At 39.7% G+C, this 72,089-nt stretch overlaps 2 protein-coding genes across 2 annotated transcripts; one reads left to right on the top strand and one right to left on the bottom strand.

The window, feature by feature from the left end:
• Positions 1-19,281: 19,281 nt before the first annotated feature.
• Positions 19,282-21,435, top strand: MPEG1 (macrophage expressed 1). Its single transcript, XM_070957269.1, has one exon. It carries the CDS (start codon positions 19,282-19,284, stop codon positions 21,433-21,435), a length of 2,154 nt encoding a protein of 717 aa, XP_070813370.1.
• Positions 21,436-27,886: 6,451 nt separating this feature from the next.
• On the bottom strand, positions 27,887-67,170 carry DTX4 (deltex E3 ubiquitin ligase 4). Its single transcript, XM_070957268.1, has 9 exons — positions 66,960-67,170; positions 44,035-44,779; positions 39,408-39,469; positions 38,453-38,614; positions 33,538-33,599; positions 32,581-32,733; positions 30,140-30,301; positions 29,586-29,675; positions 27,887-28,822 (listed from the first exon to the last, which is right to left on the bottom strand). Exons 1-9 carry the CDS (start codon positions 67,168-67,170, stop codon positions 28,589-28,591), a joined length of 1,881 nt encoding a protein of 626 aa, XP_070813369.1. The 3' UTR covers positions 27,887-28,588.
• Positions 67,171-72,089: the final 4,919 nt, after the last annotated feature.

The following is a 72,089-nucleotide window of genomic DNA, read 5'->3' as shown; positions in this document are numbered from 1 at the left end:
TTTCTCTTAAATTTTGTGCTTGTGTAAATTTCACATTTCTAATCCAAATCTTTTCCCAAGTTTCCATCATTACTGGCTCTTGAAAATTTTGTGCCCATTTAATCATACAGTCTTTAACCAATTCCGTCTCAGAATCTATTTCCAATAAAGCATTATACAACCTTTTAATATGCATTTGTTTTTGATCTCTAATTTGTTTTACCAAATTCTCCTCATTTTGCACAAAGCCAATTTTTTGATCTTCCTTCCATCTAGCTTGAAGTTGACCATACTGAAACCATGTATAAATTATACCTTCTTCTCTCAGTATATCTAAAGATTTCAAATACATTACCCCCCTTTCCATAATAAGAAGCTCTTTATAAGTAATCACCTCCTGTTTTTGTTCTATACTTATATTTTCTATTGCATGTCTAGGATTTGCCCATAAAGGTATCTTATAATTTAACTTATATTGATATTTTTTCCAAACCCTTAACAAAGCATTTCTTAATATATGAACCTTAAATACTTTATCCACTTTTTTGTCATATAACAAATAGGCATGCCATCCATATAACAAATCATAACCTTCTAAATTCAAAATTCTCCCCTCAGTTAAATTAAACCAATCACTGATTTGTGATAAAACCGCTGCTTCATAATATAATCTTAAATTAGGCATTTTAAGACCCCCTCTTTCACGTGTATCTTGTATAATTTTCATTTTTATTCTGGGTTTTTTCCCAGCCCAAATAAAAGTATTAACACCTTTCTGCCATTCTCTCAGATTTTCATCTTTCTTAAGCACAGGTATCATTTGGAACAGAAATAAAAATCTAGGTAAAACATTCATTTTAATTGCTGCAATTCTTCCCAATAAAGACAACTGTAATTTTTTCCAATTTTCCATATCCTTCTGTACCTTCTGCCAAAGTACCTCATAATTGTTTTTGTATAATTTTGTATTTGAAGCTGCTATGTATACCCCTAGATATTTAACCTTTTTAACTATTTCAAAATCTGTTAATCTTGCTAATTTGTCTCTTTCAAGAGTAGTCATATTTTTAACTATCATCTTTGTCTTATGTGAATTAACTTTAAATCCTGATACTTTCCCATATTGATTAATTATATCCAATATGTATGGAGCCGACTCTATAGGTTGAGATAAAGTAATAACCAAATCATCTGCAAAGGCTCTTAATCTGTAATCTTGTTGTCTAATTACAATACCCTTCAATTTTTGTGAATCACGTATCTTATTCAGTAATACCTCCAAAGTCAAAATAAATAATAGTGGGGACAGAGGACACCCCTGTCTTGTTCCTTTCTCAATTTTAAAAGCCTCTGTTAAACCTCCATTAACTATGATTTGTGCTGATTGCTGCTGGTATATCGCTCTAATTGATTGTGTAAAATATTCCCCAAAATGCATTTTCTCTATTATTTTAAACAAAAATTGCCAGTTCAAACGATCAAATGCCTTCTCTGCATCCAAGAATATAAACGCTGCAGGGACTTGATTATTTTTTTCCAAATATTCCAATAAGTTTACAATTTGTCTGACATTATATCTCATTTGTCTACCTTTTATAAACCCTGATTGATCATTGTGAATTATTTGTTGCATAACTGGCATTAGTCTATTAGCTAATATTTTAGCAAAAATCTTATAATCAGTATTCAAAAGTGAAATTGGCCTGAAATTCTCCGGTTTAATGGAATTTCGGTCCTCCTTTGGAATTAGTGAAACAAAGGCTGTTTTCCAAGAAGGTGGTACTCCTCCTCCTAATTGTATTTTATTAAATAAAATTTTTAGTGGTTCTAACATTTCGGATTGTAACTGTTTATAATAGACAGCTGTTAGTCCATCTGTTCCCGGAGCCTTACCTATTTTTAATTGTTTAATTGCTCCAACAATTTCCTCAGAAGTTATTGGCTGATTCAATCTATCTCTCTGTTCCAACGTTAATTCAGGAATCTCCATCTTTAGATATCTATCAATATCAACATCTTGAATTGCATCTTTAGCATATAATTTTGTATAAAACTCCAAAAAAGCCTTTTTTATTAAATTCTGTTGATAAATCTCTTTACCTCTAAATTCTATCTTGTCTATAACACGTGATTTCTGTTTTTTCCTCATCGTGTAAGCCAACCATCTCCCAGGTTTACCAGCCCTACTTTTTTAGGGGGTTTGAAACATGCTCTTTCTAATGAGAATGATTTAACAGTGTTTCCAGAAGGTCTTTTTTTGAAAAAGTGGGCTGAAAATACCCTATTTTTGGCATTTTTACAAAAACCATCACCTTTTCACTCAATTTGTGAACTATTGGAAAGCAATAGGAGAATGAAATTTTATATTCGACAACCTTGTGTTGCTAAGTTATTACGCACAAAGTTTCACGTTTCTCATACCTTTCCTTCCAGAGATATAAGAAGCCAAACTTTACCCTTTTTTTGTGCTGCAGTCATTTTCAGCCAACTTTGCTCCAAATTATCTAGATGAAGATTGCTTATGAGAATGTTTTTATTATTTTGTTTAATAGAGCACAACAAGTTGTACAAGATGGCCAGATTTTGTTTCTTTCAACAAAACATTGCCGGAGATATTATGTCTCAAAGTTGCTGAAACCTCAGAGTCATACTGTAGAAGACTGCGGTATGGAGTCACACAAATGACTATATCTCCGCAAGTATTGCACCGGCAAATGTAACACTTTACCAATGTTCATTGGGGACATGTGTGCATGTTCACACTAAATTTCATCAAAATCGGTGATGGCCGAGTTGGGTACTTTTCTGAAATCAGACCACTTGACATGGAATGATCCAAGAAACAGCAGGAGTTTTGTATTGTCAGACTTGTAAGATTCTGTTACTATAGCTTTACAACAAGGTAGAATTAGCTCATTTTGTGTTTCCTACCTGGTCTACTTGGGAAGTGGCAATATCACTACTACCATGGAATGACAGCAAAGCTGATACAGATTTATTTAGGTTTATACATTTCTAAAAAGCTTGTTTATAAACATGGCCTTTCCCCACATGGGAAAACTGACAAAGGGTGAGGCTAAGGAACTCTGAAGACAAGAGACTCTCATTCAGGCTTGGTGTCCCAAATTCAACTACTAGGAATTTGGCGTTAGAAAATATGCCAATCAGCCAAGGGTTTTGTACAATATTCCAGTAACTCTTGAGGATGCCACACAGGGCCAATGAGAGAGCAATAAAAGATAGAGTTTAACTGGTTTGTTTGTATGATTCATTCTGTTTTCCTCAACTTGAAAACTTCCAGATATGTTCAAATGAAAATTCCCAGAATTTCAAGCCAGCGTAACTAAGCAATGGATACTTTGGATGATGCCTGAGGAAGTTTAGTCAGTCCTGACCCCTCCAAATAATTGTTGTGTCAGATTTTTCAGAACAACAGCATGACCTCCAATTCTAAGGAAACTCTGGAGGACATGAGAGTGTTTAAATAAACTAAGACAGTGTTTCTCAACCTTGGCCACTATAAGATGGGTAGATTTCAACCCTCAGGAATCCCTAGCCATCAGGGTTGACTGGGGAATTCTGGGAGTTGAAGTCCACCCATCTTAAAGTGGCCAAGGCTGAGAAACACTGATCTAAGTGATAGACTGGATGTAGCGTAGAACCAAATCTCTTACATAGTTGAAAGTTCTGGGGAGGAGGAAATAAGTGGTTTTTTTCAGGCTACCCTAAGAAGGTGCAAAAATATGAAAAGCCTTTTCTAAAGTGAGAAATGTGGCTCATGAGAGGCATTATGAATATTTTATCAGATTTCCAGCCATTTTTTAAAAATATAACATCTGTGGCATGCACATATTCTTTCATTCTGCTATGGAAGTTAGCAATGTCTTACATCTTTTAAGTTCCCTTTGAAGCTTCTTAAGAGGATTAAATCATATTTAATATAAGATATTCTCCCATTTTCTGGTTTGCTTCCAATATAAAGGTGTTACTCTTTTAATTTCCAGTTGCTAATTAGAATTTATCTGGTGCCTGTTTTTATCTTGGGAGCTATAGGAAACAAACTATAAATTGCAGACTTCATTACAACAGTGGCTCACTTTTTTCAGCCCTCATCTGTTTTCTTCTTTTTCATTGATTGGCTTGGTTCAATATCTGTGTCTGTGCATGGGTGAGAGAGAATGTATTGATCAATCAGCAAGATATTCATTTTAACAATGGCTTGTTGATAGATGCTGTTTGTCAATATTTCAGTCTGTGTTCAACAAGACTGTGCTCGAAGGGACTTTTGAGCAATTTGGTCAGTTTGTTTAAGACAGATTTTTTTTTCTTTTATTACCTTTTAATATTATATCATTGCTGATACTCTTAAATGTAGGTGTATGCATGTGTTTCTACCAGAGACAATAAAATATTTTTAAAATAAAAAAATAATAAAGAAAATAAACTTAACCAGTCGAAGACCAAATAGTTTTTGTTTAACTTAGTAAACTACATACATAAAGTCTCATGGCTGCATCTCAAAACTGGAAATGGAATACAAACACAATACAGCTTCCTGAAGGGGACTTGGGTTAAGTCTACTGCAGCAAAACTAAGAAATTCCATGACACTTTAAAAGTGAATCCAAACATTGAACTACAAAAAGCCTACACTACAAAGAATTGTTTTAAATTTTGATCCTGAGAATCTTTCCATGCAAATTGTTTAAGGACACCACTGGACTTCAGTATCACCCCAACTTCTGCAGGGTTGGAGAACTAAATTGAGTAACTACACAATAAACTGTGACAGGTTAAAACCATACTAAAACAAAGATTAAAATGGATTTTTAAAAAGATTCTGCACTTCCATTTTCTCAACAGGGGAAACTGTTACCTCAGGATCCACAAATCAGGTCAGGGAAAGGTTACTGTGAGGATTTCTCAATTCTCCTTCAGAAAAAACAAGGAGGGGGTGAAATTAACAAGAAGTTTTGTCAGTTTCCTCCATCTTTTCAACATCTTTTTTAGCAGATGGGGAAGGTGATTTTCCTTCTTTTTTGTTAAAGTCGATGGTTCTAGCCCAATAATTCACTAATCAAAATGTATTTTATTTTCAAGCTTTTATTTTAGACCTGGATAGATCCTAGGCCTCTTTATTCATTAGACCTTTAACGTTTTGTTTCTCTCTTTTAGATACACAACTGGAACAGCACAGATTTACCTCAGAGAGAGCTTTTTATACCCGAGGGGAGGAGTCAGGAATCAGGTAGGGTTATGGAAATGAGGGGGCGTGTATTATTGTTAACCCTTGCAGAGATGTAAGAAGGTAGAGATACAGACAAGATATAAACAAGTTTGACATTTTACATAACAAAACCCCCTCTAAATGTCTAACTTATGGCTTGTACATAATATATACATATATAACTAAAAAAATTAATATTGATGAACATGAAGATAAATAGTTTATATACAAACGTGAAATTTTGACATGAGGTATGAGTGTTGCTTGTTGGGTAAAGGTTTGGTAAGTATGTCAGCTACTTGTTCCTCAGTGTCACAATGTATAGCTTTAATGAATCCGATTTCTGAGAACTGTCTAACGTGCTTACATTTAATATCTATGTGCCTTGACCTTTGTCCAATGGCATCAGAATTTGAGATTTCAATGGCAGCTTTATTATCTTCGTAAATAATTATAGGATATGATGGTTCTGTCCATATGTCACTGAGCAAGTCATCAAACCAAATTAGATTATTTGCTGCTTTAGATAGACAAATGAATTCTGCCTCGGTGGTGGAGGTAGCTACTAGTTTTTGTTTTCCTGTATACCAATGGATTGGGCAATTATTGAGAAAAAATACATATCCAGAAGTACTTTTTCTGGTTTTAATATCTCCTGCCCAATCTGCATCCGCATAACACGATAATTTGGGTTTTGTGGATAAGTTAGGTTCAAGGCATAATTGGGCATTAATACTATGTTTTAGATATCTGAGCAATTTCTTTATAGCATTCCAGTGGAATGTGGTGGGATTACTTACATGCCTGGATAATAAGTTAACAGCTAAAGCAATGTCAGGTCTAGTCCAATTTGCAATGTATAGTAATGATCCAATCGTGGATCTGTATAATTTATTATCAGGAAAGGGCTCTGCTTTATTGTACATATTTTTCAAAAAATCTTGTTGCATGGGAGTTTCGCTGGGTTTTGCTTCTGACATGTTGCATTTTAATAAAAGTTCGGTTATTTTCTCTTTTTGTGATAGTCGAAAACCTTTACTTGTTTTTGTTGCTTGAACTCCCAGATATTTGTCTATTTTTCCTAATGATTTTAATGAGAAGTGGTTTCCTAAATCAGAGGCGAATTTCTTACATTTAGCTTTTTCTTTACCTATATATAATATGTCGTCCACATAGACGAGAATGCCTTCAAAAGATCCCTTCTCTCTCTTTATGAAGAAGCATTTGTCTGCGGAGGTGGCGGTGAAGCCCATTGAGTTGAGTGCCTTAGATAGGCACTCGTACCACCTCTTGCCAGATTGTTTTAGTCCATATAGACTCTTATTAAGGAGCCATGTGTCGTCTTTTCCTTTGTTATATCCTGGTGGAGCTTTTACATAAATTTCTTTGTCCAGTTTTGCATGAAGGTAGGCAGTTTGGATGTCAAATTGAAATACTTCTAACCCTAGGATGGTGGATATTACAAGGGCGCTCTTGACACTTTCAGCTCTGACAGTTGGGGAATAGGTATCTGTATAGTCTTCTGGGTACTTCTGAGCAAAACCCTGTGCCACTAGCCTTGCTTTGTACAATACGTTGTTGTTTTCTAGGGTCTTGATTCTGTACACCCATTTTGTCCCTATGGGTTTTTTATTTTCAGGTGTTTGTGTTGGTGAATATACTTGCAGGTCTCGGAGACTCTTCATTTCCTTTTCCATTGCTTCTTTCCATTTTTCTCTCTCCTCTAGGGGAAGTTTGAGTATATCTTCATATGAGCTGGGTGTTATGTTGTTGGTTTGTATGGACATGATGTAATCCTCGAGTCTTTTTGGTTTTTTGTTTCTACTCTCTCTGATTGGTTTGTCATTTTGTTTGTTTGTTTCGTGTAGGTATTCAGTCTCTTCATCAGTGAGTTTATCTATGTTCAAAGTGGGGTGTTCTTCCTTCCATTCTTTGACTTTTATTTCATGGTGTTTTGGTTTGTATGTTTCTGTATCCTCTTTCCTTTCAGTGATCAGCCGCTTATTCTCTTGTTTCTGTGTATGTGTATTTCTATTTGCAAAAATGTCATTGGAGTGTAACCTTGACCAATTTGAGTGTTCATGGAAGTCAGCTGATCTTGATACAACAAATTTGTTGTTCTGATCTAAGAATCTGAAACCTTTTGTTCCTGGTTCGTATCCCATAAATCTCATTCTTTTGGATATTTTATCACCCTTCCTTCTTAATTGTCTGGGGATATGAACATCAGCGGGAATGCCAAATACGTGTAGGTGGGCCAGGTTGGGTTTTCTTTTGTACATCATTTCATAAGGGGTTTTGCCAATTGAACTAGACCATAATCTATTTAATGTGTAATTTGAATAATGTAATGCTTCCGACCAAAATGATTTTCCCATCCCAGCATCCTCTAGAACACATCTTATCATGGTTTGGAGTACACCTTGTTTTCGTTCTGCTACTCCATTTTGAAAAGCTGAGAAAGGTGATGAAGTAAAATGTAATATGCCTCGTTCTCTTACCCAACTCGTGAATTCTTTAGCCATGAATTCTGAACCTCGATCAGTCATTAATTGTTTGATTTTTGTATTGTGTTGTAATTCGATTCTTTTGTAAAATTCCTTAAACTTTTGGAATGCTTCATTCTTGTGTCTGAGTGAATATACATAACCATATCGACTGTAGTCATCTACAATGGTTAGGAAGAATCTTTCTCTATACCTAATGGATGGTCTCAGGGGTCCTACCAGGTCCATGTGTACCAGTTGGAATATAGAATCAGTGGTTCGCTCTGATTTCTTTGGTCTTGCTTTGACCTTAATTTTAGAACATTTGCAAACAGAACACTCCAAGTAATTTTCACAGTTTTTTACTTTTAGACCCTCGGCGCATTCCAACATTTTTTTGACAATTGGGAAACTAATATGCCCTAATTTTCTATGGAGAAGGTGAGCACAATTGTCATGTAAGGGTTTGCCTACAGACATTTTACTTTTACTTGGTGAATTACACTTGTCCGGTCCTTCTGTTTCTTTGTTTCCTTCTGCCTTATCAGCAGAGTTTATGTTAATGCTTCCCTCTCTGTTTTCTATGGGTGTAAAGTAAGGTAGTCCATCGTGTATGATTACTTTCCCAATGTTTGTCCCCTGATTTGATACATATACTTTGCCTTTCTTAAACATCACTTCGATGTTTGTGTCTTGTGTGAGTTTTGCTGTTGCTAGCACGTTATATGGAATATCTGGTACATGCAAAACCCCCTCTATTTCTCCTATTCCTGAGATATGCACACTTCCTTTACCTATTACTTTAGCCTTACTTTGGTTGGCTACTTTGATCTCAAAATTTGTTTTCATGAGTGAGGTGAATAATCTTGGGTCATGTGAAGTATGGTTAGTGGCTCCTGAGTCTAGGAGCCACATGTTCTTGTATGTTTCTAGTTTGGTGTCTGAGTTCTCGTGTTTAAAACCATACATTGATTCAGAGTATCTATCTCGTGAGCTGTTTCTATACTCGTAATTTCTCCTAGTGCTGGGAGACCAACCACGCTCTCTCTCTTTAAAAGTTCTGTTATCTGGTGAGCTTCCCCTTATGTGCCTTCTTCCGTGCTCAGGTCTCTCCCTACGATCAGTGTATCCTTTGTTTTTGTAGTTCCTGGGACACTCTCTTTTTAAATGATTTCTAGAACCGCAAGAAAAACATTCCTGTGAATTGCTTACTTTATCTTGGAATTCAACTCTCCTTATAGGTTTGGGTTCCCTTCTAGATATATGGCGGTCCCTTCTCAGGTTGTCTTCTGCAATTAATCGATTTGTGAGTGTGCTCAGGGATATCTGCTCTAAGTTTATGCTATCTAATTGTGTTACAAAGTTGTCCCAGCTAGAGTCCAATGAATTAATAATGATACTCATCATGCTTTCTTGAGTTATTATTTCCCCCCTTTGTAATAGTTCTGCTCTAGTGGCATTAAGTTTCAATAGGTGTTCGCTCATGGGGACCCCTGGCCTGAGTTTTGCAGAGTGAAATTCCCTGGATATTCTAGTGGTGGTTGCTTTGCTTTGACTGTAGAATAAACTATATAATTTTTGCATAACTTCATACACAGTTAGGTTGTTATCTATGCTATGGTACATAGTGGATGGTATACTTGTTAATAATAGACAAAATGCTTTGTGGTGGATACAATCAATTTCAAATGACCAGGGTTTTTTTGGAGGTTTAGAAATTAAGAAAAGTACATTTTCTCTCATAAAAATAATTTGTAATTGTTGACTCCATTCTAAAAGGTTTCCTCCATCTAATTGTAATTTTGGAAAATTAATAGGCAGTGTTCCAGAATTATTAGAATAATTACTTACTGGGGGTAGCTGTCCATGGTCTGGGATGTGACTGAATTCACAGTAGGGCAATGGTATGCTTGGGCTAATGGAAAAAAAACTGTTAGTAAAAAAATTTTTTTCTATCATTGCAGGTAAATACTGCGCATGCGCAAAGCCCATTTCGCGCTGGGAGCTGTTGGGTGAGGAGCTCGCGGCTGCTGCTCCTAGGCCTAGGCCCAGGCCTGCTAATGGAATGCTGGGATCACCTCCTGTACACCTGGATTCTATGCTGGATGCATGGATCTGTCGCTGGGTGGCTGGATCCCCGGCGATGACAGGCAGAAGACGCGGCGGCAAGGCGGTCGTAAGACGAGGATCATCGGGGTTCGAAGGCTCTGCGGTGGCGACGGCAGCGGCGGCGAGTCTCGGCCCATGGAGGATGGTTCCTGGATGATCAGAAAAACCTGGTGGAGGTCGTAGGATAGGTGAGTTGTTGGTTTGATTTTCTTTTCTTGGGTCCCGTTCCGGCAGTAGTGTGGGTGGTGAGTTCGAATCTTGCCATGTAATTGATTTGTAGTCGGTTGGTGTTTTTTGTTTGTTGTGGTAGTTTATTTCTTCTCTGGGTGGTATTAGGGTTGGTATTTTATTGCTTGTAGTCATGTTGGTTTGTATTTGATTTTCGGGTTTTTCTTTGTTTGTTTTAAAGTTTTGGTTAATTTGCTGAGTTAAATTTGAATATTGGCTTTCTATTGGTTGTTGGCCATTCCAAGATGGCCGTCGGAGCTGGAGCGCGGGAACAGATTCGGCTATTTCTGGGTTGTCCGACTGAGGTGGCTTATCTTTGTCTGAGGTGGTGATTTCTCTAATCATCGCTGATGCTTTGGTAGTTGTTTCACGGTTTATTAAGAGGTTTTGGAGTTTAGCGATAAGATTTTCTTCGCTGTCCGGCATCTCCATTAACCTCATTATGGATAGTCTTAGCTCATCACCTTTTTGTGATTTTTCTTCTTGTTGGTCCTCGTTCCTGAGCAGCGAGGTTTGATTGTTGTCTTGCTCACCCTCATTTAAAGTAGTTCTTGTAGTGGCATCTTTGGTTGTCAGCTGTGCAGCCATTTTCTTGGTGAAGGCTCTTGTGTTTACTCTGTTTATATTTTCAGAGTAAGCATTTGTTTCAGTCATTTTACAGAGTTATGGGCAACCATCCTCTAGCTACCATTTTGTTAAAGTCGATGGTTCTAGCCCAATAACTCACTAATCAAAATGTATTTTATTTTCAAGCTTTTATTTTAGACCTGGATAGATCCTAGGCCTCTTTATTCATTAGACCTTTAACGTTTTGTTTCTCTCTTTTAGATACACAACTGGAACAGCACAGATTTACCTCAGAGAGAGCTTTTTATACCCGAGGGGAGGAGTCAGGAATCAGGTAGGGTTATGGAAATGAGGGGGCGTGTATTATTGTTAACCCTTGCAGAGATGTAAGAAGGTAGAGATACAGACAAGATATAAACAAGTTTGACATTTTACATAACATTTTTTGAGGGAGTGTAGGAAGTTAGCACCCACCCCTTTCCTGGAAGAGTGAAATATTTTAGGAAATATGAAAAAGGCAGAATATTATATTTCCCTGGATGAGAAATATGAGAAGCATATTTTACAGACAAAGCAGCTCCCACCTTCCTGCCCCCCACCCTTTGTCAATGGGCCATTAAGGCCTGGGCCAGTCTATTCTACATAACAAAGATCTACCTCCTTCAGGCAGAGCCATAGTAGGAATTGCCAAAGATAGGATTAGCCCTCTACACAATAGCAGCAGAAACTCACCACATGTGACCTGGGAAGCACATGTGACCATCAGCCAGCAAGGCCCCCACCCCCTGGGAGTCTGACAACCAATCAGGATACTCTTTTGGGGCCCCAAGAAATGCAGAGCCAGAGAGAGCATAAAAACCCGAGGATTTACTGTATCTGCCCTTTTTCTGTTCAGGAACTCAAGCCATGTGATCCTGTCCACCATTAAACCATCTTTCCAAGCAGCCTCCATGTTTCCAGTGTCTGTTTCCCCACTTGGAGCAGAACCCAGAAGGATGTTTCTTCCAACAGGAGGATAGGGTGAGGGGATTTGTGTTACTGTAGGACCTGCAGCAAGACAGGTAAATCAAGTTATTTTTATTCTCGAATATTTGTAGTACACAAAAATGCAGGTCAGAAATGGAGCTCACAAATCATCATTAGATTCTACAAGATTACTACACCCGCTATTAGAGAGGTAGTTTGGTGTAGTAATTAAGGCTGGGAGACTGGGAAATTGAGTCTCACCTTTGCCAAAAAGCTATCTGAGTGATATTGGAGCAGTCCCTCTCTCTCAACTCTAGGAAGAAGGCAGATTTAACAGATTAACATAACAGAAGGGACCATCTAGTCCAACCCCCACTCAAGCAGGAGACCCTATACCATTTCTGACAAATGGCAATTGCAAATCACTTCTGAAATCTTGCCAAGAAAACTGTAGAGTCTACAGAGACTCATCCGGAGTCAACATTGATTTGAAGGCACAAAATGCATACAAATAAATCCACCATCTCTCTGTTGGACAACAAATTGGGAAGAATTGTCCGTTGAAGCCAAACATCTCTTGAATCCAAGGATTTACTAATTAAGAGTAACGCCCTCTTCTACTCAGGAGACCTGGTCCTTCCCCTCCCAAACATCTCAGGATTGTTATCAGAGCTTATTTAATCACATTAAATAACAATTTAATAAAAATATTATAATATAAATAAAAATAATTAATATAATAAAAATAATAATTTAATAAAAAAAATTTAAATAAAAATTAAATAATTTGGCTCTGCAACCAAACAAGACAAACACAGACTTCAATGGATAATTAGAACTGCATAAAAATCAATCGCTACCAACCTGCCTTCCCTTGAGGACTTGTCTACTGCACCAGTCAAAAAGAGGGCTGTGAAAATATCTACAGACCCCTCACATCCTGGACATAAATTGTTTCAACTTCTACCCTCAAAATGACGCTATAGAGCACTGCACACCAGAACAACTAGACACAAGAACAGTTTTTTCCCAAACGCCATCACTCTGGTAAACAACTACTGTAATTCCCACAACACTGTCAAATAATTTACTAAGACTGTATTACTATTCTTCTTCTCTTCCTTACTAGTATCTATCTCTTCCCACTTATTACTCTATGTGCTTGTATCTTTCAATATATATTGTTTTTACTTGTTTCCTAGTAAGATTTGATAGCTTATTAGTAACCTTGACTATCACTATGTTGTATCTTTTTATTCTTGATGAATGTATTTTATTCTCCTTATGTACACTGAGAGCATATACACCAAAGACAAATTCCTCGTGTGTCCAATCACACTTGGCCAATAAAGAATTCTATTCTATTCTATTCCATTCTATTCTATTCTATTCTATTCTATTCTATTCTACTCTACTCTACTCTATTCTATTCTATTCTATTGACTGGTGTGCATTTGTCTCCAAAGAGGCAGATGTAGACAAGAGGCCACTCCTGCCTATATTGCTGTACTTGAGATATCAAATATCATAGCTACTCTTAGTTTCTAGAAATTGTCAAATCCAGGTATTATTCTCAAGTCCATTATTCCAAGATCTGTTAAAGTGCTAAGAGTTTGTGCTTAGAAAATTATGATGGACAGGTGCCGTAAATTAGCTATCCATAATACACATTGCAGATATGGGAGGATTCTGGACGGCCTAGTCCAGGCAGTCACCAGAAGTCAACAGTGATTGGAAGGTACCAAAAAGGAAAAAAAAGAGTCAGTGATGCTGGCAATGTCATGACTAACTGATTTTAATGAGACCTACATCTTTTTCCTTTTTCTTTTTTCTTTACTTTTTTCTTTCTTGTACTTTTAGTTTTCACTGTGACTTGTTTTTCCTACTTTATATTAATTTGTATTAGTTTTTATCTCCCTTTAAAAGAATATTTAATAAAAATTATACATGTAATAAAAATTGTTTATGTATAAATAAATATATAAAAATAAAAATCAATATATACTGTAAATATATCATAAGTAATATATAAAATATACATACATACATAATTTTATACACACGCACATGCACACAAATAAATTTATATCTATAAAATTTATAAAATTTAATCAGGAAATAATGCTTATGCTTTCAAAATGTTACCTCATCTGAAATGTAAATGCACTGTTAGAAAAAAAAATCATACAGTCTTCCTTAGTTCAGTATACCTAATATTTTGTGGAAGGATATGGAAAAAAACCCAACCAAGATTTCAGTGTGTGACACATTTTTTCCTTATTTGCTTCCACTATCCAAATCCCTTACAGGAATTTAAAATAAAACTTGAGTAGTGAGAGAGGATCTGCTGTTTTCACCTTGGGATAGACCTGATCCTGTCTAAATCCCATTTCACTGCTTACCCTGATTTTGCTTTGATTTCAACACATTTCATGAAAGATCAGCCTTCTGGATAAGGCGGGGACTTTCTGAGTTATCAAAAGTATGTACTCAAAGTTCAGATTCCATGTTAAGAAACATTATTAATATACAGGATAAAAGAGAACAAACAATCATATAGATGTCATGAAAAGAAATAAAAGAGTAGATGTCCTAAATTACCGTAGATTACAGGAATCAAAATTTAGGGACTTTTTCCACTTGTATCTAATTGTGGCAGAAACAAGCCCTGACAAAATATTGTTCTGCTGTGGAGTTACTTATATCTGTTCCCAACACATGAATGGGGTAGCTTTAACTTAAAATCTTAGCTGTATTGGTGTTTTCCTTCTTTATTTGAATATCATTCAAAGACAGCTGCATACTGTGTAAAATCTATACATTTTGTCACCCATTACTTTGAAAGAGAGTTAAATGAATTGACACGGAGGCAATACATTTCTTGGAATAAGTGGTCACGTTCCATCACTCTTCGTGACAGCAGCAATAAAACAGAGCCAGTTTGATCTAGTCGTTAAGGCACCAGGCTAGAAAGCAAGACACCATGAGTTCAAGTCCTGCCTTAGCCAGGAAAGCCAGCGGGATGACTTTGGGCCTGGAACTCTTTCTCAGTTCAACTCACATCACAGGGTTATTGTTTATTTTATTTTATTTTATTTTATTTTTTTAAATTTGTATACCGCCCTTCTCCCTAAGGACTCAGGGCAGTGAACCGCCAAGTAAAAGCATAAACTACAAACATTAAAATACAATTAAAAAGATATATATAAATTTGGCCCCATGATTAAAAACAATAACAAACAATTAAAAACATTTTAAAAAGTGTTAGGCTGTATTGTTGTGGGGAAAATAGGAGGAAGAAGGTGTGTTGAAATGTGACTTGAGTTATTTGTAAAAATAATAAAGGTGGGATATAAATTACCAAAGAAATAAAAACGTCTACTTTCCAAAAAATAAATTCCTATATAATACCCTTGTTGCCAACCCAATAGACATTTCAAGTATATGCTTGGAATTTCCCACCTAACGATTCATTTCTACTAAAAATTGGAATGGAGATTTATGAAAATAAGCCCAAGACTAGACCTCCTTCAGGACAAAAATAAACATGTGCTTCTCCAGGAGATGACATTACCATAAAAACACAGGAGTTCTAGTAAGGAACAGAACATTTTGTTTTGTTTGAGAAGTCCCTTTGATAAATGAACTGAAATAATAGTGTTATTTTTCTTATTAATAAACTCAAGAAACAAAGAGGACGTTACATACAAATAATATATTAGGACACAACAGAATTCAGCTTTCATTTAAAAAAGCAAGAGCTGCTGTCGTTTAAAGGATAGAGCAGAGGGACCTAGATTAGCCTTCTCCAATTCAAAGGGTGAAAGCAGTCTAGGCTGCACTCCCAGCAACCCTGCATTTATTGCTGACTGGGATGCTGTATTTCAACACATGAGGCTGCTATGTCGGGAAAATCTGAGTCATGTTATTTCCAGTTGCTAAAAAACTTAGGAATGCAGAACAAAAGTTAAACGAGGATGGTGCTCGTTCTGTTATCAGAAGACTTTTATTGTGTCTGGCAAACCTTCTAGCATCTCCACTAAAGTTAATAAAACATCCCTGTTTAGCTCAGCAAGTAAATGGGTTTATATGCTTCCCCAAGATTCCTGGGTTTCATTTCACAAAATCCAAATTTTGCCATTTTTCTTGTCTGCTTGTGTCTGTTAATTAGGTTTGACCCATGTTTCTAACTCTTTAAGTCGCCAGCTGTGAGGACTGACCTGCCACTCAGGATTTCCCTTTTAGAATCTTTCTCAGCTGAATCTGTTCTGAAAAAAAGAAGAAGTTAGGAAAAAGGAAGTCACAAAAGACACCTGAGGAAACATTGTTCATTATTTGTGAAATTAATGTGACAAGTTCAATGAGTAATGCTGAAAGCCGGTGTCAACTTTTTCTTTTCTAAAAATCTGAGCAGATGTCATGTTTAACTGCCCTCTTCAAAAGCCCCATCTAATTGAATTAAAGATTTAACGGCAACATAAAGACCATGTATGGAACAGGTCATCCTCCCACCCTACCTATTTCCTCCCACTGAACACTCCATCCACTGTACATATTTCAGCTGTGAACTGAAATTCACTTATAATTTCATTTCTGCCTTCACTTCCACCTTTGTACACAGTCTCCTCTGTGCACTCGGATCATGTGCAAACACAGAAGGAGAACTGAAATCCCGAGATAATTTATGACATTAAGCCAAAGTATTTTTCACTCTCTCATATGTGGCGCATGAGTGAGAGTGATATATATTGTGGGTGGAGAGCAGGTGACTACATAAGGATTATTAAAAACTGTGGGGTCCTTGGTGCTCTCTGAGCTTGGTGGTTTTCTTGCAGACATTTCATTACCAAATTAGGTAACATCATCAGTGCTAGAAGGGAATAGCATTTGCTCTTATTTTTGTTTTATCTTTATTAAGTCTTAATATTAAAAATATTAAAAAGGCAGACTATGGGACACTATATAAAGCTGTGAGTAGCACTTTATTCTAAATGGGGAAACAAAATGGGCTTTGCTAGGCCTCCCATTGCAGCAGACTTCAGGTTATGGAAAGAATCAGTTCAATAGACTCAGTGACACAATAGCCATAGTCTCACATAGATAGTTCTAATGCAGGGATCTATCCTGGGACCTACTGTTGGAGAGCCACAACTTCAGAGCCACTGCGAACTTGGATTAAAATAAAATTACTTTATCTTCACTTTTTTTTTTTAGTGAACTTCACTAACTGATTGAATGGTTTTACAAAGAACTACACACATATATATTTGCTGATAAAGAAATAAAGGGAGACTAGTATAGATCTATTTCAAGCTATTTAGCTCTCATCAGCTAGCCATACCCTTACTTGGATTCAAACTTGTATATGTGTGTGTGTGTGTGTGTGTGTGTGTGTGTGTGTGTGTGTGTGTGCATTTAAAGGCATGCTTCTGAGAAGGGGTCTATGGCACAAAGAGTTTAAGAACCTCTGCTGCACTGTATGTGCCTGTGAATCTGTTTGCTGCATGCACAGATTACATCACACAAGGATAATAGAGTAACAAAGGATTGATGTCAATACCCTTAAATCTATCGGCTCCAAGTGCCATCGATTTAACACTGTGTTAGAAAGTGGGACGTTATGCAAAGCAATCCTGGCCCTTCAAAATCTAGGTGGTAAGGAAGAAGAACATTCAACCTCTCAAAATTCTTGCAACACTGAGATAGGAGAAGTCACCAAAAGTTCAGGGGAGGAGATGTCTTTTTTTTTTTAAATCAAAACAGGATCTGGCAATCTCATTATGTTACAATTCATTGTTTGCCAAGCCATTTAATTCAAGCTTCCCTTGTGCACAGGATTCTCTCCATCTCACTCAAAGCACATGATTCTCCTCCCTCATTCCATCCCATTTTGCTGCCAGCACACATCAGGAGGAAGATGCTCAGACAGATGTTGTTTATGATCCAAGAGTCTGATGACCTGAGATGTGTTCTTTTCCAACTGATTGTGGATTTTCTCTTCTGTCTGAGTTTACATCTATCAAAACAGTATAGCATTTCCTCCATCTAAACAGGGAGTGGAATAGAAAATTCTTTTGTGCTGGGACTCTGAATAGTTTGCAAGCAATCAAAACGAAAGGAACATTTGGCCTAGCGTCTGCATCTATCTTACTTCTTCTTCTAGATGTATATCATCAGCTTACTAATACAGAACAAATCTCCTAGCACTTATTATGGCCTTACAGATCATTGTACAGAGAGAGTGGGAGTAATCAGCCATCTTGATTTAGATTAAGACATCTTCAGCCCTTGTTTCAAATATTTAGACTTGGCAGGATGTAAGTGACCTACATTAGAAGCTAAGATGCCAAACTAAAGTTTCTGGCTACCATGTCTTTTCCGACTTCCATGATATTTCCTTGATTTTTCTAACTTTTGGAGTTGAACAGTCTGTAAAGACTAACAACACACCCTTCCTTATGAAGAGGAAGCCGGGGTTACCACTCACGTTCTCAGAAATATGTTTATGCCAGAAGAATAAATTATTCATAATAATAGTGAGTGATCTGAGTTGCTTTGTGACACAAGGTGGAAATCATATACAATAGAATCTTGTCCACCATCTATCCTTACTGACTTCATAATTCCTTTGAAAAATCTATCCATTTCAGCTTAGTTTCTCATTTTTTTCAGTAGTCAATTAATTTATCATAATTTGTGAATGTTAAAAAAAAAAAGTATTATGCACCAAGAAATGGCAACTATGCATCCTTTTGTGGAGGAGGGAAGGGGGTGAGAGAGACATAGTCTTTTTCTCAATTCCCCATATTCTCTCACTATTATGACCTTCTCTGTCCTGGATTTCAAATATTGTTGTTAGTATTGCTATGCGCAGGAAATAGAGGCAACTGAATGACTGATCCATGAATTTGGATGTCAGTTCTCATATGGTTAGAGGTTGTGAAAATAAGTTACTTAGAATATGGGCTATAGTGCAGTGGTGGATTTCAAATTTTTTTACTACTGGTTCTGTGGGCATGGCTTTGTGGGCATGGCATAACTTGCTGGGTGTGGCAGGGGAAGGATACTGTAAAATATCCATTCCCACTCCATTCCAGGTGAAGGATACTATAAAATCTCCATTCCCTCTCCAATCCAGGGGAAGGTTACTGCAAAATCCCCATTTCCTCCCAATCAGTTGGGACTTGGGAGGCAGAGAATAGATGGAGGCAGGGCCAGTCAGAATTTTTATTACAGGTTCTCCGAACTATTCAAAATTTCCGCTACCGGTTCTCCAGAACTGGTCAGAACCTGCTGAAACCCACCTCTGATATAGAGCCAAGAAAAGAGGGTCAAAACAGCCTGCATTTGAAATCTGTTAGAAGCTTCAGGAAATATAACATACTTAATTTCAGAGGTATGGAAACTACCTGGGATCAAATAGAATTCTCTTGGGTTTTTTTTAATATCTATGTCTGTAATAGTTTCTCTAATGTTTTAATAAATAAATGACAAGGATACCTAAGCCTCCATTTGGTGCCTTTTTTTTTTTTCACTTGAAAGTGAAGGTATTAACAGCTGCCTCTGAGCTTGGTAGAGGGAATTAATTCCAAAGAGGTATCATCTGTTTCATGTTTCAATTCCTAATCTTAGCATAAAAAGGAAGTCCCTGCTAGGGTAGCCACATCCGAAAAGGCAGATTAAACCATTCAAATGGTTAGTTCTCGGCATGGCTGCACCCATGAGTCCTTCTACAGCAATCTCTCTCTCCTTGATGTTCATAATGTGGACATGCTGTGCACAAGAACAACAAGATTGGCATCCTCCTGCTACTGGATTTCAGAAGTGCCAAGAAGCCTTGAACCGTCCTATGTTGGGAGTTCTTCCTGGAGGTGGCTGGGATAACCTGAGGAACTTGGATATGGGTAGAGTGATGAACCTCAATTACTCTTTGTGTAAAACTACAAAAGATGGGGCTTACATCATCCCCAATGAGGTCTTCACCATTGCTCTTAAACAAAGCTCGCTGGAGATGAACTCGGAGATCATTGAGTCTTGGATGGATTATCAATGTACCACTGCTGTTTCCATCAACGCAGGGCTGTCTTTTTCCCATATCAATGGCAGGTTCTCCACTGATTTCCGCAGGGCGAAAACTCACCAAGTGAGAGATAAGTCTGTGTCCACAAAAGTTCAGATCAGGAACTTGATGTACTCTGTAAAAATGGATCCTACCACCAAACTGGATGAAGGCTTCCATCAAGAGCTTGTCACCATTGCTAACCAGCTGGAGAAAAACAAGACTCAAATGGCTAACTACTTGGCAGAAATCTTAGTGTTGAACTATGGCACTCATGTTCTCACCGGAGTAGATGTTGGAGCCAGCCTTGTTCAGGAGGATTACATCAAAGCTACTTTTGTGAAAGATGGTCAATCCATGAGAAGTGCAATCACTGCTGCAGCTGGTATCTCTTTCCAAAATATCATCAACTTTAATATGGGTGTTTCAGTGGGCGCAGAAGACAATTTAATCAAGCAATACCAAGGCAACCGTACTAGTTCTAGAGTGGAGAGCTTTGGGGGTCTGCCTTTTTATCCTGGGATTACCCTGAAAACCTGGCAAGAAAGCATCACCAATCAGCTGGTGGCTCTTGACCGTTCCGGCTTGCCTTTGCCATTCTTCATCACCCCAAATAATTTGCCAGGACTTCCTAGCCCCATTCTGAAGAAATTATCCAAGACTATAGAATTTGCCATTGACCGCTATTATACATTCAACACTTATCCCGGCTGTATAAATCCCGCCTCACCCAACTTCAACTTCTATGCCAATGTGGATGATGGCACCTGTGAAGGGATGGAAACCAATTTTACCTTTGGGGGAGTCTACCAAGTGTGTGCTCGAATAGAAGGCCCTGATGCTGATGTGCTCTGCCAAGCCCTTGAGCAGAAGAACCCCCTCACTGGAGACTTCTCCTGCCCTGCGGGTTACACCTCTGTCAAACTGCAATCTCAACAACGTGAGGAAGGATTCAGCCACTTAGATTGCCATCGAAATTGCTTTCTTTGGAAATTCTTCTGCAAGTGGATTTGCAACGACATTTTCACACTCTCCAAAGTGCAGTTTAGCTCCCACTGGTGTGCAGCAAGAGGCCCAGTCCCTGAAACCTCCGCATTTCTCTTTGGAGGGCTCTTCAGCACCAAGAGTACCAATCCTGTCACTAATGCTCAGTCCTGTCCGTCCAGGTACTACCCACTGAAGCTTTTTGACCAGCTCAAAGTTTGTGTGAGTAGTGATGAGAGAGGAAAGCGACATTCCGTGCCCTTTGGGGGATTCTTTAGTTGCCAAATTGGAAACCCCCTGTCCGGATTGCCTAATGGGACAGAAAATGACTCATACCTCAAAAGATGTCCGGCAGGATTCAGCCAGCACCTGGCTCTGATCAGCGATGGGTGTCAAGTGGAATACTGTGTCCAAGCTGGCCGTTTTACAGATAAGTCTTTACCTCAAGCCCGGCTGCCTCCCTTCACTCGCAAGCCAGCCATCAGCTTCCTTGCTACTGATATCATCCTCGTTACAAGCAGCAATGGGGATCAGACCTGGATCAAGGATCCACAGACTCAGCAATGGAAGTTGGGCAGCTCGGAGGATGTGCTCCACTACCTGAAGAAAGGTGGGGATGCTGGTGGGGGTCTGTCGAATGGAGAAGCAGCAGGGATCACCATTGCAGCCACTGTTGGCTTGGCCATTTTAATTGGAATGGTTATCCGTGTATGTAAGAGGTACAAGAAAAGAGAGTTTAGCAAGATAGAGGGAGAGAAAACATGCCTGATATCGAATAATCCTGTTTATGGCATCCTGCCTGAAATGGAGGATACACTCCAGCCAGAGTAGGAAAAACAACCAGTTTAGTGGCTTCATGCCTTTTACCTACAAGTCCCGAAATTCTGGTATGGCCATTAGTCATGCTGACTGGGTCCAAGGTTTGAGATTACTGTATCCTAACAAGCTTTGCTCTGGGCTTTTACTCATCTCTTATTACAAGCAATTTATAATCCTAAACAAATGTCTACTGTCTTTCACTTTACTCAGGAGTTAGATGCAAAATCAGGGACAAAAAGTCTCTGCTTTCCATTTGATTAGGAATATTAATTCCTACCCTGGGCCAGATCACTGGTCTCTCTGGATGGCTGCTTTTGACATCAAGTGGTGGCAGCAGCTCTGGAGTTTAAGAGCAATGTTCACATGCAGATTGGCTCAAGGGCACCCATCACCCAAATTGATTCCAAGTGTGTCCAGTGTTGCATGTAGTCAGCTTGCAAGTTACGGGTTAAAAAAAAATGGGTGGATTAGGGGGATTACTTTGAGCACATGGAAGAAAGTTGTTATTGTCATTGTTTAAAAAGCTGGAAAGAGATTGTAACATCACTATGAGCAATCTAATTCTCGCTGAAAGTTTGATAAATATATTTGGTTGAAGCTATTTTGACAACCTTTGGAAATATGTGCAAATCCCAGGTTGGCAACATGGTGACGCTATAGATAAGACTTGTAAATAACCATTTATGTCATATTTTTTTGTTCTGTGCCTTTTGTGTCATATACTGCCACACCATGCCGAAATCAGTAATGTAAGAATAAATCAGAAATGATCCTGACCTTCTTTCTTGTGACAGCTCATTAAAAAGCACAGAAGTTGCAATGGCATCCAAGGTAGACACACAATGTGCACTTCTTCAGGAAGTCACTGCAATCAGAAATGTGGAGGGGCAAGCACTGCCTGTTAGATGTAAGCATTTGCTACAGGGGTGGGTTCTAATTTTTTTTACTACCGGTTCTGTGGGTGTGGCTTATTTTGTGGGCATGGTTTGATGATCATGTGACAAACTACCACCACACTGCCTTTTACCGCTGATCAGCTGTAGGGCAGCCCTTTGAAGCGCTGCGGCAAGAGTTTAAACAGTTTTTTGCCCATCGGAAACTGCTTTCAGGCAGCTTGGCCTCAATTGCCAATCTACCACCACCGAGCGGTTTACAAGGAGCGGATCAGTTCTAGCCGATCAGTTGGGAGGCTTCTTGGCTTCTCAATTTAAAGCTAAGGTGTCTTGTTTTTTTTCCTCTTCTTTGTTGAGCCCTGATTTTTTCCTTCTAGCCGATCAGCTGGGACTCAAGAGGCAGCAAATAAATTGGGGGCGGGGCCAGGCAGAGGTGGTATTTACTGGCTCTCCGAACTACTCAAAATTTCCACTACTGGTTTGCAAGAACCAGGGAGAACCGGTAGCAACCCACCACTGATTTGCTATCTCCCAGCATCTGCTCTTTTGGGTTTATCTCCTTCTTCATCCTGGATGCCCTCTGGATATGCAGAGTTCAATTCCCATAATGTTTCACCTTGCTTGATTATTGCTGAGAATTCTGGGAGTTGAAGTCCATTATTTGGAGAGCCTCACAATTTAGGGAAACTGCTGTAGTACGTGGCCTATGGGATATAAATATGGAAAACTTATGCAAATCTGTTTCAGTCTTCAGGTTTGACAAGACCTATCATCTCACTATAGCTGATTACAAAAACTGTGGAAAATCTTCCATTTTAAATCAATCAGGATTATCCCTTCTCTCTTCAAAAGAATATGGGGAAGCTACTATTTAACCTGTATTTAAAGTCCTTAATAGCAATAGCAATAGCATTTAGACTTATATACCACTTCATAGTGCTTTCCAGTACTCTCCAAGCAGAGTCAGTATATAGTCCCCAACAGTCTGGATCCTCATTTTACTGACCTCAGAGGATAGAAGGTTGAGTCAACCTCTCAACCTTGAGCCGGTCAGGATCAAACTCCTGGCAGTAGGCATAGTTAGCCTGCAATTCTGCATTGAACTCAGCTCTGGATGACTTTGTAACCTACTTCTTTTGGTAATAATGCTGGAAAGATTTGTCACTGTCTTCTACTAAGGTGCCTTTTACACCCTCCAGACTAGCACTTACCCCTGGGAATTCTTAACAGTCTCCTATCCCAATATTTCTCAAGCCAGACCTTGTTTTGTTTTTTAAGTTGAGACAAGGTTAACAAGATCTTAGTTGGGTTGATATAATTACCACTGATGGCAAAGATCTTTACCATACACAATAATCTTCTTTCTTCTTGCATCCCACCACTGACTATAATCTACTTCTTGTAACCCACGTTTCTTTACGATTAGCAATTCTAGACTTTGAAAAAATTACTGCTAATTTTCTTTTCCTTCTCTCATGCATTTATTTTAGCTCTGGTAACATGTGAACATTGGAAAAGTTGACTGGTGTGCTCTGTTGTAGTTTAGAAGTATCTGGATAGTGCAACTTAGCTAAAATATACTTGCTATATTTTCCCCATCTCCTAATTGTAAACTTAAAATGGATAATATGAGGATTTAACAAGACTATATTCTAGACTTTACAAGCAATGCTGTAGAACCATGTTAGGCAATAATAAAGGTAAGTCGCAATTTCTCTTTTCAAGAGGTAGATATAGTTTGCCTAGAACATCAGGCATGGTTAGTATTTCTCTTCTTTTTGGTGAACAGGGACATTCTGAAATATTGTTCGATGGACGGATGGATGGATGGATGGAAGGAAGAAAATGGGGGAAGACAAAGACCAGAATTCAAAGCAACTTCACATGTTAGATCTTACTCACTGATACAAAGTGCGGATGAAGAGAAGTAGAGAGGGCTTTTAATCTTTCAACAAGACAGGTTTCTTTCTCTTTTCCTCCTCCCTCCCATAAGCTGACCCCACAAGTAAAGCACTAGTCTGGTACATTAGCACCATTTATTCCCTTGAGAATAGGACCTCTGTGCTCAGTTCTTCTTTACATGAATGCATATCCTCGTGGGAAGGGTGTTAGAAAAAAGGAATTTTCCACAATGTCTCAATGAGTCACTCCCCCCCCCACTCCTGGGAGGAAAGTCCAGCTTTTGGGCATGGGCTTTTGTGGTGCCCTTGTTGGGCTTCTACACAATAACCTATTTTTACCCGCACTTGAGATACTTTAATTATTGGGTCTTTTTCCCCTTAAATCACAGTGCTTGTCCTCCTGTTTTACGAATTAGCCCCTTATTTGCCTGAAAATCACAGCAGGCCACTTAGAAAATCACATGTATTTGGTTTATTTGATCCAACGAAGAAAACTGCATGAATAATAATGTGTTAAAATATAGTCTAAATTGCAAAAATATATAAATTTTGCTCTTTTTAAAAACGCAAATTTAACAGAAATACATTTTAGTAAACAGCATTTTCTATAAAGGAGCCTTAGGGAGTAGTCAAAGAACCACATCAACCTTCTAAAAGCTTGTTTCTACTTTATTTCATTGTCCAGTTTATTGCTTAATGTTCTGAGAAGTAAGGAATCCATCTTAAAGGAGAAGGAAGACAGAAAAACGTAGTTCTCAAGTTATATATAAAAAACTAAAACATGCAAAGGTAGAAACTCAGTGAGAAAACATTTTGACAGCTAAAATCATATCTAGTGCTTCTGCATAAGAATATCTTTGGATTCAGAAAATAAGTGCCATATCTTGAATGAATTGCACACACAAACACACGAATCATGGAATGGGAGGATAAATAGGATATATAAATTTATGTTCATATAATATGTGTAGAATAATTTAGTAAAGGGGATCATGATAGAATTAAAAAATGGGAATGTAGTCTCTAGAGGATCATGGAGACGAATGAACAGCTGTGAATTTGAAAGCCCAAAGCAGCCCCACCCTGTTTTTTTCCCTGAATTTTCAGAGATACTCCACATTAATTTCTGATTTTTTGGCAACCAGAGCGAGAAGAGCTCCCAAATAACAGCAATAATTAAAGCTAAAGTAGTAAGAACAGCAACTGTGTGGCTGCCTGGCATATTGTGTTCTTGTCAAGGAAACAAATAGAACAGAATATAATTCCAAGTTGTATGAAATGCCTTAAAAGTTATTCAAAGAGCAAAAAGAAACAAAAAAAATTCAAGCCAGTCTCTTTCGATCTGGTGCCTGCATTGGATTTTGTTTGTATCTGACCCACTTCTGGCCAACATTTGATACTGTAATCACTGCACAAGAGGCAACACTCTGCAAGCCCAGATTTCTCCAGCATTACAAGTTTAGCTTGAGGAAAAAGAGGTGCTTTGATTTCTGCTAACTGTGCAGTCACGGAAACCCTCAGGAAAGCCTTATACAGTCCTTGACAATGAACCTCTCTATAAATATGTTCCAAGTTTATTTATAACTCAATTGGTTTTTGTTTTTTCTCATTCACATCATTTTCTGACACTGAAGTGGAACAATTCGATTTATCCCCAAATGATTATATTATACTACATGGTTTCAAACTACTCCATTGTAGTGAACAACTTACGTTCATTTCTGTTGAACTGATTTTCCAACATTGATTGTGATTGAAAAAATAACCCTCTCAGTCTCCACCCCTGACCAGTTCTCCAGGTAAGTAAATTGTACACGTTCACTTTTGAAACAAAAAGAAATAAGCAACAGACAGAAGCACAGACTTAGAAAAGACAAACACAAAACATTATTCAAACTGGCAGTGGAATTTTCCTTTTATTGTTACACCCCAAGGGTGCCATCCTCAAGCAAGGCAACAAACTAAGAGACGGGCAAAACGCACCGTTCACAAACAACAAACAATATACAATATGGCTCCCATATCCCACCCTCCCGCTCCCTATCCCACTACCAGCGCCCACACAATCTGCTTTGGGACCCAAAACTTGGAAACCAAAAACTATCATTCCTGATAAGAATCTTTCATCAGGTTGCTTATACTCTACAATGTAATTTAAAAAAAAATAAATCTGGAGAGTTGAAAGAAGAAACCAATCTGCCCAAACAATACAAAAGAAAAAAGCGAATTGACTCCCTTCCATCGGGAGATGCCGATGGCAGGAAAAATGATCTTCCCAACCCTCTCCCTTATCTTGGAGATTAAGTTGCATATGAGGGAGTGCCATGGTTATAGAGGAAATTTGGTACAAGGGAGAGGTGATATTAAGAAACCTTGAAAAGGAAATTTATTATTCTTGTCTACTAAGACAAGATGTATGAAACCACAAATCCAGCTGAGAAATGCTCTATTCATTTATTCACTGCAAAAGGGATTTCAGTTTTATGATGGACGCTTCAGAACTATTGATAGCCCTTTTTACTCTTACTATGGTGAAGATTTAAGAATTTAATGTTAGGAGAAGAGAACTAGGAAAAGAGCAAGCAGGATATTGTTTTAACTTCTATATCAGGCTGTCCCAAAAGAGGAGACTGTGATACATACTTTTGACTTTTCCAAAGAAATCAAGCCTATGAGCATGTTTCCATCTTCTTGGAAAGGAAATACCAATAAAAATGAAAACTACACACCACACCCCATTACCCACGTATGGTCAGTTCCACAAAGATGCTCATTTCTTTTATGCTCTCACCTGAACCTACTTCAGGTTGAGATCTTTATAGTGCCTCAAGACTAATGGAAATGAAAGAGGTAAGGAGTGAGGGATATGCAAATCAAATATACGTAAGTGTACAATATAGATCTATTGATAATTGTATTCATATCCTGCCCGCCCCAATCACCAGACTCATGGTTTTAATCCTGGCATAGCCCTTTCAAAATGGTGGGGGGATCTTATTTTAATACCATGGCAATCAATAGCAATGGCAGTTCTTAGCCTCCAGGTCTAACTTTAAGTACCATTGTGTTACACATTCTACCCTCAAAGTCGCTTTCTCATTCATTACAAATACATACATACATACACCCACACACAATATATGTGACAAATCCCCCAAAACATGAGGTAAATAAATTCAAATTGGTATCCGGGGAATCCCCCATACAGAAAGTTCAAAGAACCCACCATGAACTGTGGGGACAAAGACAGGAAGTGTCTTTCCCTCACCGCCCCCCCGATCTCTGTTGATTCTAACCCCCAACAGAAACAGATCAGACATAGAACAACCTCCCCAATGATGCAATTCACAAACAAAACTGGGACACACAGCTCAGCATTGATCTGGGAAATCAGTTGATGCGATCTGACCCAGAGGGCTAGTTGGTGCTTCAACCGAAGCCCAGCTTGATCCAGCACACCCAGCTACAAGAGCAAAAACAGGGCTTGGCTTTGGAGACAGGCATAACCCAGGAGATTTATCGCCCCTATTTCACATTCAGTTCCAATACTAGCTGCAATTAATTCATTCTGCTCTCATCCACTCTGAAGTGGGCCGCAGAGATTTGGCATGCATTGACCCAGATTCAAGAGAACAAATTTCCAATCTACTTCACTAAGGAGCAATAAGCAGGCCTCCTGCTCAACTATCTTGGGTGGGAACTATAGATGCAGCCTCTCAACAAAGGGAGCTGGCAGGGAGTGAAGTACCAGACCATCAGACAGCGTATATCATGACTCACACTGAGCCCATGACACAAAAGCAGCAGGGACATGACAACATGGAACCAGGCACCTAGCTGGGTAAGAAAGAAGGAAAAAAACAACAACGAGAGGGCTGGTTTCAATCTTCTGTACCTCTGAAACAAAGCCATATTTTTGACTTGCACATGATTCTGCCATTCCAAGCTGCCTGTTGCCCACAGCTATCCTTTATTATTCATGGACAGAAGATGCAACTACATCTCAGAGGGGGCCCAAACCCAGCTTTTGAGATACAACGCTAAAGTAGCTACAGTTACTGAGGTTAATATAACCTCAGGCCTCAACAGGACACTCCTTCTCATGCTGAAGAGGAACACACAAACCTTCCGAGGTTTGTTTGCTTTTTATACGTCAGGTGCTGTGGGCCACATATGAGAGCGGGCTGGGAGTTCCTCATTTAAGCAAGCCCACTGCTGCATAGCTACAGCTGAGCCTTTTAAGAGGCCTACGGTAGGAGGATGAAGGACAGAGCAGGCACAATGGAAGAGGGAGGAGCTTGATCCATGCACACGCTGCTATACTTGTCACTCCTCCCTTGGACAAAGTCCTTCCCCTTTCCTCTTACACTTTCAGTCCTTCTCCTGCATCACACTCTCCTCTGTAATTCCCTGAGCTGTCAGCTCAGTAAGTACATTGTCTAGATAGTTGGGATCAGGGTAGCCGTGGCCCGTGAGATTGGACCCAAATTCCGTCTTGTGGTGAATCTCATTCCAGATGACTGTATCTGATTCCCCAGTGGTGCTTGAAGTGCCTATGGCAAAGATCAGCCTTCGATCCCAGGCCACCAACAGCAGTTTCAGCACCTGCCGGAGGAAATGGACAAATATTAGAAGAGTTGGGTATCCAAATGAGAAAGGGCTTACATCACCCAAGCAAAATCACTCACAATTTTTTTTTCTACTGATGTTCTTGCAAACATTTGGATTCTGGTGCAAATTTACCCAATGGATATGGATAGGTTCCACAAGCACATCTGTGCAACTGAAATAACATTACAAGCACTAACAGAGGCTCCAAAACCTTTCCTGCTTCAAACTTTCTTCCAGTGTTTTACACAGAAAGAAGGGTTTTTTCCCCCTCTTCCAAAAGGGGAATATGCCTGATTACATCATGCACAATGAAAGGAAGATTCAATAGGGAAGATATTGGGTTAAGATTGAGGAGACCATGACATTTACTGACTGGCTTTGAATTATTTACTCAACTACAAGCAAACTCTAAGCAAATTGGATCCTCTTCTCCAATGCTAAGATATAATTACTCTCAGTTGTGGGCGGGAGGGGGATACATTTGTGCAAAGGGTTGAACTGCAATTTCCATCACCCTCAACTACTGTGTTGGTTAGAAATAACTAGAATACAACCCCTCTTTTCTTTCTAGGCCTCTATTTTCTTCATAGAATGCAAAGCAACATAAGCTACCATTGGGTAAGTTGCTCAGAAAAAACTCTCTAATGTCAGTCAATGACACACTTGTGCCCTAGAGAGAATACACTGTTTTTGGTAACTAGACTTGTTCCAAAGACACATTTTTTATTATTTATTATAGTATTAAGATGTCTCCTACCTTTCTGCCTCTTTCGCTGTCTGGGAGGTAGCAGTGTCGAGGGAAACCCCGGGCAGTGAAACTCTTCCCAGGACTTGGATGCTCTGCTCCCTAGAAAGAACAGGAAATAATTATTTTTTTCTAGGTAAAAGACAGTGCACATCCAACGAAGACAACTATCATACAAATTAACTAAAATCTCCTTTTTGATGTGTCTAAAGAAAATTCAGCTCAGCAGATGGCATTGCCTCATTGAGACTGTAAGGTCTGAGAACTAAGTCGGCTTGGGGCTACATGGGCTGGAGACTTCTAAGCAATGCTTTGGCTAGCCTGGGAAGCCAAAATGTTCTTGAAAGAAGCTGGTGGCTAAAGGTTTCTATATTGTTTCCCAGAAAATGGAAAGATATGACCATGAGGTCACCAGGAGTACTTTGAAAGAGGCGCCACTTTTTACAGAAAGTTTACAGGAGCAGGATTTAAAAAAAAAAACCCAGTTAAAATCTAAATACCACATTGCCCACTATGGTCTTAGTTGCAACTGCAATCCTCTTAAGATCCCTGCCTAGGAATCTCACCTGTATTCCTGGTGGAATGTTGTAGATTATTCGGATAGTTTTACAGTCAAGGTGTCCTGGCAGTGAATGGGGGATGAGGTGATATTCCATTTTTCCAGGAGGCTGGGTGCCAGTCTTCACCCCATAGATGGTTTTGCAGGTCGGACACTGCAAGCTCCCATCCTAAAAGCAAAGAACATAAATAATAACACCAGCACAGAATAAAAAAACCATCAAGATGATATTAAGTAATTATACTGCTAACACTGTAAAATAACTTAAGTGGTAAAGGAGTAATAGAAAGATCTCACTGTCCAGAATACTTCATGACCTCATACATCCTCAATTTTTTTAAAAAAACTAGAAGTAGATTAAGGAAGACAAGGTCTCTCCTATCTCTATTTGCATATTTAGCCCCTTTATTCAAACTACATGTGTTAAATTCTTCTAATCATAGTTTGCAGTTTTAAGCATAGAGCCAAGTTATCTTTTAAAATGTAATATGAGAATATTATTACTCCTTATTTTAATAAGCAGTATGAGAACTGAATTTTAAAAAGGGAGAGAAAAGATGTTCCTTCAATAGTTAAGTCCACAATCACAGGTTCACTAATGTTCTGAACTCCAGAGAACAGTAGTGAAGCTGCTAAACTCTTGAAAATACTATTAAATGGAGACTTGGAGATGGGTTTCTTCCTGTCCAAGGATCCCAAATGGGAGCTGGTAAATTCTGCAGTTTCAATTTAATTCTGAGTCAGGAAAAACTAGATTCTTCAATTAAATTATCAGTATTTCTCTTTGATTTGAGTACATTATTGATTAAACTCACTACAATAGATCTCAGCAGCAAACAAGCAAAAGCCATAATTTGATTCTTTTTCTAGTTTGTTCCTCTTTTAAAAAGGTAACTTTTATTGTCACTTTTTTCTGTGAACATACTGGCGCACATTAAAAAATGAAATTCTGATGCCCGCTCTCAAAAGAAATACACACACAAACACACACATATATATATATGCGCACACACACACACACACACACACACACACACACACACAGGCATACATATACATATTAATCAAAAATAAAATGCATTTTTAATTTTAATCTTTTAATCAAGAATAAAATAAGATGAAGTCTATAGTTTGCAGGATACATTAAACTACAGCCAAAACAATGTAGGTTTAGTGTGATCTGTGATCCCACCCCCATGTACACGTGCTTGAAAATGGTGGTCTGGTTGAAAGCACATCTGTTAAGGTGGGGTTTTCTTGTTTTGTTTTCTTAAGAGTTTATTTTTGTCTGTTTAAAATCATATTACTGTACAAGCATTAGAAATGTAATTATATTTAAAAAAATTAGGAAGATTTGGCAATGTAGTTTAATGGGTATGACCCCTGAGGAAGCAAGGAAAAGCCAGATAACAGGGCATAAAAATGTCAGGCCTTGTAAATGGAGCAATCTTTTAGTACTTTATTGCAGAGAAGGAATGTAGATCAAGGGTGAAAGCAAACTTAAGGTACCATCCTTAAGAACTGGATTTATGTGATTATTTTATTGTTAATATGGAGTTAGGGGGTGTCCTCTCTAGACAAATGTAATTAATTATTCATGTCTGATAATGTATATTTTTCTATACAATTCTTTGCAAATTTGTATTTGGTGTCTTGGTCTGGTTGGCTGGGAGCACAGTGATCGATGTTTTGGAGTATTTTAATTTTTAAAAAAAATTCAGTTTCTACTGCTTTGGTTCATCTTTCCATGGATCATTTTTTTCCATGACAGAATGCAGTTAAAATGGAGGCTTTTTCATCAAATGGTTAAGTTAAGTTAAGCTAAGCTAAGAGACATCCTGTCTAAACACTGCCATATAACCAGAGACTGAGAATCTTGTTCTCTCAAACAATGCATTAATAATGAGATTTTTAAACTGATATACCATCACAGAATCATAACTCAATAAGAGGGGGAAATCAAAATACTATTTATTCGATGGTGATCCTTAGAAATCATCCTTGGGATTTCTAAGCACGGGGAAATACTGCCACTTGTGCGATCCCAATTCAGAGAACCAATTCTTATTACACCTCTGTTGTTTTCTCAGATTAAAATACAGTAAGAATCAACAATACAATTAAATATAAGCAGCACAAAACACTTTCCCTACAGCATGTGCAACATTTCCTAGAGGAAGTCAAATAAATTATGGTATGTATTTCCCTTATGAATATAACAAATTGGATTTGTTGGAAGCTCCAACTTGTCCCTTGTGACTTCCTCCACTTTAAATGCAGAACAAAACACCACAATTGGCATGAAGTCACAGTAACCCCCAAAGGCGTTTCTTTTTAAATATGAAGACTGCTAGCTATTCATTCCTGAATAAGGTTTGTGATTTACCCAGTCTTTCCCCAAAGAACAGCAATACACCACAACTCTGCCTTCCTATCCCAGGAACACACCTTATTTCCGTTGTTGTACATGGCCACAAGGCAGTGAAGGTGATACATGTGGCCACATTTGGACAATTTGCCCACCAATTCTGGCTTGACGACTGGTTGAGGCCCTTTGTAGCCAGAGGGAGCAGAGAGGCGTTCCATGCAGATGGTACAGTCCTAAAGAGAAGCAGGAAATTGTTAGGTGAGAAAGCATCAGAATCCTTGGTCTACGTACAGTGTTTCTCAACCTTGATAACTTGAAAATGTGTGGACTTCAACTCCCAGAATTCTCCAGCCATAATGCTGTCTGGGGAAATCTGGGAGTTGAAGTCCACTCATCTTCAAGCTGCCAAGGTTGAGAAGCAGTGGTCTACAGGAACATTAAGTTACACAGGTGTGAGTTGTTGCTATCTTACTGATCTTATTGGAAATAGATACATCTAAAAGAAGTTCATCTGCCTCTGCCATCCCCAACATTAAAAAGAGAGGAAGCTACATGTGGAAGTGAGGAGACTGAATTGACCATCTAAGCCAGTATTATCTGCCTGATCTGCAGTGGTTCTTCTCCTCTCGGTCTCAGCAAAATTCCTCAAGACACTTTGGCCTTCACTGTAAACCAAGGGCAAAACAGGAGGGGGGGGGTTGTATTTTGTTAACCAAACCTAATGGCAGTGTTGTGTGTGAACACAGTTAATGGTAGGTTCACATTACATATTAAACAAAGACCAAATTCATTGCACTTAAATTTAGTGCAATATAAATTTAGCCATTTTGGTATTCTGGGAAAACATCCACCCAAGAGATAAGCTACCCAGCAATATATAGTTAATCAGCATACTGTACCACTAATAGTTACAGTTTAATTTTTGCCCTGAAATCTGCATACTAAGCATATCGCTCTGCATCAGCAAATATTTCACTACACTTGGCTTCACTACACTTGCAGAAATAGATGCCCTATATAGAGAGAACCAGACTTACCTCATCTGGAGGATGGCGTACCTTCTGCAGGTATTTTTTCAAGACTTCCTCTGTAGTTTTACCTAGACATCAAAACGAGAGAAGCAAACTGAATATCTCTTTCCTGATAGCCATCAAGAAAACGGAAGACAGGGCTGGAAATGGAAAACAGGGAGGAAGGGAGAAAAGCTTCCTAGTGCTTTGTTACAAGTTTTGAGAGAATTACAAAAGAGAGAGAGAGAAAGAGAGAGAGAAAGAGGGAGGGAGCAAATGCCATTCTGCAACTTTGTGGAGCTTGGTTTTCTCCCCAAGCCTTTGGTTTTACATACATGTAGACCTTGACTTATGATCACAATTGATCCAAAATTTCTGTTGTTAAACAAAATAGTTCTTAAGTGAGTTTTGATCCATTTTACGACCTTTCTTGCCACAGCTGTTAACTGAATCACTGCAGTGAAGTTAATAACATGGTCTTTAAGTGGTTTTGGCTTCCCCATTGATTTTGCTTGTCAGAAAGTGGCAAAAACTGATCCCATGACCCTGGGACACTGCAGCAATCGTAAATATGAGCCAGTTCCCAAGCATCTGAATTTTTATCACATGACCACGTGGATGCTGCAACAGTCATAAGTGTGAATAATGATCATAAGTCACTTTTTTCAGTGCCGTTGTAACTTCAAATGGTCACTAAATGAATGATTGTAAGTTGAAGACTATCTGTATTGGATCAATTCATATGTTACTAAGTCAGTTAAGAAATATAACCACAGTCTGCCCAGACATTCAAACTATCAACTAGTATTTCTGAGTGATAAACCAGAATCAGAAGCTATGGCTTGAAGTATGTTGCACACCACCTTACTTTAACTATGATACCAGGCAATCTTCTTCTTGTTCTTCCGTGTCACACTACGCCCAGTTGGAGGCTCCTTTCGTGTCTCATGAAGTTGCTCACTGCAATGGTGCACCTATTTATCTACTAGCAGTGACCTATTTTCAAACTGCTGGATTGGCAGAAGCTGGAGCATGTGATGGGAGCTCATCCCACCTTGCAGCAGCAATGGGTCTTGAACGCGAACCTGCTAATTGTCAGCCCAATGTCCCAATCTTGTGAGCTTCCACCCTCCTATACTATGCAATGTCCTTATCAATGAATGTTAACTGAAGTTGCGTCCGTATATAAGCCTGCATAATACATAGAGGCAGGCTAAGTAGAAAGAAAATTAAAAGAAAATTTTTGCTCTGGGCTTCTTAACCAAGCTTCCCAATATCCTAACCTACCTACAGCTCTGCTTTTTGCTATGAACAGCCATGGTGGCAGGGTTCAGAAAGAATGTGCTTGTTTTAATCTTAAATACCATATTTTTCGGAGTATAAGATGCACCTTTTCCCCCCCCAAAAAGAGGGTGAAAATCTGGGTGCGTTTTATACTGAATGTAGCCCTGCCCAGCCTCCCAGAGATTTCAGAGGCTGAAAGAAGCCTCTGAAAGAAGTTTCAGAAAAAAAGCCTCAGAAAGGCTTTTATCTAAAATAATATGGCAAGCAACAAAAGAAGAATCAGTAAAGGTCCTAACCAAACTATGCTAACAAATCTGGATAATGACACAATAACCAACAGATCAGAAGAGGTTAATCTACATACCAATACCAAAGAAAGGAGATTGAACAGAGTACAGATAGTCCTTCAGAATAAAAGCCTCTAAAAGAAGCTTCAGAAAAAAAGCCTCCAAACAAAGCTTCAGAAAAAAAGCCTTTTTTTTCTGAAGCTCTGTTTCGGAGGCTTTCAGAGGCAGAAAAAAACGTTTTTTCTGAAACAGAGTTTCAGAAGTTTCAGAGGCAGAAAAAAAAGTAAGGCACAGAGCTCACAACCAAGGAACCTGTTGCTAAAATTCACCACTGGGAACAGCTGATTGGGGGTATTCCAGGAGGCCGATCCACCCACCAAACAGCTTTTTTCTTATTTTCCTTCCCAAAAACTAAGGTGCGTCTTATACTCCAAAGGCTCCAAGGCTAACAATCATGTCTACAGCTCTAAAAAATTAAAAAACAACAACAAGAAGAATGGAGTTTAAATCATCACACCAACTTGCTCAGACTCCACAGTGAGTCAAAAATTACACCCCTCCCATGTAGGGGAGAGACAGTTTGTCTTTCTTTCTGATGTTGCAATATTCTTGAATGTGCCTCCAGATGAAAGGTGGCTGCAAACCAAAGTCAGGCTCAGCAGTTTCAAGCCTGACTCCTTTACATGATGGCCCTTGTCCTTCTAGCCTCCCTGCTGCTTTCAGGAGTATAATTCTATGAAGGAGTATATAATACCCATAACCTTTGTGTGCAGCTGCACGGATGAGTGACTGAACTCTGCACTGAGGAGATAGCAAAGCTTATAGAAGAATCTCTCCTCAGTGCCCTGAGGAAAATGTGCCTTTATCTTCAATACATAAACAAACAAAGACTACAACAGATTAATCTGACAAAAAAATTAAACCGTATCCTGTCTTAAGAACAGGAAATATTTTGGGGCAGAGCACAGACAATGGAATCCTGTAGAACAGGGACATGTGATGCTTTCATGGTTATGTTTTTGCTCACTTTTTGATTTTTTTTTTTTTTCTAGATATGAGGCGCATCTCACAGGTGGAACTGTATCACTTATTTAGTCAGGACCACAATTTCTCACTTTTTACACTCTTCTCCAGGATCTGTGAAGAATTTCTAACCCAAACAAGGTTATTGCAGGAGTGAACAACTTAAAGTCTCAAGAGTTGCCTCGAACCTCTCTCTGTGGCCTTCAAAGCACTCTCCAACCACAGCAGCTGAAAACTGGTCTGCTATTTGAGGCAAAAATAATGTTCAGAGAGTGAAGTGGAAGCCAAAAATAGTCTTAGCAGTTAAAAATCAAAGAAAAACCCCAAAATCTGGGAAGAGAACCAGAAAAACGTGGCTTCAACTATATGTGCCACATCTCTCCACTTGCTTTATATCAGTCTACTACCTTGCCCATCCTAAGCTCTTCTCCTACAAAGTATTACCGTATTTTTCGGAGTATAAGACGCTCCAGAGTATAGGACGCACCTTATTTTGGGGGGAGGAAAATAAGAAAAAAAAAATTCAGTTTGAGAGGCTGCATTTGCAGCCTCCAAAAGCTCCGTTTGAGAGGCACAGAGGCAGAAGGGTGGGGGCCAGTGGGTGGGTGGGGCTACATTCGGTGTATAAGACACGCCTAAATTTTCACCCCCTTTTAGGGGGGGGAAAGTGCATCTTATACTCTGAAAAATATGGTATATGGACACCGGCCACTGAAAAGTCCCCCCCCTTTACAATATTAAAGGACAGTACTATTGTACAACATTACCCCTCTAAAAGGTGAGACATTGTACAATTGGCTTCATTATTTGCTATCAAATGTGATATGTGATCAAAGATGGAACTTGAGGTTACATAATATCTACACATTACCCATCTCTAGTCACCCTTATCCCTGCTATATGCAATTCTCTAGATACTTGATGAGACAACAGTACTCTGTATGTGTTCTCTTTGAGAAAGGTGGAAGCAAAGCAAAGAACAGAATGACCAGTAGCAAAATGACAAAAATCAATTACAGCAGTGATGGGTACAGTGTTGGAAGATCTGAAGGGCCAAGCTGGGGACAGATCATCCTGAAGAAGGTCTAGCTATGTGGTTACTTTCCTACAAAGAGCCCAAGAGCCTTTGCTGCTCTTTTAAGCCTTATGGGAGGGGCCAATCATCTCCTGGCCTTACTCCCGAGTCGTCCTTTTTGCTTTTAACTGCTCTTGCCTTCTGGCAGCTCTGCGCATGCCTGCACTAGGAACAGGCTCTTCCTGTTCCTCTGCCTCTCTGCTATCCTCTGGAGGCTCTGGAGTCTGTGCATCACTCCCAGATGGCTCTGGCCCCATCTCAACGCAGAGCCCTCGTTCGGCCTTCCCCAGACTCCAGGACTGGCCCATTGTCCTCCCCAGCCTCCTCACTGTCTGACTCCACTGCCAGCTCCGCAGGCTGCTGGTGGATCACAACACATGGTGAGTGAGTCTGCCCTTGTGGTCTTTTAACAAGGTTGGTGGGCGAACTTATGTGCTCACTCTAATGACAGTGATTCTGTGTTCTGTGGGACAATAGGCTTCTAACACCTCTTTTACTCCATTGTCACCTGGAAGTAAGGCTTACTATTTGTCAAGTAGATGTGATGTACCTTGGGGAAAGGTCAATTTAAAAAGGAAAAGCCGCGTACCAGAGAGAGTGTGCAATACATCATGCTCACTATGGCTGGCTGGGAAAGCATGAGGCAGTGGCAGAGGTGTGCAAATCATCTGCTGTGTTAGGTAATGCAGAAGAGTGTTTTGGAAGAACACTGATTGGATATCTGCCATTGTCCAACCATCACCGGATACAGAAACGCATGTGGATGGGATCGCAAAATGGAAGCAGGGAGGGGGCAGCGCAGGAAAACAAAACACGTTGGAACAATGCCTCGGTGATAAGTTACAAGAAACCAGGAGAGAAGAGAAGGAAGAAAGGTCCATAGACGGAGGCCTGCAAAGACAGGAATATACTGTCACCCTCCAGAAGTAGCCAGCCAAAAATAAAAGAGAATCAGAACACCTGATCTCCCTCTGCCAAGTCATAAGCAGCCAGGGACAAACTCAGGCAGAAAAGGAAGATGCAGGTGTTTACCCAGCAAGCTTAACCTGTTTTTTTTTTTTTTCCCAAGGTACAGCTGGCGCCTCAGACTACTGTATCTTTCAGTTTCTAACTTCAGTCAGCACAAAATCTGGTTTGGTATGATGTTTGAATAAGTTACAGTGCACATTCTTTCTCTGTATGGGTTTGTATATTTTGGACACCTGCCCCTTCCAGTTATGCCATTCTAGTGAGGTGTGGCAATAGGAAGAAACAGAGAAGCTCCCGTTCTTACCTTTCTTGGTCTGCTTTTTGGTAGTCTTACGGCAGGTATTGGAGATGCCAGGGATGGATTTAATGTCACTCTTGCTGACCGGAGGGGGGTGCAGGACCAGCTTTGGAGGTCGAGTCAGACAGACAGGGAGACCTGCAGCACTCATAAGTATCCCTGTGATTCCTGACAGGAGAAAGAGGGTCCAAGCATTTGTAAACAGCCTCTTACTTTGCTTTATTTCTGTCTTATGCTTATGGGCTAGAATCTTGTTTCATCTGGGAGGCTATTTTACCCATTTATAGCAGGGTGGCTCTTTGCCAGTTCCAATTTTTTATAATGCTTTAAAGGAAACCAGAAAATTAAATAATCTCATTACAATGTCATATATCCTCTTCAAATGTTTGACTAAAATGCCATGCTGGCCTCAGGGTTTGGCAAGCCAACTTTGAGGTTTTTAAAATCCAAACTTTTAAAACATGCATAACCATTACCAATATTTATTAACATTCACAACAATAATATGTTTGAGCTTAAACACATAGTTAAAATGAGCATTTTTTTTTCTTTTAAAGTTGCACTCCCTCCCCATGGCAGGTGTGCACTAGTTTTCTCAATACTTTTACCATTTAGATGTATTGCGCTGTATATCTCTATCTATCTCCAAGCAACATGGGCATTGAACATCCCATCTTGTAGAATATCACCTTCCTTTTTCTGTTCCTCACTACTTGTATCTTCATTCATGCACCTGCTCCATATCCCTCTTCCACTTCTTGGAAGAATAGAAATAATTGGCTCCCTTCCCCACCTTCCATCAGCGTATCTTGGAAAAACCCTGCAGAAGTCAGAGTTTCAAAATATCTTCCCACTTTTTTTTTTTTATTTGATTTATATGCTTAATTGCTTAATCGCTAAGGATCCCTTAGTTAGGTCAATCAAGAGCTATATAATTCCATAGGATTTTTGGTCCCCTTACCTGCTAGGGCAGGATTGACTGGGCTTGAGCCATTGAGGTTTTTTACAGGAACTGTAGGGACACTATGAGAGAATAAAATACAGATTATTAGAGATGGCTGGAAAATGAATCTGCATCTCTGTAAAAGCTGGAGCTTCCGAGAATTAAACATACATGGAAAGAGATTGTGAACAGGTATCAAAGCAAACGTTGGATTCTCCGAATGATGGAATTGGAACACTATGAGAACAGAGAGGAATCCATTGTATCTTCTATACATGCTACATAGAGGCTGGAGAGAAGTTTCCACCTATTCATTGATTACTGGATGTTTTCTTTAATATCCTAAAAGGTACCAGGCCTAGACAATCTAGCCTGGCAGGTTACAACTCTGCCTTTGGTTGCTAGTAGCCTAAGGCACAAACATTCTCCCTTGCTGAGTCCAGTCTGAGAAAGGCAAGCAAACAAATGGATCTTGAAAGAAGGGTAAGTAACAGTTTCCTATTGTTAATAGGCAATAGGAAAATCAGTGGTAGGCAAGTTACTCCTTAAAGGTATGTGTGCACAGGGACTGAGAAGATAGTTAGATGTATAGTGATCACCTTATTCCAGTCATGATCATTTGCCTGCCCAAACGAATTACAGCATGAGTTTTAGGGACTGTCAGGCCATGGGAACCCATAGGAAATGATTTTTTTTAAAGAAAGTATTTTCAGCATATTTTCTTCCTCCTATTCTTAATCTTAATGCTGAATTTCTCTAAGAGCTATACCTTCTGCCGTTCTAAAATTAGGATGGCATTATGTTACTAAAACATCCAGAAATTTATACCAATTTGCTTTTTCATACATTTCATAGACACAGTCACTACTCTGATGCGACTCTCCAATGCCCAAATTCTGCCCATGCACTGATAACCAGATTGGCATTGACCGAATCTGTGAACAGTGGAATTGGCTGTCATCAGGCATGGACAAGGCCACCAAATCTGATGGTTTTAAAGGGGAGCTAGACAAATGCATGAAAGACTGAGCTCTCAACTGCAATTCACTGTGATGGCACTCTGAACCACAGACAGCATACTTCAAATCTCGGCTTCTAGAGGGTAAAAGAAAAGCCATTGCTCTCCTATTCATTCTTGTGAGTTTCCTGAATCAAAATTGTTGGTCAGTATTGGACTCAAAATACTTGAGTTGATCTACTAAGACTTTTATTTAATCTTGAATATACTTTGAGAATGGGAGGAGTAGCAGATAACCATGTCAACATGTACAAATGGATACAGATGGAAGTATGCATAGAACGGCTTTCAAAAAATAGTTTTGGGTTTCTTTTGGAGAAAGACATGAACAAGATTCCTTGTCTACTCAAGGTGGAAAAAAACTCTGCAGCATAAAATGGGACCACATTATGAAAAATACAGGTGGTCCTTGATTTACAACAGTTCATTTAGTCACCGTTTAAAGTTACAATGCCACCGAAAAATGTGACCTATGATCATTTTTCACACAACCTTTTTAGCAGCCCCATGTTCATCTGATCAAAATTCAGATGCCTGGCAACTGGTTCATATTTATGACCGTTGCTGTGTCCCAGGGTCATGTGATCCCCTTTTGTGACCTTCTGACAAGCAAAGTCAATGGGGAAGTCAGATTCATTTAACATCCATATTACTAATTATCAACTGCAGTGATTCATTTAACAACTGTGGCAAGAAAGGTTGTAAAACAGGGCAAAACTCACTTAACAAATGTCTCACTTAACAACAGAAATTTTGGGCTCAATTATGGTTGTACATTGAGGACTACCTGTAATATCATAGATCCACAAAACCTTTAGAAAAGCTTTCTTCGTCTTTGTGTCATGCAGATAAACTTTTACAAACTTCTACAATTTAATCGATCAGTTTTGGGAAAAACCATTCTTAGAATGTGTCCACATGCCATCTTTGGGGATCCTGTTTGCTCACTGCACCACATAAACATTCCTGCAAAATCAAGTTTCACTCTCATGGAACATCCTCAATTTAACTAGAAGCTATGTGCACCAATAATCTGGGCTAAGTCTGCCAGTTTTACAAGGCCAGCAGAAACCAACCCAATCCATAGAAGCCTGCATGACACTGGGCTATTCCAAAGCTTCTCGAAAAAACTTGACATCAGCTTTCAAACACAAGAAAGTATCACATTCCAGACACAAGTTTCTGCTTTCAAAAGTGAACAATCTTGAATTTACTCCTGAGACAGAAGTGCAGCAATTATCAAGGCCTCTGGAATAGGCATAGATGGGAGATGTATGAGACAGAAAGGGCTGAGATATAGACAAAGTGGGGCACCTTTTAAACTGGACAATAGTTGCTGTAGTTACAGATTAAGGAACTAGCTGGAGACAGAGAATCCTCTAATCTGAAGAGAGAGGCATGTCCCGCCCTCCCCATTCGCCTGCCTTCTCCCCATTCAGCTCTTTAGAAACCTTGGTTGTGTCTCCCAGTTATTCACAGGGCCTTTTGTTCTGGGGAAGCATCGCCTTGGCCCCTTCCTCCCTTCCTCTCTTCCATGGGAAAGTCTTTGAGAAGGGTCATGGGCAGAGGGGGGAGCAACCAGCAACAGACGGCCGATGGCAAAATCATACAAAAGAGAAGGAACACGCTAATTAGATGTCCAAGAAAGAGTGTTTTGGTCAAGGGAGGCCTAGCAGGAGGGGGATGCTGAGGATGGGGTACCTTCCAGATTGGGCAGCAGCCTGAAAAAAAAAATTGTATGGGCCTTTTGATAGGAATCCACCCCAAAGCTGAAGGGTAAAGAAGAAGAATGTTTCACTTCCTCATTAACATTCAAAAGAGGCTTTAAGGCTTCGCCATTTTATGGTTCAAAGGGTCTGTGGGATTTGATGAACAGAGGAAGGGGGAATGATGGGGTAGCGTCAGTCAATGTCAGTCCCAGCTTTTCCTTAGGAATTTTCTATCCTGCTGGTATCTGGGCCGAGGTATATTTACAAACAGCTTACTTCTGTTTAACCGTCAAAAGTTTGTTGCTTCTTCAGAGCTCCCCAGTATATCCTATTTTCCTGGTAAGTTCTGTCTCACAACATACAGCTAGAGTTTCCTCAGTAAGAAAATATCAGAAGCCACTTTTCTTTCTGTTCCCAAAGCACCCGATATCTCTCTCTTCAAAATTCTCCAAGCAGAATATCACCATGGGCTCCTCCTCATAAACCTTGACAAAACTGAACCACACTTTATAATCTATGCCAGGAGTCTCCAACCTTGGCAACTTTAAGACTTGTGGACTTCAACTCCCAGAGTTCCTCAGACAGCCAAGTCTTGTGGACTTTGCTGCAGTGGTGGGTTGCCCCCGGTTCGCACCGGTTCTATAGAACCGGTAGTAAAACTGGCAGGAGGCTCCGCCCACCGACCGCGATGTCATCAAAATGCTTCTGCGCATGTGCAGAAGAGCGCGGCCCCGCTGCGAACTGGTAGTAAAGGTAAGTAGAACCCACCCCTGCTTTTCTGGCTGAGGAACTGGCTGAGGAACTCTGGGAGTTTATTTTATTTTTTATTTTATTTTATATTGGATTTCTATACCGCCCTTCTCCCTGAGGACTCAGGGCGGTGTACAGCCAGATTAAAAAACATGCAGAACAAATATTAAAAACAATTAAAAGATATATAAATTTGGCCCAATTAAAACTCATTTACCAATTAAAAACGTTTAAAACATTACAAAACAGTTAAAAATTTCATCTTAAGCCAGCCCGGCTTGTTTAAATAAATGGGTTTTAAGGGCGCGACGGAAGGCACTGAGGTCTTGGATTCTCCTTATCTCTGGGGGGAGCTGATTCCAGAGGGTAGGTGCCCCCACAGAGAAGGCTCTCCCCCTGGGGGTCACCAGCCTACATTGTCTGGCTGATGGCACCCCGAGGAGGCCCTCTCTGTGGGAGCGCACGGGTCGATGGGAGGTCGTTGGTAGCAGCAGGCGGTCTCGAAGATAGCTAGGCCCTATGCCATGGAGCGCTTTAAAGGTGATAACCAACACCTTGAAGACACCCGGAAGAGTTAAGTCCACAAATCTTAAAGTTACCAAGGTTGGAGACCCCTGATCTATGCAATATGTTTCCTATGTTCAGATATTTAACTTGATTCAGAATCTGTCTGCATTACCTCCCTCAACACTCTCCAAATTTATTGCATTACATATTACCTGCATACTTCCATAGTCACCCTAATCTATTAAAACAAAGGAGCACCGAATTGGGAAAGGTCCTCCTGCAATATTCCAGGAAAAGAGGTGACCTTCCCATGGTCTAAATATGGATAATGGAAAAACAATACTGGGCACACACTGCATGCCTCCATGTGAGTAGGAAGGGGGACACCAAGATGTAGTATTAGGAGTGGTAAACGAGTACTTAAAGGCAGTTTGGTGCAATGGTTAAGACACCAGCTAGAAGCAGGAGACTGTGAGTTCTAATCCTGCCTTAAACTAACTGAGTGATCTTGGGCTAGTCATTCTTTCTCAGCCCTAGGAAGCAGCCAATGGCAAACCATTTGCAAAAATCTTGCCAAGAAAACTGCAGGGACTAGTCCAGGCTGTTGCCAGGAATCAACACTGACTTGAAGGCCTAAGTAACAACAAAAATGAGCGCTTACCCTGAGGCAATGAGAACACGGGACTGTGCAATGGCCAGGCGCTGCAGATTGGTTCGGTTCAATGTATTAAGGCTGGCGCGTGTCACTTTGCCATTGGCATTAGGAGGACTGGCAGGGGAGTTGCTCATGGTGAGGGCAGGTGTGCTAACTGCCTGCCTTCGGCTCACTTGAGATGCGAGGGTCTTCAGAGAGCTACGCATGGTGGCTGTTCCATCTTGTGGCTTGTGAACCGATGCTGGTGTGGGGATTTTGGCGTTGCCAGAAAGGGAGACAGCTTTACGTGGTGGTGGAGGTTGAGGCTGCTGGCTAGCTGCAGCTCCAGTTCCTCCATTGCTCCCAGCTGCCACTGTTGCCTTTATGCTCATGACAAGAAGGCATTGTGGACAAGTGCAAGCAGGAGCAGGAGGCACATTGGCTGCACCAGGGCTTGCTGGCCATGACTGAGATTTGGGCAAGGTGCCTGTGACCAGCGGGTAGACCATGTCAAGGCGGCGACGGACACGGCGCTTGCGTTGGGTCTGGCGGTTGATCTGCCCCATCGTGCTGAAGTCAATGATGTAGCAGAAGCCAATGGAAGTGAGATCAATCCAAGGGTGCTGCTTCTCATAGGCGTGTTGGATGGTAATGCCCACCTCCATGTCATAGGGGGTCCAGGTGCCGTTGTCGTTCTCCCACTCCCATACCACACCCTTGCCTGGGGCTGAGGAGGGGTCATAATAGCTGCGACGCACTGGGCGGATGGTCCCTGCAAAGGGAGAAATGGGAAAGTAATGTCAAAAAAAAAAAAAAAAAAAAAAGGCAACAAAGAAGATAACATTACATCAAGCATACTAGAAAATCACCCATAGGAAAAAAGCATGTCAGAGTTTTAGGCAACCAAGAGAAAAAAAATGTAGCACAGTAACAAACATTATGTGCTTTCACAGACATTTATTCTCTAAAGAAGCAACTAAACCAAATCCAATGTTTAAGCTCTGTTTAATCTGCTTCTCACATGACAGCCCAAATGCTATTATTTCCAAGTTTTCATAGATGTGGAGTTATGCCGAAGATCTGTGCATAAACAGAGAAGGGAACAACAGAATTTCCTGGCAAATGAGTTTTGAGGACAAATATCAACAAAACTGAACTAGTTTACTGACTCAATTTCCTTTCCATACACCTTTTGGGTATGCAAAGGGACTTGCAGGATAGCCTTTTTTCTCCTCCCTTCCTTTGACCGCGATGACCTGGCTGAACGTAAGACCACATAACTATGATTGAAAGTTTGAAACTGTGTTGCTACCATAACACTGAAAATGCACACTGGCTCTATACAAGTTACCGTGCTTCCCCGAAAATAAAACCCTGTCTTATATTTTTTTGAACCCTGAAATAAGCACTTGGCCTTATTGCCATGCACTCAAAAGCCCAATTGGGCTTATTATCAGGGGATGTCTTATTTTGGGGGAAACAGGGTAATTTCCACACAGAACATGAGGCGATAACGCTAAGACTGAGGTGTGGAAGGAAAGGGAGATTTGGCTAAAGATCTCTCTCTCTCCCTAAAATCCTTCCCAGAGGAATGAGGGAATGTTGCAGGATCCAATCTAAGTCAGTCACCAGGACCAGAGGTTTAGTCTTCCGAGCTTTCAGATTCATGCTGAAGCCCATCCTCAGGGAACTCCTCTCTCACCAGAATGTAAAAGAATGTCCCTATTGGGGTCATGGAACCCAGATTAATGCATGTTGTCTCCACACTTTTACTTCCCCATATATGTGTCATATACAGGTCTCCCTGAGTGGTAATAGCTCCCTCTCCTCTCCGCACCACATTTTTAAGTGGAACTAAACAGATGGTTTTCATCTTCCTGTCACATATTATTTGCTATTTTGCTGGCCCTTGCCCCTGCGATCCCCTGCCTCTCAATCCTCATGTCTTCTTTATCTGCTCTCAATGACTGTTCATGCTAAAGAGCACTCTGGACCATCGGTGAAATCCAAATTTTTTTACTACCGGTTCTGTGGGTGTGGCTTGGTGGGCGTGGCAGGGAAAGGATACTACAAAATCTCCATTCCCACCCCACTCTGGGGCCAGCCAGAGGTGGTATTTGACGGTTCTCTGAACTACTCAAAATTTCCGCTACCAGTTCTCCAGACCTTGTCAGAACCTGCTGGATTTCACCCCTGCTCTGGACCCTTTGAAAATTAAAAGAGAGTGATCCATGTTTAGTTCTCAGTGTTTCAGTCTCTTCAAATGAATAAACTGACACACACACACACACACACACACACACACCCATTTAGGAACTGCTGAAATAACAGCAAAGTGTTGGAGGAGAAGAAAAAAATAAACATTGACAGAAAAATAAGGAAATTTATCTCCTGTTCCACCTATGAACCTTTTGCTAAATACAGTTTATTCCTCCTAGATAAAAATCACCTGGAGTGTCGAGTAAATAACCATTATTGGATAAAAACCATTATACTATTAATGCAAACTACTCAGAATCCCAGCATCAACTCTGGGCAGTCGTGTTTATATAACCAAGGGCCCCATCAGATGATCAGAGCGGGATAATATAGAGATCACACCCAGTGGCAAATATTTATACAAGCCATAGGGGATAACTTCTGTACTGAAGTTCCAGGGCTGGAATTAACCCTTGGTCTCCCAAAACTCTTTTGCCAGTGGCAAAGACTGGCAGAAAATTGGTTGCTTGCAGAAAATGTGCGCCCTTGATGTCTTCCAGACAATTGTAATGGTTTGGGTTTTTCTAGCTTTATTTCCAAATATCTAGCTTGCCATTCCTCTCCCCTGAAAGTTGGTACAGAAGAGTAGAGAACTGCAATAGATTAATTACCATAAATAGTAGCAATGAAATCCCCGGCTGTTATAGTAACAGATATATCTCAGGAGGTTGCAAATTCATTTTATATTTCAATAATTATACCCTGTAGTCCCCAGATAAGACAGAGGCAGCCTTCTGAAAATACTGACCTATTTCATCCAGAAAACTAGCTAATGAGAATTCTAGTATTTTATCTATGCCTGTAGAGTCAGTTAATGAATTTAAAGACAATCTGATTAGTTGTATTCCGAAACCATAATCCACAGCCTTTGTATGTGAGAGGTGGGCTATCCCAAGGAAGTGAAAGCAGTTAGTAAGAAAAACACAATCTTGCTTCAGAATCCTGTTTTTTCCATGAAAAGTTTGGAACAAGATTCAGATTAAGGGAGCAATGCAGTTCCCTACCACCTCTGCTCTAACACAAATGCAGGGGCTAGGCACACATTTGCAGGAGGGAATTAGAAAGAAGGAAAACTACTTAACCCTAAATCTTAACCATTATTATGGAATTTGTTGCTTGTATATTGATATATATGTATATACAAGTAGTCCTCATTTAGCAACTGTCTTATTTAAAGACCATTTGCAGTTACGAAGGTGATGAAAAAGTAAGCTTACAATCGATCCTTGTATTTACAACTTTTGCAGGTTTATAAAACAAAGAAAAGCTGAAGATCATAAGCACAGTTGCAGTTTCACTTAGCGGCTGTTTTGCTTAGTAACCAAGCTGCCAATCCCAACTGTGGTCACTAAACAAGGACTACCCATCTCTCTCTTTGCCTCAGGTCTGACTGACTGACTGACTGACTGACTGTCTGTCTGTCTATCTATCTAGAATTGCACATAAACAAGAGAATGTTACTAAACAGAATTAGAATCTTTAAGCACTAGGTGAGCATTAAGAACAATACTGCAGCAAAATTCAGTGAAGAAAATGAATTATAATGTTGATATTTATAAGAGTCTGCCTAAAAATAGCTCCTTTTTTTTTGAGGGGAGTGGGGAGACCAGGTATGATCTAAACACAGAATTGGAAACCACACTTCAAGTGGCATTGAAGAGAACCGGTAGATGCAAAACTTCAGAAGAGTTTGCAGATTGGGTTCAGAGTGAAGATTTGAATCATGGACCAATTCATGCATAATTGTATCTGCCATCAGCTGCTGACCTGGGTTTGATGAAAGCTGGTGTGGTTTGCATTGAAGAAAGAAGGGGAGGAAGAGAAAGTTATCCTGGTTAATGTTCCTCCTGCTTGGCAAGAATTCTTGTTACCCCTCTAATTCCAGAATTATCAAGGATTTTTTTTTAAACAGTCACTGGGGAATTTAGCAAATCAAAAAGAAAACAAAGTTGTAATTTTGGGGTTTGTCTATCTAGATTTGGGAAATCATCAATGAAGTGTCAGAGACAAAGAAGAAAACAAGGGATCTGCTTTTTTTTCCCTTTTCCTTCCTGGGTTGAAAAGAGGAAGAAGAAAATTCCTTAGCACAAAGCTACTACAGGCAATCCTCAACTTACGACCACAATTGAACCCAAAATTTATGTTGCTAAGTGAGAAATTTGTTAAGTGAGTTTGTTCCATTTCACGATTTTTGTTGCCATGTTTGTTAAGTTAATCACCGCAGTTCTTAAATTTGTAACATGGTTGTTAAGTGAATCTGGTTTCCCCATTGACTTTGTCAACAGGCCGCAAAACGGGATCATATGACTCTGGAATGCTACAACCGTCATAAATATGAGTCAGTTGTCAAGCATCCAAATGTAAATCATGTGACCATAGGGATGTGGCAACAGTCGTAAGTGTGAAAAATGGTCATAAGTCACTTTTTTCAGTGCCAGTCACTAAATAAACTGTTGTAAGTTGAGGACTATCCGTAACCATTGGGGAGGGGGAGAAACTTTAGCAGTACCATTGAGCAAGAGACTATTCAAGTCACATACAACACAATGTTTCAGGATATCTCAGAAGAATGAGTTTTTAACACACTACAACAGTTAGGGGATAAGGCACTTGTAAATCTGTCTCACATGTAATTTGTTCCTGCATAACTGCCCTGTCTTTCCCTCCCCTCCCCCCCATTTCATCCCAATTTAAATTCTAATCAGTTTAGCTATTCTGTGCACCCACTGAAGTAATCTCCAGCTCCCAAAACATGTTTTTTAACAAAAATGTGTTAGTTGGAAAAGGTGCTACTAGGTTCCTCCTAATTTGGGGGCACTATGGATTTTCCTCCTATATCCGTCAATGGCTATTCTACACAAATTGACATGATTTTATTTGACAACATCAATACAGCATGACAAACTTGAATACTGGCATTACAGACTATTCCAATCAATCAAGGTTTAGTCTATTTCTTTCAAATTCAACATCAAGAAAATAAGTACTGTAAAAGTTGTGATTGCTTATAAATATACTATAAAGCAGGGGTGAAATCCAAAGTTTTTCCTACTGGTTCTGTGGGCGTGGCTTGGTGGGAGTGGCAGGGGAAGGATATTGCAAAATCTCCATTCCCTCCCCCCCCCACTCTGGGGCCAGCCAGAGGTGGTACTTGCCAATTCTCCGAACTACTCAAAATTTCAACTACCGGTTCTCCAGAACCTGTTAGAACCTGCTAGATTTCACCCTGCTATAAAGTACTATAAAGTTTATTCTTCCCTTAAACAGGAAGGCTCGAGTCAACGTAGAGCTTCCTTGGTGATTACTTGGACAATTTTGCATGCAATAATAGTAGAAAGAAGATGCATTAAAAGACCAAAGGTAGTGGCAGAAGTTCACTTACATTGTTTGACTTGTGTCTTGCTGAATTTTAATAATGGAGAGGTTTCTCTTGTTTCTTTGCTAAACTGAAATGGAGCTCCTATTTTCTACTGCAGGCTATCTTTACCAAAGTACCATATGTAGAAACTTCCAAACCCCATTCCTTTCTCTGTCAATTCTCTGCTGCATCTAACCCCATGGTATTATAATATCTGAAGGCACAAATTCCTTCTGAAATTAAGCATGTCTCCTGGGGGGAATTCCAACAGGGAAGAGAGGTAGAATATAAAATAATATATGCATATACATATACATTAAAAACCTCCCCAAGCTGGACCACGAATTCCCCAAGAGTTCAACTTGGGGAGAACAGAAACTAGAGGGGATGTGATTTATGAGGCAGAATCAGCAAGTGATGAATTGGTTAATCAGTCTTTCATCTCATCCATAAATTCATCTTCCAAATTGTGCTCCTTTATGTAATTTAAACAAACACAGGTTAGGAACACAAATTTGCTGGAATAACAGGTCGTTCTTTCCACATTTACTCTGAGAAGCAAAAGCTGGCTTTCCCTGCTCTTGTCATGGGACTGGAAATATTTTGACAGCCCCCTGTTTGATTGGCAGCTGTTTTGCTATCTCATCTTCTCAATCCCGATCCAAGAAATAAAAGCTAAGCAAACAGTGATATACAGTAGCTAACCGCTGCCAAGATATTGCTTATTGTGACAACCATTTAACCCGGGATAGTCTATTGGGGTAACTCTGTGGAATATAGTACATTTCTTGCCAAAATAACAAACATGAGAGGGTCTTGCTGCTAAGAACAAGAGTAAAGGAAAGGTTAACAAAATTCCTTCTGCAGCTAGTTTTACCTTAATGAGGTGCTGCCACAGAAAAGGCATTTCTTCAATGTATTCAATAAACCAAGCAGGGCAGGGGAAGATTTAAGATCACCATAAGCCCTCAATTATATGCAATTATTGCAACTGATCCCTTTGTTGTAACAGTGCTTCTTTTGCCTCAGTTCACTCAGTTTCAATGTTCTAAGATCTCTGAAGGAAAGCAAAGAGGCAGAAGGAGAGAATTCTAATGGTCTCATGTTTATACCATATAATGACTTACTTTATAAAAAGTATAATCCACCTTATTCCTAAGAGATCAGGTCTCAGGGAAGGTCTTTAAACCTGAAGTTAAAAAGATGGCTTATTTACATGACAAAGCAAGGGACTATGGAGCTCCACCACCAATATAAGTTGGCAATGTTAAGACATTAATTAAATGACAGGTCTTGCTTTACCAACTGCCCATCATGCTAGATACCATATTTTTCAAAGTGTAAGACGCACCTTTCCCCCCCCAAAAGGGGGTGAAAATTTAGATGCATCTTATACACCGAATGTAGCCCTGCCCACCCACTGGCCCGTGCCTTATAGCAGTTACCTCCTTGCAGGCAAACAGCAAGAAAAAACAGCTCTTTTCAGCTTCAACACAGCCTAATTAGCACAAATTTATTGGATCAGCCTCCCGAGTCTCAGCTGATTTGCTCTCAGCTGTTTTGCACAGGGCTCTGCTGCTTGCTGCAAAGAGGTAAATTGCTGGAGCAGATTTTTTTTTTTCCTTGTGCTAATCAAGCTATGCTGAAAACGAAAATGAAAGTAAAGCAGGCTGTTTGCTGCAAGGTTGCAAAATTAGGCAGAGGGAGATTTATTTTTCTTCTTTTTCCTCACCAAAAAAGGTAGGTGCAAACAATGGGAAATTTAGGGCAAGAGAGTTCAAGATTTTAAAACACAAAAGAAAAAAAGGAGAAAGAAAAAGGCAAAAATAAAAATGGGAAGGGAGAAAAAGAAATGAAAGAGAAAGATGTTATACATATTTAGAATTGAAATATGAATAGTAGTAAGAAATAAATGGGAAATCATGATTGTAAAAATGAAATGAATAATTGGAATATTTGTCTTTGTATTTTTGAAATCTAGACAATGATAAGTTTTTATTTTTTTATTTTTTTTAGAAATATGAATAAGTATAAACTGTAACAATTGAAATACCTTTAATGGTATATGGTGGTGAAAGTAAAAAGGATTAAGTTGTAGCTTGGATAACAGCTAGAACATTTTTAAATTTAATTAGAGAAATTGTAACGAATGAAATATTTTTAATTATATATTGTGATGAAAGTAGAAATGTTTAAGTTGTGATTTGGAGGATTATATGGGCAAAACTATTTGAGTTATTGGGAGAGTTTAAGATGTGAAAATGAGTAACGTAAGGGGAAAGCCCTATTTAACTAGGGAATTGTAATAATTGAGATACCATTAATTGTATATTGTGTTGAAAGCAAAAATGGTTAAGTTGTGGTTTGGAGGAATATATGGTGAAAATTATTTGGTTTATTATTATTGGTAAATATAATTAATTGATTTGTAAGAAATTGGATTGCGTGGAAATAATTGGAATATTCATGTTCATATTGATTAATATACAAAAAATTATATAACTAACTGATTTATATTAAAATGTTGAATTTAGTTTAAACAATTGTAATATTACATAATTAATGTGAGGATGGATATAAAAATAGATGACAATGGGAAGGGGTATAATATAGAATAGAAGGGAACAATTGAATTTGATTAAGATTAGAGATGAGGATGAAGGGTAATATTGGTTTTTTAAAAAAATTGATGAGGAATAAATATGGCAAAAAAGAAATACAGACATTGTAAATTTAATTGAAATGACTAAACACTTTTTAAATTCGTGAACCGGTCAAATACTCTGTTCAAAGAAAATACATTGTATGTTTGTATGTATGTTTGTCTAAAAAATAAAAAAAAACTTTTTATAAAAAAAACAAAACAAAAAAGATAGGTGCGTCTTATACTCCGGTGCATCTTATACTCCGAAAAATACGGTACTTTCTTTCTCACCCAGCTCTTTTTCCAGCACCAAAGTCAAGCTGGAAAGGACATCCTGGATATGGGAAATTGGAAAGAGGTGTGTGTGATGTTCTACTGTGCAATTACAAAAACTGTTTTGTTTTTAACACCAGCCCCACCTTCAACATTAATTTAATAACCTCCTGCACTCTACTTCTCATCCCAGTGAACACAGAAATGGGTACCTCACATTCTGTTTCTGCAAGGTTCAACAGAAGCTAAACCTGGCTATTTGACCATCACCCCTCAACATCCCAAATTATTCTTTAATATTTTGAAGACTATTTATGTGGAAGTACAATGATGTGTAGTCAGAATTTCTCAAGAAATAAGGCATTTCCTTATTCGGTCAAACAAAATTAAATGTAAAATGTCCAGACAATATGTACTTGCATGGGTAAAGGACAGTAAGAGACAAAACAGAAATGTAATTTCAGTGGTGTGATGAGGTGAAGGCAGTTAATGAATCTTGACTGGTCTTCATAATTTAAGGGGTAGCTAAACTGTGGTACTGACCAAGGACACAGGCGATTGTACAGAAGTCTCATTAACTTTGATACAAGACATATGTAACTGACAGCTGTAGATAACTGAGATTATGTGAAGAATGCAAACTATTGGCATCTTTTAGATGTATATTCAATTCCATTAACTTTGTTTATAACTGCAGTTCCAGAAAAATAAATATTCTGATCAGGGGCGTTCTCTGCAAAGGAAATATTCTAAACAGAGAATGCCTATTTACTGAAGCACATTTTCACTAGAAAATATGATAGGCGATTCTTGCTTATATAGTTAGAATGAACAGGAAGTTGGCAAATTCCCCAGAAGAGAGTTATTCAGAGAAGAGCACTAGGAAATAATTGGCTTGTGTACATTATGACCTATATTTACCAATGCCTTAACTGGAACCAAGAAGAGGGGGAAATAAATCAATTAAAAGGTCAACATCTCTGCTGTAAAATATTTAATGCTGACTACTTAGCATTGAAAAATGTTACGCCTAAATTATATTTTCCCCCTTCTTGATTGTTAAAGTAGTATTGATTTCCACTGCAAAAAGATTCACACACATACCCACAAATATTCCATGAAGACTGATCCACAGGCTTCATGCTCCAGGCTAGCAACTACCCTGATGAGTTGGATAGCAAGGACATTATTGCAACAACACACTCACTTCTTCTTTCTTGTTCCTGCAGAACCTGTTCCTGCAAAACCAACACCCGGTACCCCTTATGTAAAAAGACTCTGTGCATCCATAGATTCAAGTACACACACAACCAAAGATGATGACTGCCTTTGTCCATTGTGTATATGTCCAAGTGTATATGAAGGCCACTTTAGCTAAAACCAGGTTGACAGCATTAAACGAGAAGGTGTGGAGTAGGGCAGTGTCAGTCAGACCATGCTAACCAATAGATATGCCTGCTTCATTAGACTTAGAAACGCAATATCATATACTTGTAATCTCTGCAATGAAGGAAGGAATTGATGCCCTAAATATCCCTAGTGGACTAGCAATAGAGAGAAAATGATCCGACCTTGCTCATGTACTGGGCAATCTAGAAAACTGGGTTTCTAAATTGAAAGAAAGGTATCTCTTAAGCGATTCTTGCTATAGCTGGGAAATTGTGACAGAGATGTGCCTTAAAGCTACAAATCCACCTATATTCTAATATTAGTAAGTACTGTAAGCAGTATGTGAGTGGAAAACACTGTGCCTAGCAAATTGTATTCTAAATTGGATGCAATTTAACCAGGCACAAAAGCCATCTTAGTTTACCCTGATTATTTTTCAGCTTTGTGCATTCATGTACATTTTCTCTGAGCTAATATGTGTGCATATCTCTAGGCAGGGTGATTTAGACAGCTGTTCATGACTTCAGCTTATTAAATTACTCAGATCCAAAGCTTTGATCAGACATGAATGCCTCTTGACTTCTCAAGCAGTGAGTATCTAGCCGTCTAAAGGTTGGTGAGAAGGGGGACCTGACATCCCCAGTCTTAAATTACCTGTCTTCCAAGATGATATTAATATGAAGCTAAAAAGGGTACAGAACGCATTTCACAGCAAAACACATTTAAAACCTATTCTTAAAATGAGAAGAATTTGATTAAAATGTCAAAGCAATGTCAACATTTGCCATCCCCAAGCTTAACCATAAGCAACACAAATACTGAATGATTTTCAGAGGTGTAATTCCAAATAAAAGTAGAACTCTATGTTAATTGGAGTCCCATTTTGTTAAAAACAGAAAGATAGGTTTCAGAACTTACATCTGTGCTACAGATTAATGGAACCCCACTAACTACCGGTACATAGAACTAGGAACAATTACCTGTTGCAGATAACTGAAGAGTATGAATTAGCAGTGATCAAACAATAGGGAAACAGTAAACCAGGAAAATTATTTATTTAGATCTGAATTGCATGAAATGCTTTATGTCATAGCCATGTGCAAAATACAGTTCAAAAGAACAAAGTTCTTGTCATTTAGTCCTTATTCCATGAAAAAAAAAAAAAGAATGACTGGCCCAAAGTCAGCCAGTCAGCTTCTGTGTCCAAAGATCAATAGAACTCCAGGCCTGTTTCCATCTAGCTCCTTAACTATTACTGCAAATTGGCTCTCAATGTAGACAATCAGTTTTCTACTGATTAACACTTGGATATTTCTAACTCTACCCCATTTCTAATCTCTGGGGGAAAAAATCCTTCTTTCATTAGGTTTAACTAAATAAAATCCCGTCAAAAATGTTCTTGGGAAATTAGGAAGGAAGGCTGATTTTTAAGAAACAGGCATTACAATGGGAAAACCTACTGCAAGCCAAGCCATACACAGACCCCATAATTGATTATAATCCATCACGAGGATGAAACCAGCAGATTTGGGGGTGGTAGAAAAGGGCATAGGAATCTCTGCATCTCTCCTCTCCCGCTTCATCCATCAGTTGTGAGAAAATCCTCCCTCCCTGCCTAACTCTGAAACAGGCCATCAGCCATTCAAGAAGGAAAAAGAAAAGGGACAATAGCTATTGAGACCCTGCCAGGGTCACGGCCTCTTTACCATCAGAACTCCTTAATGACCCCAAACAACAACATTCATAGCAACTGGGGAAAGAGAAGAGGGAAGTCGCCCAGAACAATAGTTCATTCAACAAGGCAACTTGGGTGTAAGGAGTCTTCAGCCCATCTTCCCCAAGGTGGCCTCACAGCATTCTAGTTTTAAAAGGTCCTGGGAGATCCTTTCTGTTAAGGTTTGCTGATATCCTTAAGGAACTGAATTTCTGCATTCATCCCAATTAGGATCTAGCCTATGCTATATTCACATACATAATTACTCCACTTCTAATGAGTGTTTAATGTTGTTTCATGCCTGTTATGACTGAAAGGGGTTTAAGGAAGGAGGGAAAAAACTTCAATTAAGGGTACATTTCTCACCGAATTTAGTTTAGGCAAATGTCATCAGACTGTCTTGAGTTTATCAAGGGAAGAAACAATGCTTCATAGAAGGGAGTGGGTTGAAAGAGAAGAGAGAAGATTGTCTGTGCATGCTGGCTCTGCATGCTGTATTCATATGAGACAGTAATATGTGGAAGTTTTGTTTTTTCACTCAGTATCTATCCTGTAAGCACAAATTACAGGAAATCATGCATGATTCTAGACCTTGTCAGCATATGAATTTGGTAAGATAGATCTAAGATGTAGAATAAAAGCATTGATTTGCATAGTTGACTAGGAGATCACAACTATTTTGGACTAATACATTAGCTTTATCTCTAAATAAAGGTCATGGTTCTCTTAAACTTGATTTTGTTCATTTTTTTTACTGCTTTCTTTAATGTCTCTCATTTCTCTACCAGAGTTCTATTTTTTAAAAACTATATCTATTTTTATGACTTGTGTTTTTTCTTAATATGCATGTTACCAGCAAACAACATTGAAAAATTTGGGAAAGCAGAGATAATCAGCATGCAAGGGTGCTTCAGTCTGTGTATCAGACTGAACACATGAAATAGGTAAGTTTTCATTTAACATGAATCAGTTTTTTCCCTTCTCCTTTGAATATTTCAGTATTTTCTCAAAAGAGCAAAAATGGAGGAAATAAGACTGGGTCCATAAAGCTAAGTTACAGCTCTGAACAGAATTAGATCTAATAGGATTGGTTACAGCTTCTGTGTGACAGCTTATTCTTTTATGAGAAGCTACCACTGATGTAAGGATATTGTAGAAGAGGAGGAGGAGGAGGAGATCACAGCTGGATTGGAAAGTAAGGACAAAAGATTGTTTCTAGTAGTCTCCACTTGATACCTACTGATATAAAAGCCAATTCTTACTGGGGAAAAAAAAAACAATTGGAAGGCCTTTATGGAATATATATGTACCACAAGACCCACATGTGCAAATGCATTCTTTTAATGGTTTTGCCCAAAGTCTCTTATTGCCTCCTTTACCATGGCCAACTATTCAATGACCATATTTTTGTATCTGAGGGTGGAATTCAGTTTTTTGTGTTTAATTCCAGATCTTGAAAGCAAGCAAAGATGTTACAGGGAACTAGATATATTCTTTACTGCAGAGTATTAAATATTAATCAAATCTTGTAGCTTGAAATTTAAAAAAAAAAACAAAAACAAACAAACAAAAAGTCCATCATGATCTTATCTGACAGTCCAGAACCATTGGACTATAATGCGTTAATAAGTATTATATTGAAGCACATACATTTTAATTGAAAGTCCAACTCGGTTTTGAAACAGACTAGATATCTTAGACTGATCAATCTTGGACTAAATGCATAAGCTGATATGAGCTCATAAGCTAAATGCATATGAGAACGAAACAAATGAATCTCGTTACTGCTGACTTAAATCATGAGAGGAAGGGTGAAGAAATATACTTGTCATATATAGTATGTAAGAAACTGTTTGGAGTAAGCACGTATGACACATTCAGTCTATCCAGTAAGGTTGGAGCCATTAAAATGCATGCATCCGTAGAGACAATTTGGCTTGAGTTAATTGTGCATTCATCAACATAGCTTACAAGATGCACAATAAAATGGGACTGTGCAGGAATGTTCACAAAAAACATAACATGTGATATAATAGTCCACTGGCCTCTTAGATCTGCCTCTGCAAAAAAAAAGAGTAATAATAATAATCTCACCACTGTTGTGAATACAAACTGTACAGCACTTTGAGAAAGCTTTGGGGCAATAGGTAAAACTCTAGACCCAATAGATGAAAATTCTTTCCTCTTTCATTTCTCCATGCAAATGAATGGCCCTCCTAACTCGGGGGACCCCTAAGCTTGATGGCAACATGTTGGTGTTGGTATTCTTTTCAGCCTTTCATTTTGCAAGAGCAAAGCAAACATTAATCTCGGCCTGTCTCAGGGCTGACAAAGGGTTTAATAGACAGAGCTGCAGCCAGTCCCACTTTCTTTCTTGACCCAGTGGCTCTATTGCCAAGATGGGACGACATCAGACTTCAAAATAAGTTCGATTTGGTCTCAGCAAATTCAGCCGAGAAGATGGAAGGACAGGCAGACCCATTGCTGATCACTGTGGCAACCACTAGATAAGGAGGGAATATATGGACAAAGCTTTTATTCGGGGAATGGGTTTAAGAAAGGGGTCGGCAGCAAGTAGACCTATAATACCTCCACACAGACAAGGATTCGGTGTGCATGTTAATTATTCTTTCAGGGGAAGAAAAGCCCCTCTGCTCAGTGAGAGTTTTTTCCCCAAGGGAGGACTCCTGCAACAGCCTTCCTATCATGAAGTGAGCCCAATTGGGCAATGTAATATTTGGAATGCTAGCTGGTATGTGCAACATACATCTATTCAAAAATGCAGCCATCCACAACCAAAGTCTGGACAAAGGATGAACCACTTATGTTAGTAATTGCTGTCCATCAAATTCTCTCTTCAACAGAGGAGCAAAAGAAGAGCAGGGTAGTGTCACAAAACTTATTTCTGCTAAGAAAACAGGAATTAGTTTTATATGCCTTTTTTACCCAATCCCTCCCCAAGCCCCCTGAAACTTATCTGATATGATCCAATTAAACAGATCAGCAGTAGCACTACCAAAATCCCCAAAACATTTCAAATGCACAGAGTAACCACAAGACTTGGATGGCCTCAAGCATCAATATTTTTTTAGAAGTAGGTAAGTTAGGTAAGTTTTTTTTTTTTAAAAAAAAGCATTACCTACAGTAACTTCATATTAAGGTCGCCACATATCAGAAAAACTAACTGGGAATGTCTACCTCAGTCACACACATCATATGTATTGGTAGTCAGAACAAAATAATATGTACCAGGAAAAATAAATGGCTACCTGTAAACATCTTACTCTATAGATATACAGTAATAACTAATGAAGCTCTTGTACAATGCCTTCAGAATTTTTCATGCAAATTTTCTTATTAATTTTTCTGTTTTTTAAAAAGTAGACCAGTGTCGCATCCCATAGTATGGGGAAAGCAGACTGATGTACAATGGCCTTAAATTTACACTACAGGTAGTCCTCACCTTACAACAGTTTGTTAGTGACTATTCAAAGTTACAAGGGCACTGAAAAGCGACTTAGGATCGTTTTTCACACTTAGGATCGTTGCAGCATCCCCACAGTCACATGATCAAAATTCAGACATTTGGCAACTGGTTCATATTTATGATGGTTGCAGTGTCCTGGGATCATGTGACCACCTTTTGTGACCTTCTGATAAGCAAAGTAAATGGGGAAGCCAGATTCGCTTACAACCTTGTTACTAACTTAACAACTGCAGTGATTCACTCAACAACGGTGGCAAGAAAGGCTGTAAAATGGGGCAAAAGTCACTGAACAAATGTGCCACTTAGCCACAGAAAATTTGGGTTCAATTTATTTATTTTATTTATTTATTTTTCAGATTTCTATACCGCCCTTCTCCTTTCAGACTCGGCGGTGAACAGCCAAAATAAAACATTTGTACACAAAAGTTAAAATCGATTAAAAATAATTAAATAAAGTTTGGCCCATAATTTAGAACATTTCAATTAAAATCAATATCAAATTTTAAAAACCAACCATAAAATCAGGACAGCCCGGCTAACTAAAAAAAGTAGGTTTTAAGGGCCCGACGAAAAGTCCAGAGGTCTGGGATCACTCGTATCTCTGGGGGTAGGTTGTTCCAGAGGGCAGGTGCCACCACAGAGAAGGCTCTCCCCCTGGGGGTCGCCAGCCGGCATTGTCTGGCCGACGGCACCCTGAGGAGGCCCTCTCTGTGGGAGCGAACTGGCCGGTGGGAGACAATTGGTGGCAGAAGGCGGTCCTGTAAGTACCCCGGCCCTAAGCCATGGAGCGCTTTAAAGGTGATCACCAACACCTTGAAGCGCACCCGGAAGTCCACCGGAAGCCAATGTAACTCGCGCAGGAGAGGAGTCACATGGGAGCGCCTCGTCGCTCCCATAATCCCCCGCGTGGCCGCAATCTGCACCAGTTGGAGCCTCCGGGTGCACCCCAAGGGGAGCCCCATGTTGAGAGAGTTACAATAGTCCAGACGAGAAGTGACGAGTGCTTGAGTGACCGTGCGTAGGGAGTCCCGATCCAGAAAGGGGCGCAATTATGGTCATAGCTTGATGACTACCTATATAAGAACTTCAAAATTAATTTACATTAACATTTCCACAACTGATACCATCAAGGAACACTAAAGACACCGAAGCAAATTAAGAAAGAAAACCTGCCTAATATTTTAAAAGAAATAAATGGCTTGGTAGAAGCAACATGTGCTAAATGCTTCCCTTAAAGATAGCAATCCTTTTCTCTTTGTGAAGGAATTTTGTCTGAATGCTCTAGATGGCCTTTGATGGGCAGAAACGGAAGAGTGTAAAACGATTTCATTTCTGCTGAGTTCTGAATCAGTAATAACCTGTTCCCCCGAAAATAAGACATCTCCTTATAATAAGTCCAATCGGGCTTTTGAGTGCGAGCGCTAAAATAAGCCTCCCCTTAAAATAAGCCCCTCCCCCCAAAAATATTTAAACACAGAGCTGGAAATCAGGTAAGACGGCAAGAGGAGCCCCATCTTGCTCCACGTGCCCCAAAATAATAAGGCCTCCCTGAAAATAAGTCCAAGCGCTTATTTCAGGGTTCAAAAAATATAAGACAGGGTCTTATTTTCGGGGAAACACGGTAGCCACCCAATTTCTTAATCAACCAGAGAACAAACCCTTCATCAACTACATTATACCACTGCAATACCAGAGTCAGAATCTGAGTGGGGAATGTGTAAGCATTTATATTCCAGACAGCAATGGCGCCACAAAACTTACCAAACACACCAACAGCTGCTAAGTCTGCTGGGCATGTATAATGCTTTAATTCAAGGGTGGCAACCAGAGCCTACGTAAATTCTCCCTATGTTCATTTCTATAGCCTCTCGAACCCCTATCCCCAGGGTGGGACTACTGAAATTCAACAGTAAAATTATTTGTGGTAGCCTGATTTTTCACTTTTTTTCAAAACATCGTCAAGGACTGACACTGGTGTGCAAAATTCCACCCCCAAATTCACCCGTGTCCACTCAAGTACCTTTATTGTGAAACTGCCTATGACTCAGAAACTGAACAATTACTTTCCAAAGTTCAGCTCCTGACTGCCCGAAGGTTCACATGTTTATGCTTTAACTGCATACCAAACATGACTTTTGTGTAAAAACAACTAAAATGTGTCATTACACAGGTGGTTATGCAAGCTGCTCCCAAAATTTGGGGTAGCAAGAGAATCATGAAAAATAAAAGCCTTCTGGACAGTAAAAAGGGTGGAACTGAAGGAACAAAGACCCAGCTCATGGGAATGCACCTCTGCAAGTCCACTATCTTCAGGCAGAGAGACCTGTCCCTGAGTGACAGCAGGATTTGTGGCACATAAATGGAGACTAAAATCTTCAGTACCTTGAAGATTTCAATAGATGGGTTCTGCAAGATCAGAGCCTTAGTTGTGTTCAGAAAAGACTGCGAAAAGTGTTTCCTTTAAGAGTATGTTTTCTCCTCAAGACTGATATCTATTGTTTAAACCAACTAATCAATGTTGGGTGGAGTCATATTGCTCTTTGTGTTGGTTTTATTAAAGCTGTACAGAGAATTATAAGAAATTAAAAATATACCGGTGGTTAGGCCCATCTGCTTAAAATATCCAAATACTATGATTTCTTTTGAGCAAAGCCACTCATAAATAATTCATCTGGCTCTTCTACAATCTCCTTCTTTAACTTCAATATTGATCATCCATATCTAATGTATTTAAATATTTTTCAGTTGTATTAAGTGTATTAATAAAATTGTCTTACTGCATTAATTTTATAATAAAATGATATTATTTTATTAATATTTTCCATGTTCTTTTTGCCGGTCACTTTTGTTCTATTTTTTGGGAGGACAAAACCTTTTTATTCTGTTAGCATCCTAGTTTTTACTATTCAATATCTTTTTTGACACTACAAAAGACCCTGAAAGACCTGAGTGTGTTTCTTTTCCAAAATCAAGAAGACTTGGTAAGTCTTCTTCTATAGAGATGCTCACACCCAATTCCATAAATCAACTCTAAACTCAGAAGCAGGATATTTAGTGTTCCTGCTTCAGGATTCCAGGTAGCTGGCCTAGAACATCTTTGACTAATCAGCATGGATGCTATCTGCAGGCTGCTCTTAGTTCTTTGATTTAATCCTTTGGTAATATTCTATCATTTTAGATAATGGAATTGGTCCTACCTCTTCTGCACTACAGATGGAGGCAAGGAATTTATTCAAGGCTGTGCAATTTTACTGTATTTCTTTAATGCACCATTACCTTTAACTCATCTAGAGATCCATTTGTCTCATTAGTTGCTTAAAAGACTTCTGTGGCTCACCCTAATTGTTCCTTGGTCCTTGAACCTATTTAGTTTTGCATTCCCCACTTCACTGCCTCCAACTAAATTTGCCAAGACATGAGCTTAGACAAAATGTACTTTTGAAAGGCAGTGAGGAGGTTGTTAGTATCTCACAATGTGGCTGAGCACAAGAGCTGCACTTATAGAGATGATAATGAATCACTTTGAGAATTTATATTTAATTCACCTTTGTTGCAACATTCCAGACACTGGGAGGTATGTGATTAACAGGAATATAAGCACCAATTTTGGAATAGTCTATCAAGCTACCAGGATATTTATAGTGGAAAAACCTGAAAGAGGGATAAAAGGAACCAGTTATGACATTGAACAGCCTCCTCTCAACGGAGGGGGAGGGATAAGATACCATCTTTCTCCTGTCTACAACCCAGTCCTTTCAGCAGTTCCAAGATTTCACCCCCACCCCTGTATGCACTCACCCATATATGACCCTGTGGGTACAGACAACCCCCAAAGAGGCTCAGTGGCTTTCAGAAAGAGTGCTAATGACCAGATGACTGCAAAGAAATATGATCCTTCCATTCCCTTCCATCTTGTCAGAACCAATCTTTCCATTGCCCCACCATCCTGCCAGAACCAATAAAGCTTCTTAGATGAGAAGTGAAACACCTTCCTCAAGAAAAAGCAGCTGCCTTTTGAAAAAGCACCTTTGAGACAACTATGACCTAGATCAGGGGTCTCCAACCTTGGCAACTTTAAGACTTGTGGACATCAACTCCCAGAGCTTTGCTGGCTGAGGAACTCTGGGAGTTGAAGTTCACAAGTCTTAAAGTTGCCAAGGTTGGAGACCTCTGATCAGTGGTGAAATCTAAAATTTGTTACTACCGGTTCTGTGGGCATGGCTTGGTGGTGGTGGTGGTTGGGGGGGGGGGGGTAATGTGACTGGGTGGGCGTGGCCATTTTTTTTTTTAACCATTTTTCTACAACCTCTTCGGCGAAGGGTTTTTTTCTTTAAAATGCCTCTGACGATCCAAGCTGAGTTGCCTGATCGGCAGAGGCCTTTTTTTTTTTTACTTTTAAAAGCATTTTTTGGCCGAAGAGGTTGTAGAAAAAATGCTTTTAAAATTAAAAAAAGCCTCTGATGATTGTGCGGTTCAGCTGGGCATTGGGGGGGGGGCAGGGATTTTTGCTACCGGTTCTCCGAACCACCCGCCGACATCACTACCGGATCAGGCGATCTGGTCCGAACCGGGAGCATTTCACCCCTGCCCCTGGTCCAGATGACTGAGAATCTTCACAGATACCTCACACTTTACTTTCTTTGAGTGTGTAAAGCTGTCACATACAGCTATAACTGAAGTGGAATTGGTCCAGAGGAAAGGCCTCCCAACCTACCTTTATAGCAGTTGAAGATTCAAACTGTAGCCTGGTTCTTATATCCAAGTGCCAAAAGTCTCAGTCAGCATATCTGGGCAATTGATAGAGATTGTTCCTACTCATAGTCTAATCATACGAGGTAGAGAAAAAATATATGGAGAAATATATCATCTTCAGAAAAGGAAATCTGGCTTATTTGGCGAAAGGACTGGGCACTAGGCAAGAATACATCTCACAACAGACAATTTACAGTGAAATGAATATGAATGAATGGAACGGAGGAGAGCTAACTCCCTCCCATGGCAGTATAATAAATAGTATAAGACAGAAAAAACGTATTTAATTTAGAATCTTTTCCTAAGGCAGGGGAGACTATTTTGCAACCAGTCAGTTTTCTGTATTCAACTAATCAATGAGGCCAGGACTGATCACAAATGTTCACAGCAGTTGTAAAAAGTTATCTGATCAGAACCTGATTTCATAGCCTACTTGAGTCTCACTGTGGACATAGCACAAATCTTGCTCATCTCACAAGTACAGACAAAATGCCTCTCCCATCTATTTTTCCACCCGCTGTAGTTAATAGTCATACTGCTGTGTTTCATAAAGGTTATTACGATTGAAATAGCGTTTGATCCAGTATCAGTGTCTCCCCTTTACTGTTGCCAAAATGTAAGATGTGAATAAATAATGAAATGAAGCAAGCCCTGGTTGATAAGGGCTTAGGCTGTAATCAATCTGACAGTCTTTAAAGCTGTCTTCTGCAGTCCAGGGCTTTCAATTCCCATCATTCCCAGCCAGCCTGAATATGAATAAATCCATACACGCGCACACTCACACACACATCTTTGACTCTTGTTATATGGAAACAAAACCTGCTCTGGTGACATTTAAAAGAATCATTTACTGTAACAGGGACTGGTCAAATGTTGCACTTCAGCTTTACAGGCCAGATTGAGGGATGTTGTGTTGAGACCAAACCTCTGAGAAACTATTATTTACATTTTATTTATTCCTTTTAATACTATCTCAGAAAGCAGTAATTAATATTTCCAGCTTTTGCACAGAAATGTGCATCGAAAAGTATCTTTGGTGCACTTTGACTCTCCAAAATCTTAGGCTCCCGTGAAAATTCCTTTCCCATTTTTCCTTTCATCAGCTTTGTCTGCCTCTATCAGGTTTCTGTCTCCTCCCTTGAAGTCGTCCTGTTTGCATGCTAAGCTTTCATGCAGCTCTTCTCTTTCATCCACTCGTCCAGGGCCAGCCTATTCCACATGCAGCCAGCTGCACCACATACTGTAGCAGGAGGTTTCATCTAATGCACAGGGATGGTGTGATTCACCTGCCATCTCCTCCCAGCTCCTCTCCTGATCCAATAGCTACTTCCCTTCTTCACACATGAGCTCACTAGCAGGAGCAAACGGGATTCCCAGCTAAAGAGGCTGATGGTTTTCCCAGGGTGTTTCCTCCTTGTCAGCAAAGACAGCTGCACACCTACGCCCGATTCCTTTACCCGTGAGACTGCAACTGCTTCACTGACAGGATCTCAGGAGCACGTTGCCAAGAGGCATTCAGGTCTTGGCAAACCGCTTAGTCCAGATACTAAAAGACAGGGGAGGAAAGGGGGAGGGGGAGGAGGAAGCACCGCCCACCACCTCCATCACTCTCCAGACCTTCAGCTACAGCTCCTGACAGGGTTTTCGCAATACCACACAAATAGTTGTTACTGTTTTTTTAGCCTGGTATTTTGTTTTGGTTTTCCCAGCTGACAGCCTATTTTTCTTCTACTGGATGGTTTCCATGCAGAGTCCTCGACATCGGGACATGGGTCTAGTTATGAATCAATAATAATTCTAGGAAAAAAACCTACCTGTAACTCACTTAACCCACAGAAAGTCCCCTCCCCTCCCACAGTTTCTACAAAGTTTCTACAAAGGGAGAAGTAAGATTAGGATCTTCAATGATACTCCTTCACAAAGACAGGCATTCAGGATAGTGTCATCTGGATCTGTTGTTCTTCTATAAGAAGCTTTTAATCGTCTTTATTGCTAACCTCTCTAGGTAAACTATTTGTTGCTCCTGCCTTTCAGCCAAATGATTACAGTTTCAGCAGTATGTGTATGTAAAATTTACTCCAGATCAGCTCATAAATTAAAAATGAATTTCATTCACATTTATGCAACATTCCTCCAAATGTGACCAGGGGTCACTATTTAAACTGCAAGTTTGACTGGCTGCTTCAATTTTTACAAAATCACATACCACATTGCATAATACTTCATGTTATTTATCAAGGTTTTTTTTTTTTTTCCAAAACTCCCCTCCTGGCATATGTAGTATACACACAGCTGTATTTTGTCTCAAGGCACAAGAGAGACACACACAGCCCAATTCTATCCAGATTTATTCAGTAGTAAGTTCCAAAAAAAGCATTGGTTCCAGCCACTCTTTTTTCCACACTAGCCTTTGACGTTTCATATTTGTGTGTTTTAGTCTTTGCAAGTGAAGTATATGAGTGTGTGTATATATATATGATTGCTCACACACCTTTACAAGGCATTAGAGAACACCGGCATCTTCACTGCAGAACAAGGTTTTCTTAACTTATATAGGCTACCACTATTAAGCAGAGACAGGGTTTGCCCAATGGGAAAGGCAAATTCTCTGAAAACTATTTTTTCCTCCCAACGAAGCCTACCTAATTAAGCCCCCCCTCTCTTTTTTTGGCAATGGCGGTAGAATTTGGAAGCTTGCATTACACCTTATTCCACCTCCAAATCCTTTTCTAGAATTGGCAAATTTCAATACTCCCATAAATCTCCCCCTGTGCTGTCCCATCTCGTCCCCCCCCCCGCTGCCTAACGAGTTATCCCAAATGCCAACCTGTAATATAATGGGGGCTGTGCAATCGCAATGAAACTTAATCCCAGCGGACTTCTTATACGTCTCGTTTAAAACACACACACACACACACACACACATATATATACGAATGTCCAAATGAAAATACGCCCCTCCTTTTTGGTCGCCGATCAGAAGGGACACGACAAGGGAGATGGCTCCGGATAGGAAAGGACAAAATCGCAGCGAGGGGGTCGGGGTGGCGGCGGGAAGATGCGGGGTCAAACTCACCCGTGTCTTGGCGAAACTGGTGCATGGACTGGAGGTCGATGATATACGGCGACAGCCTATTGTCCACCTGGCCCAGAACGACGCTGCCCCCAACTCTCGGCCCGGCTCTGATCACCGCCTCGATGTGGTGGCTGACGGCCGGACTGTAGGGTCTCCATCGACCGTGCTCGTTCAGCCATTCCCAAACCACCACGGCGGAAGCCAGCAGCATGATTTCTTTGCCTTCGCTCTTCAGCGGTCTCTTCCCGGAGAGCCTCCAAAACCCAGGCGCCTCCGGCAGCCTCTTCGTCCGATCAACGTCCGATAGATCTCATCTGCCCCCTTTAAACTCTGCAACGTCACGCCTACGGGCTGGCTGCTCGCTCGCTCCTTGGACCAGTTCCAAATTTTCTTCTTTTGAATTGTTTCTTTCTCTCACCCGCTTTTGTGCGGCTAGTATTTTGGAGGTTGTCGGGTTAAAAAAAAAAAGAAGAAGAGGAGACTCTTTTGGCTACTGTTGCATGGAAAGAAGACTTAAACGCTTTGCAAAGCTTTCCTATTTCCAAGCAAATTCAGTAGTCTTGCTTCATCGCCTGGGAAATGCGTTGCATTTTTAAAAAAAATTAGCAAGAAAACCCTTCCAGTCAGCAAGCTGGAAAAGCAGGTTCCGTCATCTGCTCCGTAAAGTGTCTCGGAAGGGAAATGTGCCTATTGGTACGGCAGAAGGTGACTCAGTTTACACCAGTTGCATCTTCTCCTTACTCTGCTTTTCCCTTCCCTTCTCTGCATTTGCGCGAGGGGTTCTTTTGGACAAACCCTGCCAGGAATTTCAAGCTCCGATTTCTTGGGTGTCCCCCACCACCACCACCACCACCACCACCACTTCCCTGGGTAGCAGATGCAGCAATCGCTCCGGCTCCACCTCCCTGTTGCTTTTATGCCGCCTTCTTTCTATAGACCGACCCTGGGTTGAGTGGGGCTTTCTCGACACAGCGGGGGAAATGCAAATCTCCACCCCGCGCATTGCCCCTTGCCCTCAGCCGAAGAACAATAACCCATTGCACGCAGCCCCAGCGCCAGGCTCCTGCCTCTTGTAACCTCGCCCGCCGCCGCTACAACTTCCCTGCCTTTGCAAGGATTGTGGGAAAAGGAGCCGCAGCAGGAGCAGCAGCAGCCCCCAAGAACGCGACGTCTTTGCGCTCCTTCCTTTCGCTCCTCCCACCATTACCTCATACTCGGCCCTCCGCCCCTAAACCCTCCCCTCTGCTCAGCATCGAGCGCCCCCTGCTGACTCAAATAAAGCCAACAGCAAGTGCTGGCGGGACTGGACCAACGCATCCCGAGGCGGGGGGTGCCCCATCGATTGCCACCCTGCGGAGTGAGACGTGGAGAAGGCGAAACAGCGCAGGACACGATCTCTAGTCAAAAGCCCGGCTCTGTATGGGATCAGCCCGGCCATTGCTTTTCACGCGTGCTGCTTGATGTAGCGCAGCCTTCTTTTACCGCAGCTGGACTACCCTCCAGCGCTGGCAGAAGCGACAAATTGGGGGCTGGTGGGGTGAGGAGTTGGAAAGCATTGGATATGAGAGTCGCCCTATCACAGCTGGGGCCAAAATTGGTGGCGGGGATCAATTATTTCTAGCGGCCGCCTTGGTCTTATGAAAGGCATAAGTGCTTTTTTTTTTAAATGCAGTAGTGCAGTTCTGCATTTTTGTTCATCATTGTGCTGCTTCAAAAAATGCAGTTTATATGAACTTTTTGTAAACTCTTGCCGCTGCCTCCATCAAAGATGCTAATATTTCCAGCAGCCTTATTTGAACAAGTTAGAATTATTTTAAACAGCTACTGTACTTTCAGGGTCTTTATTATTATAATACAGAGTCAGCTAGTTGGCATTTTTGTCCATCTGTTGAATTCTTCCTAAGGACCTGGGGATGGGAGGGTGCTACTCTTTCTGATGTTATTATAATTATTTGGGGGAGTCTTTGAACCAGCCTGCACAAGTTTTCTTGACAAGATTTTGAGAAGTGGTTTCCCATTGTTTTCTCTCTAGGAGAGGGAGAGAGATTTATGATACCCTGGTTTCCAGTATGGAGCTTTAACTGCTATATCAGACTGACCCTCAGTTCCGAATTATTTATTATTTATTCCAAAGTATTCTTTTTTACTTCATGTCAAACATTTGAGTCACCTCATAGCCACTCGGAGATAGGGTGACTATATCCCTGACTCCACAATGTCCACATCAGTGACCATATCAGTAATTGCCAAAGATATTTTTCTGAAACCTAAAGGGGGCCCTTTGATGTGGATCAATAAACATTTAATTATAAATTCTATGCATATCCTAACTTAATGCTGGATACAGTATGTAATATTCCTCTGTATTTATTTGTCCATCTTCAGCTAGAAACAAATGCAGAGCAGGGGGAAGAATCTATGATATGAGGCAACCATGTGAAGTGAGAAAAGGGGTAGAAAATTGTTTTCACATCACAGTCATAATCTTGTGTCTTAAAAAAACATTGTAAATACTATCATATTTTTAAACACCTTTCTGGAAAGTTGAAAAATAATCTGGTTTCAAAGCAATACTCCAATGTCAAGTATTCAGAGCCAATGCACATGGTTTATAGATCTTGACATCAGTGAAGTTTGCATCTACAGCAACTGTAATAGCAATAGTGTCAATGCATGAAATATTAGTTCTTATGTAGGGAGATAGCCCTTGCATTTTTACTTGTTTCAGATCCTGCACAATCATTTCTTAAAATAATAATTTATTAAACTTAAAATAATAGGACTAGAAAGGATCTTGGAGGTCTTCTAGTCCAACCTCCAGCCCAAGGCAGAAGTCCTTGTTTCATCCTAGACAAATGGTTGTCTGATATTTTCTTGAAAATCACCAGCAATGGATTTCCCACAATTCTGGGAGGCAAGCTGTTCCATTGGTTAACTGTTATCATTGTCAGGAAGTTTCTCCTTAGTTCAGGTTGGATCTCTCTTTGACTAATTTCTACCTGTTGCTTCTTGGTCTGCCCTCAGGTACTTTGGAGAATAAATTGACCCACCCCTTCTTCCCTGTGACAGCCCTTTAAATTTTTGGAAGATAGGTATCATGTCACCCTTAAGCCTTCTCTTTGCATACCTAGTTTCCTTAGCCATTCATTGTACAGTTTAGCCTCTGATAAGACCCCTTATCAGCTTTGTAGGCAGCCCACCTCACAGTGAATTCGGAGATAGGGTAACCATATCCCTGACTCCACAATGTCCACATCAGTGACCACATCAGTTTTTGCCAAAGATATTTTTCTGAAACTTAAAAGGGACCCCTTTGATGTGGATCAATAATCGGTGCATTGATCAGCCTCTCTGTTGTGCAAGACAGTCTTCCCTATCTTGTTGTACTGTAATAGTTTCCAACTTTCCACAGGTAAAACTGCAAAAATCTAATGCTCATTCACTTGTATTGCTATTGCTGACTAAAAAGACAATACTCAAAAGACACCCATATATGGTTCATAGATTATAGAAAGCTCTTTGACTGTGTCAACCATATCAATGTGCTTAGGAGAATGGGAACTCCAGAGCATCTCTTTGCCCTCATGCCAAATGTATAGATTGGGAAGCCACAGCACAAGATGAAATAGACTGGCTACTGATCAGCAAAGGACTTAGACAAGGCTGTATACTTTCTCCTTATTCATTCAGCCTGTGCTAAATATACATTTATGGAAACTGGATTAGAGCAAGATGAGTGTGGTTTTAAATTGGAGGAAGAAACATTAATAACCAGAACTCTGCTGATGAGACTACTTTGATAGTTGAAAATGCAAATGATCTGCTAGCTCTAGTAATAAAAGTCAATGAACACAGCAAAAAAAAAAAAATAGGACTAAGATTAAATATGTAGTAGATAAAACTAAGGGTAACAAGTGCAAGCAGCCAGGGACTCAGACTTCCCAAGCAATTAGAGTTTTTACTTGAGGTGCAAATGACCAGGCTGAAACTATCACAGTACATTATGTAAAGACCTAGTTAACTGGAGGAAGTGAAAAGAAAGAACAGGAAAAGTTGAACAGGAGCAAGGTAGATGGACTCAATTACAGTAGCAGCAGGTGCACTCTTGGAAGAGCTGAAGGACCAGGTTGGACACTGATCATCCTGGAGAAAATCTATGTGGTCACTGAGATTTAGGAGCAAAATAGCTATTTTTAGTAGCATTGTTTTAAGTCTTCTTTTTAAAAAATAGATTGAAAATACCTATTAAGTCCCATAATTTAAAGCTATCCTGTGTTTTTAAAAAACTATTCTCTCCCAAAATGGATAAAGGAGCCCAAAGGTCATCTGTTCTTATTCATGAGATGTTGCCATGTTCAGTGGCCATCCTTACTGTGACCCATGGAAGCAGAAAAAAGAGACACTACCCACTCAAAAAAAATAATTGTCCATTCCTGTACAAAGGATGACTGATGAAGTTGGTTTCATGATTGCTCCAATTTCCCTGGTTCCAGAGATCGTGCAGCTCTGCCCATTGCATGTTGATCAACCATAATGGTTTGATAAATTAATCCTTTGACTGCAGATCAACAGCCTCAAACCCTGCAGCCGTATCCTTAATCCAAAACATCATTTAGGGGTGATTTTCCTGTGGTGTATTTTATACGAAGGTTATGGCAATATATTTTGAAGTGTCTGGGTTTTAAATGCTTATCCTTGATTCATTACAACTACCAAAAGTGCATTCTCATCATCAGATATTCCCCCAAGCCACATGTAAAAAATTAGGACGTAAAAATAGGGCTGCAGGCTGGGGAGTTTGATTTCATTAAACAACTATGTTTATTATATACCCAGATGATACAGATCTTAGACACATATTCAGTGAGCCTCATGCATCACTCATCTAATATTAGATATATTGCAGTAAAAATGATACCGTTTGAGGATCTGTTTTGCCTGTGTCCTTATTGCTCTCACTATGGCCTCTTTGTTTTTTTTCTGGAAATACTTAACCTAATTGGAAAGGGATGGTCAGCATTATTTTCTGTTCTGTTTTGCTTAAAGCGTGGAAGGAATATTGTTGTTTGACTGTAACATGCAGTTTTTATAAAGACCAAGTTTGGTGAGAAATTTCTGTCCTGGGATTTT

The sequence above is a fragment of the Pituophis catenifer genome, unplaced genomic scaffold (genome assembly GCF_029215685.1).
Source record: "Pituophis catenifer annectens isolate HBS135680 unplaced genomic scaffold, rPitCat1.0.hap2 SCAF_1, whole genome shotgun sequence".
NCBI lineage: Eukaryota > Metazoa > Chordata > Lepidosauria > Squamata > Colubridae > Pituophis > Pituophis catenifer.
This window is presented reverse-complemented; position numbering and strand designations above follow the sequence as displayed.

What these genes read in the sequence shown, in the direction of transcription:
- MPEG1 (XM_070957269.1), top strand. Translation starts at nt 19,282, where the DNA reads ATGAGTCCTTCTACAGCAATCTCTCTCTCCTTGATGTTCATAATGTGG.
- DTX4 (XM_070957268.1), bottom strand. Translation starts at nt 67,170, where the DNA reads ATGCTGCTGGCTTCCGCCGTGGTGGTTTGGGAATGGCTGAACGAGCAC. An exon ending in TACGCCATCCTCCAGATGAG is followed by an intron (nt 32,734 to 33,537) that starts GTAAGTCTGGTT and finishes GCTTCTCTTTAG; the next exon opens with GACTGTACCATCTGCATGGA. An exon ending in ACATTCCACCAGGAATACAG is followed by an intron (nt 29,676 to 30,139) that starts GTGAGATTCCTA and finishes TGTTCTTTCTAG; the next exon opens with GGAGCAGAGCATCCAAGTCC.